Source organism: Taurulus bubalis (genome assembly GCF_910589615.1).
Source record: "Taurulus bubalis genome assembly, chromosome: 15".
Classification (NCBI taxonomy): Eukaryota; Metazoa; Chordata; class Actinopteri; order Perciformes; family Cottidae; genus Taurulus; species Taurulus bubalis.
In genome coordinates, this window is record NC_136603.1 from 15290753 (window position 1) to 15351700 (window position 60948).

The window sequence follows — 60948 nt, forward strand, 5'->3', positions numbered from 1 at the left end:
GTAAGAGCCACAAGATCTGCAGTTTGAGCTGAGAATTGTTATCAACTTACCGCTGCACAGTGTCATATGACGAGACCACAGCAAACCTAATCAATCATTCTCCTGTGTCAAGCGGACAGGATGCCAAAACGCCCACAAACAGTTTGTGGGGTGTCTGTGAGGTCGGTTCCCAGTGTGCAGACCTGTTCAAGACAGTACAACAATACAGTTATGCGGCTTTTCATCTGCTGGTGTAGGACAGACAGTGACTAAGGAGGATTAAGGGTTTACAGTAATGTTAGGCATATCCAATAAGGTTGTGTGATAGCGCAGCCACCGCTGTGTAGAGAGGTGAGATGTTATCTGAGTGTGTAGAATTTGTGAAACTGCATGAGGAACCACGAGTGTGAGCTCACCATAACCCACAACGTGATACTACCTGATACTATTACTGACTTCTCTGCAGCAGCAACTGCACACAGACACAGGGGAAGGCCAGCTGCAACAGAGTCTCGTTTACAGGTCTTTGTTTCCTCCATGTTCCTGAGTCAAAACTGAAGTCATGTAACCGTCCTTTTGATCAACGTTCTGTGTGAACAGTGTTTCAAATTGAGGGAGTCCAAGTGACAGTAATGCACTCTTTATTTCATTAAAACAGCAGTCAAGGAGCTGGTCCAGGTCCATTTGTCATGCTCATAAAGATGTTTATTTTGAATCCTGGAAGAGAGGGGTGCCTTTCTTTCTGAGTAGTTTGGGATCCACTGTCTACAATATTACGTAATTCCTAAGAAACTCATCATTTGCTTCTCAGTTTGTGGTTTAGGCACAGTTTGAATGGCCTGTACTCTCTTGGGAGAGAGGGGTTTGCCCTCTGCTGTGATCACATGTCCAAGATATAAAACTTTAGGAAGAGCGAATTGCAATTTGGAAAGGCTAGCCTTGTGACCATTTGCAGCCAAAAGTGTAAGTAGGACAACTGTATCTAATTTGCGTACTTCTTCTTTTGGACTGCAAATCATGATATCATTAACATATTGTAACAAGGCAGAACCATTTGGTCAGTGTAAATCAGCCAGATTGTCTCTCAAGGCACTGTGAAATACACCAGGGCTTTCTGAATATGCTTTGGGTCACCGGGTCCAAGTGCAGCCTCTTCCTTTAAATGAGAAGGCAAACCAAAATGGACTGTCAAATGGACATGTGAACAGGCATGGAGAAAAATGCATTGGCCAAGTCGACGACGGAAAAATGTGTTGTGTCTGGAGGGATGGTGTGTGGGTTAAAAACGTGAGGGTCCCGCGGGCGCACTGAAGCAAACTGCTTGTAAATTTTGGGCAAAATGCCTCTCAACTGGATCCCTCTGGTCTCGAATTTTTTTTACTTTTAACGCACCGGTGAATCATCCTACTTGATAAATAGCCTTCAACAACGACTCAAAATGGGTGTAGAACCAACAATAGCCTCTCGTTTGAGTCGATATTTTTTTATGAAGTATGAAAATCTAATTTTTGGTGACCAGAGGTGTCGCACCCCTCACCAGTCATACGTCATTAATGCGCAGACCAGAGAGGAGGGCACCGTGAACAGCTCAGCCATGTCGACAGATGGAACATTTGAAACCATGGTGTGTATGTGTTGATCAGATATAAGTTGAGTGACTCTTTTTACTGTTGGTATTGATTTACATTTTATTTTGGAAACCTCACCTTTCTTACTGTACAGCTTACCTGGATCATCTGTGGGACAAAAGTTAGTTAGTTGAGCCTGAGCAGCCCGCCAGACATGTCCTTTCACTTCATTCCTGGGGCTCGATGACACATTTGGGAACTCCCCCTGAAACAACTCAGATTGTGTGGGAGACAGAGAAACAGAGGCAGCAGCAGTCTTTTTTGTGCAATAAATGTCCATTACACATAACTTCTTTCCCCCTCTCCCTTCTCTAAACCATATTTCCTCAAATCTTTCATCTGGTCTACCTGACACGTGTGCTGTGCAGTGTAGTGAATCTGCCCGCATGTGACATTCTGCATGCGGTGAGGCAAAATCAGTTAGGTGTGATGCTGTTTAGTGGCGGGTCTTGCGTTTTCTACCTGGGCCTTCTGTGCCGTCCGATATTGTTTACATAAATACGTGCATGACGGGATGCTGCGTCATTAACGGACAATGCATGTAGTCCCCATCAACAAGAACAAATTCAAAAGAACCAGTCACATTAACACAACGCTACTGCAGGTAAAAACACAAAAAGCAGTTCTCTCACCCAATGCTGTTCACTTAAAGACAAAGTTCATCAGCCTATCTTTGTTAACAAAAGGTTTTCCGGTGCGCATCAGTTCTAGTAACAGGTCCTTCTCGATGGCCATGGACGCCAGTGAGGATCGTCACCGCCAAGTCCGTTTCTCCTCCTCCTTCAGCCATTGAGTGTTAAAAATCTACACCAAGCAAAACACAAAAAATGTAGAAACTTCTCTTCAGCCTGAACTCTTCTTACTCCTACTTCTAGTTCTGCTAGCAGCTAGCTAGCTTTCTGTTGACTAAAGTCTTGCTGGCTTACTGACCTATCACAGGCCCTGGCACCTCAAAGAATACGCCCAGCTTTTCAAACTAAAGATCTGATTGGTTGAAGACTATGACAATCAACGTCCCCATGCGTCACCGCCAAGTCCGTTTCTCCTCCTCCTTCAGCCATTGAGTGTTAAAAATCTACACCAAGCAAAACACAAAAAATGTAGAAACTTCTCTTCAGCCTGAACTCTTCTTACTCCTACTTCTAGTTCTGCTAGCAGCTAGCTAGCTTTCTGTTGACTAAAGTCTTGCTGGCTTACTGACCTATCACAGGCCCTGGCACCTCAAAGAATACGCCCAGCTTTTCAAACTAAAGATCTGATTGGTTGAAGACTATGACAATCAACGTCCCCATGCAAAGGCCAGCTAGAAGGCCTCGGGCCGCTCTGCTTTCATAGAGACATAGGAGGTGACATCTGATTGGATAAAAACTCTCCTTAAAAAAAGCTGTAGTAAAAGCAGCGCTGCAGGAAGGAGGAAGACAGGAGCTGTGCAATGAGAAAATAATCTAATAGGGAAAAATAATTATAATGCATGTAGTGTATTTGTGAAAAATAATTATAAAATAGCTATAACTTTGAGATTCGGTTTAGGCCAGCAGAGAAGGCTTAGCAGGCCCTGACGGCCCAACACTGTACCGCTTCCAGATGGTACTAAAGACCACTGGTAGATGTACAACAGATCTGTTGGGTCATATTTCGCCATTTGTTTGTATTATTCTTGTCTGCTTACTATCAGGACATCAAGGCCTGATGTGAGGATTATTCCAAATACACACATCAAATCTCTACCTAATAAATGTACAGTATAGTATACGGCAGTGATCAGACAACAGGAATAAGTGTTTGACTGTGATGTTACCTAATATACAGGACAAAAGCTTTGTGTACGGTTCACTAATCGGTGCCTCCTTAGCCAACGGTCCTGCAATATCTGCCACTTTTCTTGGAAGGGACCGATAAAGCGTATGACGTATGCAGAACTGAAAGCGTGGCTCCTGATCAACCAGAAGTGGAACATTTTTACCTTGAATAGTTAATGTGACTTGTGGAAACTTTCTAAAACCTTCATGTTCTTTCAACTACATCTGGTGTGTGGGTGTGAGTGGTGTTTGTTTGTCTAATTTCTAATGTGTGTATTGATGTTCAAGTTTGTCATAGTCAGAATCTAAAATTAACCCACCCTCTGTTGGTTGGTCCATCTTAGGACCAACCAGCTGATTTTGAGTTGATCCAATTGTTGGAGGCTGAAACTGGCTTTCTCAGGAAACCCCATTTTTATCCATGCTTCTAATTGTTTGACAGTCGGGCTGTTTTTGTCCCACAGACATTTTATTATTGGAGGTAAGCCTGACTGCTCAGGCTTGGACTTTACCGAGTCATACGGTGTCTTCAGAACAATCTGGTCAAAAATGTTGTTCAATTTCGAAAGGATACACCAAATGTCTTAAATATTACAAGTTAACCAGGACACGTCTGTCTGACACTCTAATGTGCGAGAATACCGGTCATCATGGGAAAAGAGATTTAAATAGAGATTTAAATAGATGAGTTTAAATCACACCGCATACAGAGATGTGACGGATTAAGTGTGTGGTCGACAGCACTGCAGTTTATAAAACCCTTATAAGAAGCAGTGCTGCATTGGATTGAGTTAACATAACTAATAAATAGTACATATCAATCTAGAGTGTATTAATAGGTCGCAGAACTGGCATGTGCTACAGGCTCAGTGAGTGAATATGTATGCTCCCCATGTGTGTTTTTTTTGCTCTGCGAGGTCCATCATAATCCATCTGGCTTGGGATGAAAAAGGCTCCCAAATATGAGCATCTGGCAGCAAGGTTCGGCACATCAAAAAGGAATTTCATGTTCAAAGTTGAAAAAGTACAATGCCGAGCTGAACAAGCTGTATGACTGGCAATGAAAGATTTAATATGATAAAGCTTTAAAAAAGTATAATTTTTTAATATATTTTATTTTTAAATTGGTTGCATTTATTACATACACTTTACGTAGTCGGACAAAAAGCATAATTTCACATTTTCTTATTTTACATGGCTGTAGTTGCTCTGCTACAAGGCCAGATACATTTCAATTTATTTTCAACAAATGTTCTGAACCCACGTTTCATAATTGTTCTAATGTAAGCTCGGATCTTATAATCAGTGGTGCATAAAGTGAAACTATACTAACAGAGTAATGCTGTAGAGTCTTGTTAATGGTGAGGATTGTGATGAGCCCAACTGAAGCAATACGTTTGAAATCTAAGAACCAGAATGGCATTTTGTTCATAACTGACAGATTCATATGCTTTGATAAACAATAATATTTCAGCATGAAGTAAACATGATATAACCTAAAAGCTTCATTTTATTTTAAGCATTTAGGTGCCACTTTAATCCAGAGCAATGAGCATTTTGGCATTTAATCATTATCCAACCCCTAAGCCAATTGTCCACGCCCCGATCTGTATCACTCACTCACATCTTCACACACATGAACTTTCCTCACTCTACGATGTAGGCAGGCAGCAAGACATGCATTCCTTTCAGGGGCACCAAAAAGGGTTCAGTCTCGCTTCCTCAGGGAATTGATTCAAGCTACTTGACCGTGGAATTTAACCCTGAACCAATAAGCAACACACACACACATACACACACACACACACACACACACACACACACACACACACACACACATACACACAGAGAGAGAGAGAGAGAGAGAGAGAGAGAGAGAGAGAGAGAGAGAGAGAGAGAGAGAGAGAGAGAGATGGAGAGAGACTTTGAAATATGTAAAAAAGTTTGAATAGATATTACACAAACAAGACAAGTATGCAGCCCTCTTAGTTGAACAAGTGAAGACCTCACACAGCTTTAACAATACAAGTGATGGAGGCCTTCGGCTGAGGTACAAGAATTGAAACCTTAATGGTGAGATCATAGTTTCAATTAGCTTTGTTATTTAAAGGATAAGGCTCACCATATTCTTTACTTTTCCTATTGAAAATAAATCCCATAAAATACATGCAGAAAACAGTGTCCTCCGTAATACTAGTTTAGCTGAGGAAGTACTGTAACTAAATGATAATGTACACTGGGACACTGTAGTAACAGTTATTACTGAAAATAGGATAAAGAGGACATTTGTTGGGGACTATTTTTAGCCGTATAATAAATTAGAGTGCCCATGTTCTAGTCACCGGTACATCATGTAGCTCATAATTAGTTTGTGTTTACAGTTTTTGGACAACAATGCAGGGCCAAGCTAAATCAAACTGGTGCTATACAGACAATGGTTGTTACTAGAATCAATTCATTGTTGGTTTTAGTCTTTAGGATTTGTTGAATGAGAAAAACATAATATCACCAGACTTCTCCTTTCAGGACAAGTTTAAAGACGGAGACAAACAGAGGGAAGTATTTAAAGGACAATATTTGACTTTAATGTGCCATGTGTGTTGTAGAGAGTGTGGCCATCGACTCAATCAGTTACAGAGCCAGACAGAGAATGTTTCCTTCTTGACTTCATGTGAGGACAGCCTGGAGATTATATAAGAGTCAGGGGCAGAGGCAGGAGAGATAAATATCGTTGCACAGTTGTCATTCATAAATAGGATTGCATTTGTCATCCTATAGATGCGTGTCAGAACATCTTCCCAATGTACCAAGATGATGATGATGATAATGATGATGATGATGCTACAGGGAAACAATTCTGGAAGGTCGGCTGTGAGAAACACTGCCACTTCTTTTCAGCCTCTGGCTTCATCTGAGAGATTAATCAGCTGAAAATAAATACATGGAGAGTAATGACACAAATGGAAGAATGCATGATACATTTTTTTAAGTTCAATGTTTTCTCATGTTCTTGAGAATATGTTTCTCATAAATTGTTAGGGACTATTCATGAGGACTATCAAATTCATATCCAAACCTATAACCATTTGATTGCTTTGTAAAGAAACACCAAGAGATATCACAGCTGCACATTCAGTAGCTGAAAAATACTGTCTCAGCTGTAGGATTATATAAAGCAACACTTATACTGTGGTCGTAGCATTGTCTGGATCAAACGGCTGTAGTTTAGCAAATTCCGTTTTTACATAAATCCTTTATTGGAGCAAGAGGAGGCAGTGTGAGAAGGATCCAAATGGCAGACCCCACATATGGTGAAGTTGACATGAATCAAGAAAGCCACACATAGACGTTATAAAGACGTTTGTAATTAACATTTGCATGTGTGGGAAAAAAAGAGTTAAAGAAAGTTAAAGAGTAAAATACAATTTAATGCCGACACTAAACGTCAGTAAGCTAATGTGCTCATCACTCCAGATCCTGTGTTAGTTGTCCTGTTTATTAAGGCACCGGACTGAGCTCTGTTAAGCTGATGTGCAGCATAATTAACTTAAAATGACACTCATGTTCTCAGAAGTAGATGATATAAATATCACAATATCATGTGAATGAGGGGCAGTGTTATTAGCTCCAGTTGGCTTTAACGACCACAGAAAAGTGTATCTTTAACGCTGCACTATTTTCACAAGCTCACAATTTGTTCGGTCTGTTATTTGGTTTATGATAGTTTGGGGTTTTCTTTAAAACAGTCGCTTGTTTCAGCTAAAAGGGACTAAAAGGCTCTGTAGAGCTGAGCAGAGCTGGCCCACTGTTAATATAGAAAACATTGATTAGTGCAGCTATAAAGTTTAATTCATGCTAATATTTCTGCAAGTATCCAAATATCCCCTTTAACACATCAGCAAATATTAGTGTTGTGAGAGTCACATTGAAATTTGTCACTACTCTAAAAAGAGAAAATACAGCCTTGGAACAGGTTACGTGGCCTCTCTAAACATGATTTGTCATGTAGCTTGCTTAATATGTTTAGTTTTTTTTTTAATTAAACAATCCAACATTGTTTATTCAATATCTATGTTTTTTTCCATCAAGCCCTCAGTGTCACACCTCAACAAAAGAGGTCTATGATAGAGGAGGTAAATGTTGTTAACTTTGTTGAATCACAAAGGTTTCTAAACATCTGATTTTATTGATCTTCAAATGACTTCTTAAGAGAATGATGTTAGCAAATCTGTAGAAATGTCCCCAAATAAGCCAGGAGAGCAAGGCCAGCTTCAGGAAAGGTGCAACACAAAAAGTGCCACAAAATCATTAAAGAATTCTTGTTTTTCATTTCCAGCTTAATCAACACCTCTGGTCACCGTCAGTTAACATAACCTTAACGAGAAACAAATACATTTTTAAGTTACAATCCTATGCCCTTGTTAATTATTCACTCATCAAATTCCCAATACATGTACACAAAAGTTGAGTATTTCTATATCATCTCATCCATCCATCATATACAACTTAGACTGGCAGCAAGTTGCAAGTTGTTGGTAACAAATTGATGTAATCTATTAATCTCCATTGTCCTCTCACATCTCTATCTAAATGGCCCAAATGGTGTGTAGACACCAGATGTAACACATAACACATCATTCGTCTAAGACAAATATGATCTCACCTTCTTTGTGCAAGAAACACTTCCAAAGGCAGAAGCAGAGGGACATGACCAACAGGGCGGCCACCGTAGTGACAGAGATCAGGATGGTAAGAGCCGTCCCAACTAGGAGGGAGAAAAACAGTGAAATGATGAGCAGTTTTATTATCTTCCATATTTCTATTGACTGCAATGTGTAACTCCTTGCTAGTCTGGACACTGCTTTCCTTTTTATGGACCATCAGTGATTATTTGAGATTTAATTCACAGTGTTAATTTCTGATCTCTCTGATGTGTGCACTTCTGACCCATGAAATCAAAGTCAACTAACAGTTATCAGCAAACTAAAGCCACTGATACGGCACGACCTACTGCCTAAAACTAGACAGTAGACACTAAAACTAAAACAGATTTTTTGTTTTAATTAAACAAATGGGACATTGCACATTTGAGACATATGCTTTGTAGAACAGGCCTTTCCAAATAGTGTGAAAGCAAAAGACAGACCTAACAGCTCCCAATCAATTTAATTTAACAAAGCAACATTTTGATCAAACAGAGAGCTTCGTCAGCTGTCAAATACACATCACATCACATATACTTGACAAAGCATGCCTCTATGGAAAGATCCAAAATAGAAAAACAAAAATGTTGCAATTAGCAAAGATTCAGTACAATGTATTACATTAAACTTGAACATTTGTCGTGTTTATTTGACAATTCTCACGTGCTCTGTTAAATTGAATTTACTCAGAGCTATCAGTGAATGTACAGATCTTTTCTCCGGCTTTGGATCTCAGATATTTTTTTTTTATCCAGCACCTGTCCAATTTTGGTTGGGATACACGCTCTTTGTGTCCTTTACGGTCTCCAATAATCTCTGCTTTCTTTCGTATTCTTAGCAGACTTTTTTTTAATAATGGCACCTAGAACGTAGAGCGCGCCAGGACAAATATAGAAGCAATGCTTTATTGAGGTCATCTCATTGAAGTAAAGGTTCACTGAGACCAACTCACTTTTAGTGTTCATGGATACAGCAATTGGTGACTCAAGCCCTTTGTGATGCACCAAGCATTTGATGGACACATCTTTCAGCAGCCCTGATTGGACAGTCAGCGTACTGATGACCAGCGTGGTGCCATCGCCCTGTGGGAGCAGTGTTGTCACAGGGGGGCCCATGGTGCGGTTATCCCTCTCCACATTCCACACTATCTCCGCTGGGGGCCGTGACAGTGAGGTGCAGTTGGCTTCGATCACACCGGGAGAGGTGGTCTTGTAGCTCACCTGAGGTTTGGGAAGCACTAGGAGAAATATACAGAACAAAACTATCACAACACACGCTTACACAAAACAAGCTCATATATGTGGTTGTCGTGCAATCTTCTTTATAATATTGTGCTGTGTGTGAAATACACAAGCCAGAAAACACAAAGGAAGACTGGCATATGAAAATTGTTATTTTAATTAAAAATTCAGATTGAAGTTCAGTTTGTATTGTTAATGTTCAAAGCGTCTTTGGGTAAATTGCTGAGTTAATACCTGAGAAAAACCTTGGAGCCTTTGAATCAGGCAGGAATGTGAATTCCTCTACTCTTATGTTCCATAAGTAAATCTCTTGCTGTTTTCAATTTTCTGTTCTCTCTCTGAGACTGAGCAAGGAATGTAATGCACTGGAACCGAGAACATTTTTGTTGGCAAGAACACGTTCAGCCGCAGATATTTAGCCCTCATAGTTTCAGCGTCTTCTTAGAGTTCAAGTTGGTGAGCTTCCTCCACCATCGGTCTGGATTGTATTTCCACATCAGGAACACATATGTATAACAATACAAACCATAAGGACCTATGGGTCAGCACAAAGCAGGTGTGAAAGTTGGCTGTTATCATAAATTAAATTCCAGAGACTGTCCTCGCTCTATTTCACGCTATAAAGCTCTGTAAAGCTGCGGGTAGCTGCATATTCAGGTGATCCTTTTCTGTAAGTTCATCACTGTTTCTGTTTAATTTTGAAGACACACATTATTTTTTTGTGACTTACTCCAGATGTAAATGTTGTGAGATCATGTGCCTTCGCATGTTTTATCTATCGCTGTTTGTGGACAGCATGAGTGAGAGTGGGAGGGAAGGAGGGGGCTTCACATCATCCAGGGTGGGATGAGGGTGGAGGACTACTGGCAGTCGTACACAGCAACAAAAAACAATACGTTAATGCTAATCGTGCTTCACTACTGGAAACACCTACTGTACTGTACAGTTCAATTTCAAACAAAAGCACATCTGTTTGTTGAGATGACTGAGAGAGAAAGGGAGCATGAGAAAAGGAGCAAAGCGAGAGACAAAGCACAGAGGGAATCTCTGTCTGCTGCAAACACTGACAACAGTCATGCATCCGTACCTCACTCCCTGCCTCCATCATTCTTTCGAATGCTCCATTCTTCACATGGATACATTGTTCTGTGTTTGTGTGTTAACAAATCAGCCGAGAGATTATCCTTGCAGCTACAATCAGGAAGAAAGAAAAATAACATTCCTGTCTAAATCGCAGGGGTACCTGCCTTTCCTGCAGACACAAAGTCCAAATTGGATCTCTGCATTCACATGCATGTCTGACTCCATCATTTTCCCCTTCCCAGCTCTCGCATCTACTGTAGGACAGTCACTCACTACTACGACCCCTGCAAAAATGTGCATCTGAACAACTCCCAAATATCTTAAAAAAGAACAATTCTGCCAGTGAGGTTATTATAAAAGTGACATTTCTGTGAAAAAAAGCAAGTAGAAGAGAGCTGACTGTCGTAACAATAAAAGCATTGACAACAAATGTATCTGCCCAGAATGCCAGATATTAGCAGCATGGCTTTAGATATAGAAATGTGGTCAGTTTGTTGGTCCAACACTTAAGTCCAGAAAAAAATAAGTCAATTTGATGGCTTGCCACGAAATTTGGTGTGAAATGTGGTACAGGCATTCAGTAAGACTTGTAATCTAATGTTACGGATCACTGGAAAATTCATTTAGCACCACCAACAGGTCAACATTTTCAATCAAATGACACCTCAACACCGAACAAATTAACCACCATCAGCCTGATATGTATGTTGTGAGTAAAGGATGGATTCTATTTTTTCTTTTTTAATAGCTGATGTGAGGCTTTTGTAGTCTGAGTTAGTGAGTGGGCATTTTCACAGACGGTGTTTCTTTGTTGAACCACTGCAGAGGGATTTAGTTAAAGCAGACCGCAAAAGAAACGTACTAACTGAATTTAAAGGATTCTTTCAATACTTTGGTATTATTTATTGGATTCTATTATCTCTCTGCAGAGCCAGGCTGGCTGTCTCCCCCTATTTTCCAGTCTGAATGCCAAGCTAAGCTAACCGGTTGCTGGCAATAGACTCATATTTACCGCACAAACATGAGAGAGGTATCAACCGAGCAAAAAAAAATCCCAAAATGTCAAACTATTCTTTGAAAATAACATTTCATAAACGTATCCTCTATTCCAGCCTCATGACCTTATTCCTGCACAATAAAGAAAAATGACACTTTTTATCACACAAGCATTGACTGACACTATATTGTAAAGCAACCTGCTCTTCCCTCAAATTTCCCCTCACCTATTCTCTTTCTGTGTGGGCCATACTGTAATATAAAATAATCCTTAATAATGGGGGCTGGGTAAAAATAAGTTTACCATAGGTGACGAGGCAAACTCTGGACGTCTTGGGCCCGTCGGGATATGTGTTGTACAGGCAGGTGTAGCAGCCCTCATCCTGGATTGTGACAGGCTGGATGGTGAGCTGACTCTCTGACAGGGAGGCACTCAGCCAGACTCTTCCCTGGAACAATGGCTCTATCATGGGGTCGCTTCGCTTTGCGAAGGACGCCACCTCTGTGGAGTCTCCTTGTGCAGATGTGTGTTTCCATACGATCTGCTGGACCTTCTCAGGCAAACCGTAGGAGCACGAAAGGGAGGCCTTCTTGCCACTCACTGCTGTCTTGTTGCTTTCAACGGTGATTTGAGCTGGGAGTAAAAAAAAAGAGCCCAGTGAAAGATTGATGATGAGGAGAAAAGACAAAAAAGGGGGACAGAGAATGAAAAACAGGACAAAGTATTTAAAGATATGAGGAGCCCAAACAGAAACCAGTCACTGGAATCTGCAACAGCTGTTTCTGCTTAGAAAAATGAGCCCTCCTTCTCCCACTGCTGCTATGCTCTTTATTAATATGACTGACTGAGCCTCTCAGGGGTTACGGGGTTACACATGTCTCAGTAAATCCCCAAGCAGATTGATATTGAGATTCTAGGGTGGAGTAACTGTCTCTGGAGTACTCTGGAGTATTGCTTTTGTTTCATTTTAAAGGCCGGGGGCAAAGGGCAGGCTTCCAATATCAGCAATGCCACGTTCACGTAATATTGTTTAAAATGTTATTATGAGCAGCATAACAGGAAAAAACTTTTGAGTCAGCCTCCAAATTGTAATTCACACCCACGCTGATGATAACTTTCATAGAGCTGTCAACAAAGTTGACAAAGTCACTTACTCACTAATACAACAGATGCAGCTGATTTAAAGGACATGTAATACAACAAGCTCATAAACAAATGGATGAGAGTGATACTGATGCTTGTATCAAACAGAGGACAGATCTCATGTAGTGTCTGATTCTGGATAATTGAGCTGCTCAGTTTGTCTGCACGGCTGAGATCAGTCTCCCTTCAGTGTGCCACCATGATCATTACTCAGCCTGGCCTCATGTGGATGCTTCTCCCACCTGGTTCAAGACCTTCAAGACAATAGCAGAGACACTTCCTGGAATTTATCCTGGGCTAAAGAATACCTCATGTTTTGTCTAGACCTCTCCTGTCAGGGTTGAATATATGTCAGAAACCCACATGTTGTTATTGCTTCAACCCTGCATTTTAGCTCTCTAACAGGCCAGCGTGTCGTAATAGTACATGGTTTTAATTAAACCTTGGCACTGAAGAACAAAGAACATATCTGATACTCATTTTAAATTGCTCTCAAAATAGAAACCATCTAGATGAAAAAAAAGCATCCTGTCCAATCTGTAACTAATTGCTGTTCTTCTATTTGTAACAACTGTGTCCTTGTTCACAAAATCAAAGTTGTGGTCATTACAGGACTTACTCACAGGTAACAGTGAGGCACGTCAGTCCCTGCTTCGAACCGGAAGGATGCATGTCAAAGATGCAGGTGTAGCAGCCTTCGTCACGGAAACCCACCCTGCGGATGGTGATAGCTGAGGTGTCTTTCGGGGAGGAGGCGAGCTCCACATACTGCTGTCCGTTCACACTGTCTTTGTTGCCGGGTTGGTAGCTCAGCAGGGTCTGGTTTTGGACATCCATCCAACGCACCTGCCTCAGTGACTCACCTCGTTCCCTCGTGACACTGCAAGTGAGAGTAAACGGCTTCTCCACTGGAGCTTCCAAACGCTCTGGTGCTGTTACCTTGCCTGAAACACCCACCAATATTTAACATTATAATGTTGTGACATGAGTTTTCGATGTTAGTTGTTTGATGTATTTTTAGCATGGCAGACTCACCCTGTAGTCTTCCCACCATCAGGAGGAGTAAACACACCTGCAGACCTTTCCTACAAGAGGCCTGGATCTTCATCTTCTTCATCACTCATTTAACAGGGAGCAGAAAGAGCGGTACTGAGAATTTCACAAGTAACAGTCAGCCCAACATGAACTCAAACTCTCATTTATATAACTGGTGGTGCCACAGCAATACAGGAATAACTTTAAGGAGTCTGCTTGTTTACTAGATGTTGACCAACACATTTAATTGCATAAAAACACCCAGAACACTATTCAGTGGGATGCAATGCAATGCAAAAGAAATCCTCAAATGCTATAACAATATATTTCAACATTCAATTTATGAAGCTATTCATATGAGAAAAAGATCAGAGATAAATTCAAAGGCATAGTTATCAGAGTTCTTTCAAATATAAAGATTTTTTTTTTTTTGCCACATCACAAAGTTAAACTTGCAATGGGCATAAACGCATTGTAGTCAAATAACACGACATACATACAGTAAGTGTTCCACTATTTTTGATTTGGGCTATATTTCGTATTCCCTGTATCATATAAATTATGACATACATTATGACACTCACCTCTACTTGTCCTAATGCAAAAGGTAAATCCAACAGTTGAAGATGTTCTACCTCTGCAACATCTTGTACATCCTTACAACCCAACAGTCTTTCGAAACATCACTTCAGACGAAGCGAGAAACTATTTTTACTCCTCCGTGTGTTTTCTATTCTGCACCCCTTCAGCACAATGAACACCAGCCGACGGCAGCTCCAACCTTCATTTCTCCCGATGCAGCGGGGTTGAGAGTGCGGGCCAAGCCACAGCGCAGCTCGGAGTTACAGCGACCTCCAGTGTCACTCTGTGTGCTTTGCTCTGTGATACAGGTTGAGATGTCAACTCGTTTGAGCCACTATGAATGTGTTTACATGTTAAAAAGTTCCAGTTGAGTAATTCATTAGGATTTCCCTGTGGCCCATGTTGCAGTATGAGATTAAAGAAATAGCAAACAAGAGAAACAAGTTAATTAAAGTTAACTCATAGACATGAACATAAATCATAAAAACTGTAACCTACAAGTATATACATGTATATAATGTACCAGTATATTTTTAGTAGTCTAGTTTATGATTTATTAAGCTAAAATGATATACATGTATATAATGTACAAGTATATTTGTAGTAGTCCAGTTTATTATTTAGTATCAAATAGTACTCGCTGTGACGAGTAACTATCTAGAAGAGCAATAATTACGTGAAGTAAACAAACAATGATTTACTATCAATCAAAAAATGGTTTAAAAAACGTTTAAAAGTGTATGAATCATCGCACAATCTGTGAATCAGGCGTTTGGCTTTTTTTTTAAACGTCACAATTCTGCGACGGAAGTGTCTCTGCCGGACTCATTTTGATGACGTAACAACATGGGCAACCGTAGTATTTGACAGCTGAACAACAAATGCTCTTAAAATGAGCCCATTAGTGACATAAACATTTTAAGCCCGACTTTTTCTTTCATGAATTGAAACTGTCCTCTACCCTGTGACACCTACATCTGTGTGTGTTTTGCGGACTGAAGGCTCGTGGACAGACATCACCATGTCGTTCCTGGTGGACTCAGTCATCATGTTCACCTCACAGGTAACCTGCACAAGGAGTTGGGCAAATCGACGCATTTGTAACGTGCGTTATGGTCACTGAGCAACACCCTGACGTGGAATTAAACGTGCTATCTACGTAACGTTAGCTCTGACTGAGACCATCTTGAACTAAAGTTCACACCCACCCTGAATTTAAAGATGTCTTTTATCTAGAGGCAGGCGGTTAAAGATGTAAACACGCTTAACATGTTTCCGTTTTCACAGCAGATTACAGCAATTACTTAACTGAGATCAGCATCGTCACACGTCCTCATAACGTTTATGTTTATGCGGATTCAATAACTTTGCATTGTCTTTCCTCATGGACCACGTCTTTACAAATTGCATTCATTGTTTTCTTACTCAAAACATACAGTCTATGACTAAAACATCATCAACACTCTGTGCACAACCCTTTCAATTAATACAATTTTAGAAATTATTATTTATAATTATTACTGTAGGTTTATAAGCAACGACCAGATTCTAAATGTACTTACAATAATACTAATAATACATTATGTGGATGAGAGCTTGGGGCCAAATGGAATAGTCAGGGTTTTCTAGCATTGCCATGTATTTGTATAACTTGGTATCTTATACATGTATGTGTCGAATAGGTTTCATCTTTATCCATTTTGGAAACACTGAAAATAAAAATTAGCGAAAACACACCGTTATACATATTGCAGCACATTGCAGCATTTCTGATACATTTCTATCAGGTTGCAATTTCTAGTAAAGAATAAGAAGTAAGAAAGAAGTGCTATTTTCTTTTTTAACTGCAATTTTGAATTGTACAAAAAAAAACGTTTAAAAAACAATAGTGAGACATATTGTCAAATACATTGGTCAAAATACATTTTCATGATGAATGAACAAATATTGAAGTTCATGTTTGTTACGGTAAAATGAGTTAATGCATTTACTGCTTGATTGCGGATGTGGGATTTACTGTTTTTGATGAGTTGAAAGTGTCATTGCAGGAAAAAGTAGTTTGTAATGAGCATTTCCTCATTGAAAAATGAGACATGATACAGAGATGTAATCTTTCCCCTTTCTCCAAATAATTCCCATTTATTCCAACAGGTGCTGTTCTTTGGATTTGGCTGGTTATTCTTTATGCGGCAGCTGTTTAAAGATTATGAGGTAAAGTGTTATTGCAAAGCATTTAATTTACAATGAGAAACAACACATTTTAGCCTGGCCATCACCAATAGATATGTAGGCCTCATCAATCACTGGAAGTCCTCTCTGCTAACCGTCTTTGTGTTTGTTGACAGGTCCGACAGTATATTGTCCAGGTGGTTTTCTCTATCACTTTTGCTTTTTCATGTACCATGTTTGAGCTCATCATCTTTGAGATCCTGGGTGCCTTAAGTAGCAAGTGAGTACATTTTCTGAAGACTATAACTCTGTTTTATTGCTGCTTCTTGCAGATTGAGAATTTAAAAAAATGTCATGTCTTTGCCACAGCTCTAGGTATTTTCACTGGAAGCTGAATCTGTATGTGATTCTGCTGGTCTTAATCTTTGTGGTGCCTTTCTACATCGGATACTTTGTTGTCAGCAACATACGCCTGCGTAAGTATAGCTGTTTTGCTAGGTATTGAACATAAAATACTGGAACTAAAATTGGATTATGCTTTTTGACGGTTGTTTTCTTCCTGTCTGTGTGAAGTGCAGAGACAGAAGCTTCTGTTTGCTTGTATGGTGTGGTTTACCTTCATGTATTTCTTCTGGAAGTTGGGAGACCCATTCCCCATCCTGAGTCCAAAACATGGTTAGTGTGCGTCCTTCTATACTGATATATCTGCAAAGGTTGTTGTTGGCCAAATGAAACACTGGCGTCACTGTTGTCAGTCTATGGTTGTCTTTTCCGCAGGCATTCTGTCCATTGAGCAGCTCATCAGTCGTGTTGGTGTGATCGGAGTCACCCTCATGGCTTTGTTGTCTGGGTTTGGTGCGGTCAACTGTCCCTACACCTACATGTCCTATTTCCTCAGGTGATCTTAGCTGTGGGTTTTCTCTCAGGTTACCTTCAGCAGCCGTATCACACAGCTTGTTAATCTCAGTCTGTTTATGCATCAGACATTATTATCGGGAATCACATTCCTGTTTTCGTGACTCAAGCTGCCATTGCTTTGATGCTTCCTGCCTGGTTATTTTCAAAGGAATGTAACAGACAGTGACATCCTTGCTCTGGAGAGGCGGCTGCTCCAGACTATGGACATGATTGTCAGCAAGAAGAAACGGTGAGTGAAAAACAATATATGTATTATTTATTTTGTTGATACAATGAATAAAATAAATGATTTTGCTTCTACAATTTGTTTTGTGTGTGTGTGTGTGTGTAGAATTGCCATGACACGGAGGCAGATGTACCAGCGTGGGGAAGACCAGAACAAACAGACAGGATTCTGGGGCATGATCAAGAGTGTTACCTCTCCACAAACTGGCAGTGAAAGTATCCTTTATACAAATATTGGCTATGATTGCAAAAAGCTTTACTTTTTAGCTGTTATCAAATAACTATGTACTAATTGTTTACAGTATTTGTAGTAGATGTGAGCCTTGACTTAATCCTTCTAGACCTATCTCTGATCCAGCAGGAGGTTGATGCTCTAGAGGAGCTGAGTCGGCAGCTCTTTCTTGAGACTGTGGATCTGCAAGCCACTAAGGTAACACACGTGCATGCACACACACGCACACGCACACATACACACACATGCACACACAGGGCCGTGCAGGCACACTGTGCTTCACTTAACTATGAAGAAGAAAAAAAGAAGAACAGAAGAACATGCAGGCTATAATCTTGAATAAAGTTATGCAGGTGGAAATAAAAAACCTGACTTACAAGTGAAGGTTGGAACGTTCATGCTACATACTAGCATGTAGCATGAATGCCTAGCATTTTAAAGTAATGATTGATTGGCTGGTTTGCAACACCCCAACGCCTTATGGACGCCTTATATCCTTATATGTAGGGAGTTTCAGCATATTGTCTAGCTGTCCGGCAACTGTACTGTTTAAGGTTAAAAAACAATGCACGATACCTGCTCAGCAACAAACAGCAGACAGACACGGTTAGCGACTTGCTGGTGAACATTATAAAGCATATTCATTCAATATTTGTATATAAAAGAGTATATAGCAGCTAAAGAGCCAGACATTTCCCTGAGGAGTTGGTAAAGACCAAAAACAGAACTAAAAGGAGAGTTAATATTGGACGTACAGTCATCAGACACAAACAGGACTCCAAATGAGTAATAATGTTGCTCCATAACTGCTGGATCTGTAAATAAGTAACTCTCTAGTTATGTCAACATTATGTTGTCCCAACTCTCCAGTGATCAAAAACACAGATAAGACATACTTGAATTGCTGTTCAATTGTCTTGACTTGTGCAGTTGGTAGCTCGGACTCCTTTAAGACTCTGTAAACTAAAAGCTCAGGTTAAGTATAATCTGTGATGCAGTTTCTTTGACGGATTGGAGCTTTATCAGTTTTTAAGCTGTGTACAGGTGTTGATGCTTGTTTGTGTTTGCCTTCTATTGTCAAGCACCTCCCACCTCCCACCACCAGTTAATTATTAAGGCAGTGGGTCAGTGCTTGCTGAGGGAGCCATGGGCCAGTCAAAGATTACAGAGCTAGTTAAAAACATACAAGAAAAGTAAAGAAGACATTACTGACACTTAAGTCCTTTCTTCCTGACAGAGTTTAGCAATGTCTAGTTAGTTCTACATATCCTTAACCCGACCTTACAGCTGCCATTGTATACACCTACTTATAACGTTGTTATGGCTAAATTGTTAGCTTACAATTGAGTACTACCACACCCATAACACACACATCTATAGAAATGTCTCATTGGAGTACAAGTTCTGACTGCACCTGATGAATGCCAGTCCAGTATTTACTTGAGTGGCTGAGACTCAATCGTACAGTAAAAGTGATATAAAATAATTCACTAAAATAAATCAAAAAGCTCAGTAGAGCTGCAATATTTCTTCTCTTTCATTCTAGTACTGTGAAGGACTCCTGTACACAGTCATTTGATTCAATGGTTATATCGGCAATATAGATTTTCGCCGATTCAACCACACTAAACGTACCTAAACTTTAGGATCTCTTCAACATCAAAAAAACTTTAGTTACACATCTGTCACATTATACAAATCCGTTTCTGTACAAGATGTCAAGAGTCAGGTTTATTACTACTATATATCATCACATGCAGTATAACATCATAAATTATAAAAAAAAAAAAAAAAGATACACTTTTGATAGTATACTGCCAGGTATGCGCTTGACTTATCACATTTTATATACACGTTTATACGGATCAGATTAAAAAGTATTCTGCAGCTGCCCACGTTTGAACTGAAATTTAAACCTGCTGACACTGGATAACACACTTTTATCTATACACACTACGCCCATTTTAATGATCTCCTTTGCCTACATGCGATAAATGATTGCCTAATTCTTTACCAACACCTTTCCTTATCTTTAGGAGCGAATTGAGTACTCAACGACATTCCAGGGGAAATACTTCAATTTCCTTGGCTACTTCTTTTCCATCTATTGTGTTTGGAAAATCTTCATGGTGAGAACATTCACAATTATATTCTGGCATTGTGTCTTTCCCTCAACTCACACATAGATTATGTGAGTGCTATGGCCCAATCACAATTTTTTATTTTTTATTGTTTGACATGCAGTTATAAAGAAACAGTACCTTTTTTTTTTTTGTTTGTTTATTTAAATGCCTCTTCTGTCCACCATAGGCCACAATAAACATTGTGTTTGATCGAGTTGGAAAGACGGATCCAGTGACAAGGGGTATTGAAATAACAGTGAACTACTTGGGCATCCAGTTTGATGTAAGACACACACACACACACACACACACACACACACACACACACACACACACACACACACACACACACACACCTGCAGAAACCTGTCACGCTGCATGACCTCCTGTAAAGATAATTGACAGCTCATTATCATCTGCTCATGATCGCATTCAATTTTTTCCACATAGCCAATTATTTGATTGCGTTATATCTCACACTCTCAGGATTTGGCAGTATGTTTACATTTCAATAAATAAATAATGAATGCAGATTGACAGTTGTCATCTTCTGTCCCTACTTCTTATTTTTTTGCTTTGTTTTTCATGTTTTTTTTATTCTCTTCTCAGGTGAAGTTTTGGTCCCAACACATCTCCTTCATCTTGGTGGGGATAATAATCGTGACATCCATTCGTGGCTTACTCATTACCCTCACAAAGGTAAGACTATCACATGATACAAGTTGAAATGGCTAAAGATCTTGGGGCATATATATATATATATATATATATATATATATATATATATATATATATATATATGTATATGTATATGTATGTGTGTGTGATATATTTTTTTTAATGATGTTGTTTAACCAAAGATAATGCTCCTTGGTTTTTAGTTCTTCTATGCAATCTCAAGCAGCAAGTCCTCTAATGTCATTGTGCTTGTCCTCGCTCAGATCATGGTGAGTGTGCTGCTTTATAAATATCTTGTAACACAGAGCACAGCCTCCAAACAACAGATAAACCATAATCTTCTCCATCTGTCTCAATCCACCAGGGGATGTATTTTGTATCATCCGTATTACTGATGCGTATGAGCATGCCGCTGGAGTATCGCTCCATCGTAACGGAGGTTCTGGGAGAGCTGCAGTTCAACTTCTACCACCGTTGGTTTGACGTCATCTTCCTCGTCAGCGCCTTGTCCAGCATCCTCTTCCTTTATCTCGCCCACAAGCAGGCACCAGAGAAACAAATGGCCCTCTAATCCTCCACATGTCTTTCCCCCTGGATTTGACTACTGACCTGTGGGTGACTTTGAATCTGGAATTTAGAGATATCCAGAAATCAGTTTTTTATTGTTTTTTATTTTTCTTTTTTTTTTATCTTGACTACTTGTTCCTGAATCAGGAATGGCTGATTGTTGGATGCAAGCGATGGGGAACTGTTGGAGCGCATCAGGAAAAAAACTTGGAAAGTGAACTTTCTAGAATTAAGATATTTGCAGAACAGACTTTGCTATTAGTAATTACATTTTACCTGCAAATGCAACACTTAGATTCTCGTTATTTCGGCAAAACAATCTTTTAATTTCTTTTTTTCTGAACACACTGGAGCTGTACTGTTCACAGCAAATCTGTGCTTCACTCCTACTGAAGTGTAAAAGGACTATGAGGAAAACGTAGATGTCATTCATGATCTCCACTATAAAGCTAAATATATCAGTTAATTGTGAATAAAAACAAAAAGTAAGTTTAATTCAGATAGTATGTTTTCATTTATTGGTGTATGTGAAAATTGTAATTAATTTAATTTTGTTTCAGAAGTTGGAACATTAAATAAAGGCAGTAGAGAGAGAAAAATAAATACATGCACGGTGGTGTAATGGACCACGGTTGATTCGTGATTAGTACAGAGCTGAACTGTGGTTTAATTACACAGTTTAATGTTAACCATCAAAGTGTGAAATACAGTGTTAATGACAATCGTTATCCACCAATAATAAGTCGAATATGTGATTAGGACATCGGCATTTATTCTTTTCTAGTCGCGGATCTCTGCTAATGTTGCATTGTAAACAACAATCCGTGTTTAAATTGACACGAGGAGAGCTAAAGTGGCTCATGGACAACGAAGGAAGGTTTGTTTGCTTACATTATGATGCGTTCGGTCTCTGTTAAGTGAAAATGAGTATTGGGAAAAGTAAATTATAACGTTATCTGTTCACATGTAATCTCTTAAAATGTAGTTTTGCTGAGAAACTTGAATAATTCCAGTTGTATGAAGAAGATGTTTTCACAGCAATACAAATTAGACATATTGGAGAGGAATTGGAAGATGTTTACACAAGCTCTAAACAGCTTATAATAGATAATTAAAACTACTAAATGTATGCTATTTTTATTAATAAAAATACAATCTTTTATTTCCTTATCATTTGAAATGTGTCTTTTTTGAGGGAAAAACACTAAGTTAAGTAAAAACATAACATTTATTATGGTTCACAGACTTCAGAGTGGTTGGAATCATTTTTGTGATGGTGGCAAATTTTTTTAGTCTGGAGTCTTGTAGACCAGCTGCTATAATCAAACAACAATATGGATCATCAATTAGTATCGGCAGCAAAAGAAAACACGATCATGGATCTATAAAAGTTATATTTGCTTCTTTTGTACTGATCCGATCTGTGACTGATGCGTGAGACAATCCAAACTGTGAGTTTTATGATCCAGGCCACAGTATTTACTGGAAACAATAATAGTGTTGGCATAAGCTTATAAGCTTTGGTAGATATTTTATATTAGTCAGATCATTGTTAATCTATAAGTAGATATATGTTCATCAAAGGAAGACAAAAGTATTGACGAAAAAGTATACTTATCCCTTTAATTGTGCAAATATTTTTATATATATATATGGACAAAATAAAGATATCGTCATTGAATTTCTTGACTGTCCTTTTTTTCTGTGTCTCTTGTCTCCTGTGATATCGATTGCATGTGTGGAGCCCTGAGAGCTGATCGTTTAGAAAAGGATGGATCAACATTATTGACAAAGGCCAAATCGGAGAGCGGGTCCTTTCTGTGATTTTTCAGAGTCTCTCATCAAAACTGTCTTCAGATGAAGATGATGCGGTCTAGAAGAGAGGGGAAAAAAATCACAATTATTTTAGACATTGGGGGAAAAAAATATCCGTAAAGGCTTGTGGTTGAAAATGTATAAAAGGAACGACATGGGCACAAAGGAATGCACTGCTAAGACTCATGGGAGTCATGTTTTAAACCGTCATAAACCGAAGTACTGAAACGATTCAAAGTATGACCTAAAGATGGCGCTGATGAAATGTCTAAGAATCACCAAAGTTGTTCCAGTGTATATTATGGAGAACATGAATGTTATTTCACTCAAAACCACAATGATCACCTCATGGTGGTGCTGGTGAAAAGGTTATGAGGATCCATTGTTTGGGGAACATGAATGTCTGTACGAATTATCATGGTAATCCATCCAATAGTTGAGCTATGTTAGTCTGGACCACAGAGGTAGACCGACCAACAAACCAACATCGCCATCCTTTAAAACCCAGACACACAGCTGGTGAAACATGTTCCCTGTGAGGCTTTCAACAGCACCACTCACCCTCTCTCTTGCGGGTTCAGCTGGAGTTTCAGGTCTGGCCTCACGTTTCTCCTCTTCCTCTGGGGTGTCTGCGGTGTGGACCTGAGCATGAGATGTTTCCCCGAGGAGCAGGCGTGTGATGCTCACTCCCTGAGCTTTCAGTTGGTCATAGACGCTTTTGTCAGCCACCAGCATCTCCAAAGAGCTGCCACTGCTGCGGATCATTTCCACCACCTCCTCGTGGCTGCTCTGCTCCACATTTACCCCGTTGACCTCCACCACAATGTTGTCATCCTCCAGACCCGCCCTGTCAGCCACGCCACTTCTCACCACCTGAAACAAAGTGTTTGTCACCAGTTTGATGTGAAAATTATGAAATGCTGGAGATTGCTGTAGTTCCTATACCTCCTTGATGTGATTTCCAGACACCCCCTGGATGCCATTTAGGTGAAAGCCATAGCCAGTTGAGGCCTTTTCCATTTTACACAGCTTGGGCTTGAGCTCCTCCTTTCTATGCTGAACAGGTGTGGATGGTTGGACGGAAGCAGGTAAATTGAGGGCCTCTCTATAACTGGGTGGTGAGTTGGAGTCCTCCATATCTTCCAAGAAGACTATAGGAGACACTTTGGCCTGTGAGGGACACAGCAATGACATTTAGATTGTGTGCAGTTTATTTAGAAGTTTGGCAGTGGCACCCTGACTCACCTGCTTATACATTTGGTCCGTGTCTTTGTCCACCACTAGGAGGGAGCAGTTGTTTCCACTCTGTCTGATCTTGTCCACCACCTGGTGATGGCTGCAGCTGTCCACCTCCTGACCGTCCACAGCTACTAGTCTGTCCATTTCCTTCAGACCTGCTTTTTCTGCTGGGCCGCCTCTGTCGATGTCCTTGCACATGTGGCCTGCATGGCGTGAACGAACACACTTGTAAAACAGCCTTCTTTCCGTATTCAAATACCAGTTTGTAATATTTACATATGATCTTGCCTTTTTGGTTCTTCTCCTCCCTGAGAAAGAAGCCATAGCCATCAGGTCCTTTGCTCATGTTGATGACGTGTGGCTTGTGTGGGAGATGCTTGGCAGTGGCTAACCATGCTCCTATCTTCATATGTTTGTTCTGGTAGTGCTTGTCTGTTTCCCCGTCAACCAGCAGGAACATGATGCTGCTGCCAGCCTGTTTGATCATGTCCACTACTTGGTCGTGTGTGGAGCCCTCTACGTTCTCCCCGTTGATCTCCAGCAGGCGGTCGTTGACACTGACCCCCGCCCTGTCAGCCACACTTCCTTGGATCACCTCTATCATGAACAAACCCTGCTCACCTGGAAATGATGTTGTAGAAGATGTGAAAAAACTAAAAGGTGCAAACATTTAACAGACAGTTCTCATCAGTCGTTCTCTTGAGTAGTGACCTACTATACCTCTGACTTTCTGGAGAAGAGCTGCAGAGAAGTGGATCCAAAATACTAAAATATATTATTTTTTAACCTGGATGCCTTGAGTTACAAAGAAGTGAGCCTACCAGACCTCTGAAGTCTGGTCCTCATCCAAGCTAGCAACTCGAGGACATGCTAAAGACCTAAATGCATTACATCCGTCATTCTGGAGGAGGATATAAACTAACCAATTTCAGATTTATCTATCTGAAAAAACAAAAATCTGACTTGCCTATAAATTACTGATCGGAGAGCTAACAAATTAGAAAACAATGTTGTAACCATTAATAAAGCCAATGCAGCAGTTATAATCTATACTCCTAAATGTTCTATTTCATCATTCAGTCCCTGGGTAGATAAATAAAAAAAAAGGTTTGTTTGTATGTCGTCATTTAGTGCTTTTTAAAGCACTCTTTCATTCTCATTCTTTTTATCATATGCCCTAAATTGTCATTCAATAAACCTGTCTTCTCATCTCACCTGTGACTGAACGAATGGAAAACCCATAGCCTGAGCTGTGCTTAACCAGGTAGCAGAGTTTGGGTTTTAGAGCCGGTTTGGCCCCACCGTTGGCAACTGGTGTGCTCTGAGGGTCGGAAAGGGTCACCCCCTTTTTTTTGGCTCGCACGTATGAAGCTTCATCCAGGATGTGAAATATGACTGATGCTCCACTGTTTCTGACCATGTCCACCACCTGTACCGGGGGAACACACACAGCAGCCATGTGTATTAAAAAGATGTCTATAACAGTACAATGCCGTCATCCTACATGCTACTTACCTCTGAATGGGGCAGTCCATCAACAAATGTTCCATTGACCCGCAGGATGCGGTCTCCATCTTTCATGCCAGCCAGTTCAGCTGGACCTCCCATTTCCAGGCAGCGGATCAGGTGACCGTCCACAGCATGCTCCACCCTCAAGTAGAAGCCAAACGAATGACCCGGCCTCTTGGTTAGAGAAATCACCTTCGACTTGTACCCGGCCATGTCCTAACATGGAGGAGAGGGTTAATGATATGCACACGCAATCAACAGTTATATCTTGCAATGTGCTTTATGACACTGATGACTTTCCTCACAGCAGTTATTACAAAAAGAATAAAAATTGCAAAGTGATGATAAAGAAAATACTCTTAATATGTGGTGTAAACTTTGAGGCTGCGATATACAATGATAAACAAGGGACATACAAAAAAGTAAAGTGCTATTTTCAAGTTATTAATCTAACGCTTTAGTGAAGGAGTATCTTAAGCTATTTGATTTATTAATAACCTTCAAACTTGTTCCTTTGTCTCCCGCCTTGCCACTGCTGCCCCCCTTTAAACATCCATTTAATAGCAGATAACCCTGGAACTAAAGAAGCCATAGAAGTGCTGATAACTTCAGATGAATAGTTAATCTGCATGTCAGCAAAGGCAGTTAATTGTTAACAGCAGACACAGCTGACTGTGGTGACGAGTCTCCTTTATAAAGACAGCCTGGACTTTGAATGTCAATGTACCACCTTTATAAGACTGTCATATCCATATGGGAAGGTTCTAAAGCGTGTGTGTGTGTGTGTGTGTGTGTGTGTGTGTGTGTGTGTGTGTGTGTGTGTGTGTGTGTGTGTGTGTTAGTTTGTGGACAAGTGTGTGTGTGTGCGCCTACTATGTAGTTATTGTAGGAAACTGTATGTTCTGTTAGAGTCACACAGCTTTTCCTGTGTTGAAACCACCGCGTATACGGACAGGTCAATCCGGTCAGTGTGCAGTTGTTAGTTTTATAAGTTATACTCTGAGTACAGTTCACAACCATGAAACCTAAAATCACTGATTTTCCCATTCATCTTTTTGAATTTACTTGAAACAAACAATAGTTCCCTACTATACAGGAACAGTGTAACATATTTGGAGTACTTAACTGAAACTAATTGACCGTTTTCATGAGAAATATGATATGATACAGAAATATAATATAATACAGAATTCAGCAATATTGAGTGTCTTTGAAAACTTGGGAATCTCCAATAGAATTCAAAGTAAGGCTGTGAGGTTTTCAACACCTCAAAGTAAATATATTGCCTTCATAAAAGTCTACTCAACTATTATTTTTTATATATAATAAAAATGTATATTGTACTGCATGTTTCAAATCTCTTTGGCTTGTTGACCCCTTAAAACGAAGCAATGTCTACTCTAACCAAAAACTGAACTTTCACTGAACTTTCACTTAGTTTCACATATTGTTTGTGGCCTAAAGTGGTCAAATTATTCAGTAAATTACCCACAATATTGTACGTTTAAAGGGATTTTTTTCTTTTACAATATTTTTTTTGTTTTCCTTTTCCTAATGTCATAACTCTTCAGATTTCGATTAAGATCTGGAATTGGCCTTTAAATACATTCTGCGCTATGTGTTAAATAATGATAATATTAATAATAAATTCCAGGTAAACATTGTGGTAGAGTGTTTTCAAATGAAGCTCACCAGCTCGTCTCTGCTCGGTGTCCCAGTCCTAAGGAGGAGCTCACCTGTCCCTGCTTGGCTGTTATCTAACGTGTCTTGAACCTGTCCTCCCCCTCTCGCTCTCTCTTTCTCTCTCTCTCTCTCTGCAGGGACTTTGACGTGCCAAAGGTAAGCCTAAAGGGTGAGTTATTTAACAGTGTCTCGTGTCAGGAATGTCTCAGGAGGCGATGGCCCTGTGCAAGCTGTGCTCACAAAGGAAGATGGAACCACGAAGCAGTCATCTAGTTTAGGGTCAAAGGTTCACCACGCCGATGGCAATAAGCAATGCTAGGAATCATTATGGTATATGTATACATTACAGTCAGCACTACATTAAGGGAAATGCATCATGGGTATCCATTTGGATTGATCTTCCATTATTTGTGAAACAAAAATTAAAATATTTAAATATACTGCATATCTTGGCAGTATTGCATTACTCTAAGCTATAACCTAAAACAATATATTTTATTAGCGCAAAATCTAACAGTGAAACGTACTTTTAGAAAAAATGGAAATATGGTTTATAAAGAAAGTTTTGGTTCCAGACTTTTTTTTCTTTTCTCCTGTGTTTGAGTCGCAGTAGGAACCCCAAATTAATTCCAATACTTGTGTTTATTGTATGTATTTGTTCAGCAAAGTCTTGGGAAAAAAATGTATATCTGCAAAAAAAAACAACTTTTAAAAGATATTTTGATCAAAACAATGAACATCCAGCATGATATGAGCAAGATTTCCCAAAAATACCTCCTTGAGCGGTCACCGAGTTTTTCAAACTGTATTATGGTGCCCTAACAACAGCCCACATACTAATAAGACAGCTTTTTTGAAAGATTAGGACCTAAAGAATCGTAATCTGCAACACAAATCATAGTAGAACACAGCATGTTGGTGTTCAAAGGAGTTTCAGTCAAAAAACTGTGTCTTTGGTTCAAAAATGTAGTTTACGTAAATACTTAAAACTTAACGGTTACTTTAATTATGTTTCACGCCACATGTATCTTCTCACACGGGTTGCGGTATTGTAGCAATTTAAATGAAGTTAAACAACGATGTGGTTCCGGAGATAATATGTTGTTGTTTTTTGTCTGATAATAGCGGCAGGGGGATTTTCGCACACCCTGTTTTTAAAGGGCTAAAATATCATCTATCTCTGTCTCAGGATCTGTTTTCTTTGTACACTCATGTACCTTGGATAACTCTTTCAGTTCCTTCTATATGTTGTATCTTGACACCTATACGCCAATTTATTAGGTACACCTAGCTAAATCTGAGACAAATTCAAGAGTCGTGCTAAAACTCTACCTTCATGAAAGTTATAGGGTACAGGTTTAGCTAAACTATTTATGGGAGGTAATGGTTCAGTTGTATGGTCACTTAAGAGGCGGTAGTTTGTGTTTCGGTTGTATTAAATTGTGTTATACTGTATGTTTCAATTCACTTCATTAGATATGTATTGTTTTGACTTTGTTCTGAAGGACTTTGTTTCTTCTTAAACATGTAACTTAAGACAGTGACAATCAACTGGTGTAAAAACCTTGATACACTTCATTAAGCTTCAGGGAGTTTGGTAGATTAGCCATATAATGTCTTTCTAGGAAGCAGCTCCAAGATTTGCACCATAATATCATTACAGGTTAATGTTTGACCTACTGCCTAATGTCAATACGATACACCAGTACGAATAAAAGCCTATTTGATCAGCCCAATACTGGAAGGGACTAAAGGGACATTTATTTTCAGAAAGACACCCACAACATTCACAAAGTTCAGGGTGTAGTTTCTGAAGTTTTATGATTGCTGTGGTCTGTAACTATGGGAGAGTCCTTTAGTTATACAAGGCTTATTACGATACTGCTATCCTTGGGATGGGACAAAGGTGACCAAAGCCAAGCAAAACAAATCTGCAAACTATAAAAGTGAAGTCATGACTGTGCAAGAATAGTTTTTTACCATTGATCTTTAAATACATATTTTACTCGGAATCCAATCAAGAGGGTTCTGCTATAATCCAGCCCTCTATCTTTATCTAGGCCTTGATAGAGAATGTAAATCTAAGTTAAGATAAAGCAATTGATTTATTTACACAATGATAACAACCCTTTTTGGTCCACTCAGTTGTCAACAGTTCTTCTCATTCCCTTTCTGAATCTTTAGTTGACATTGTGAAAATAAAGATGGAGCCGCTGTGGACTGAGAAGAGACTCAGAACCATTTAAGATCCCAGAAGACGGAGTGAGGCTCTGGCTTGCATTTCTGCCATGTTGTCATAAAGATTATTTATGGGCATTTTCTAGCAATGGAAAAATATATTATTTTGTTGGAGAAGTGGAATTTATTTACTTTGCATGCACAAATGCAACACATATTTGTGAGATGATGCATGCATTTTGGGGTGTTCAGTGGGTGTGTTATTGTGCGTCTTCAGGAATACACTCCCTCGCGCACTCTCTGCTCATCCTCTTCTGGACTGCTAACCATTCCCACGCCACGCCTCAGTACCATGGGTGCCCGAGCCTTCAGCTGCTCAGCATCCAGGCTCAGGAACTCCCTCCCCCCACACATAAGACAATCAGACTCCATCACATTATTCAAGTCTCAACTCAAAACTCACCTGTTCAAACTGGCATACACATTATAACTGGTCCCTGTGCACTTCACTTGTTTTTATGTTGATGCTCTGTTTTACTGTTGTTTATATCTTTTATGCTTATCTTTTACCCTGTATTATTTTATTGTAATTGTAAGGCGACCTTGGGTGCCTTGAAAGGCGCCTCCAAATAAAATGCATTATTATTATTATTATTATTTTCATTTCTCATAAATTTATATTCTGATTATCTCTGAGAGCAAACAAAAATGTCCTTTCCCATAAAGCAAAGCCTTTTAGTCTTTAGCTTTAAAACCTGCATTAGTTGCACTATGATGTTATCCTTCTCTTTTTGGCACACTGCCATCTTTCACAGCGAATTACCGCCACCAACGGTAATGCGTATCGACAGATATACATTACCTTTTGGTAGAAAGATCGCCAGACATCCATTACCATCCTCTACAGTGTGCAGACTGGATCAAGTCGCCCCATGCCCATGCTGTGCAGTGCTTTGACAATTGGTGATATAAACAAAACAGCAGTCCACCTTCAGAGTTACAATCCTGATTGCCTTGATCACTTGGGGGCAGCGGAAACAAGCTGTGAACAAAAGTTTGACATTTCATCACCTGTTAGGTTGGTATGGGGAACTTGTTAGCAAACCGTTAGCAGACAATGACCAGCATCATCATTCATTTGTAGTCCTGTTTTTAGCCAAACTTGTTTTGCCTTTCCACACTTCTTCGACTCTTTACCTGTTAAATATTCTGCTATTTTTTCTATCTTATCGCAAACTGGTTCTGTCTATGTTTTGGTCCTGAGCAGGTTGTGTTCAGTGGGTTTTTAGAGCTTCTTTGCTCAAAGCAGCTGCCTGCTGCATCTATACACTATGCACTATGAGAGCGGCGAAGGTGAACCAGAACAGTAAAGTTGTGTGTGGGCCTAACAGCCAGACAATGAAGCTCCGTAAGGCCGAACGAGGAGAGCTTCAGATACGGGTGATAATAAATTTGTATTTCATCATTCTTACGCTTAAAGCAAAGAGCAAAATGCATTATTGTCTACCTCTAGTTCAGTGTTTGTTTTCACAAAAAACAGTCAGGTGAAAAATATGATATGGCGCAAAACTGTCTGCCACAAATTGAGCAACAAATGGCAGAATCTGTGCAGGATTGAAGGCGTCTGTCTCCACACTGGTAAATAGAGACACTCACACACAAGTGAGTGTGTCCTCCAGACCCCATGATAACACACACACACACACCTCCAACCCCGTAATCACGCATGCACTACCGGCTTGGAGCTGTTTAAACAATCGATCTCTTGGGTCCAGGAGCCACAACCAGGAGAGATGAAGTGAGTGGAAGGAGACAGAAATTGTCTTCAGCTCGGCTTAGCACTGATGCATTCACTATCCATTACCCTCAGTCATCACCTTGTGTTTGCCGGGGGGGAGGGAGAGTTTCATGTATTTCCATGACACCTACTGCCGGGATTACTGAATCCTCCAGTGCTGCAGATGTTTATTTGATCTGAAACTCAATCCTAGTGGTGTTTACAGTAACGACAGTAAAGTATGCACATATATCACCAGAGGATACAGACATGAGCTGTAAAGTGCCACCCCTGAAGTGATTACCTTCAACCTGTCTTCATCAGCAGTGGAGCCTCAGTAATCAACACACTATGCCAGTTTGTGATTACAGCACTCAACTGGGAGCACTAGTCGCTCTCTTCATCCTGATTGGCATCCTCACATGGCTTGTTTATCTGGGGTAAGTAGCCCTGCACATGACCTGCCAGTCAGCTAATTAGACCAGGAGAAAGATTAGAGGTGGGCCGCTTCAAATAATGACCTTCTTTTTTTCTCTGGGAGTCATATGAGAATGACTCCCAGGACAAGCAGCGGGTCCCCGCTCTCCACAGCAATAACATGCATCAGAAAGCAGCAACAATTCAACCTCCCAAATGTACAGGTGCCACGAAGAGACAGCACACGCTCATCTCCAGCTGAATGCAGCACAATGGTGCAGCTGGACTAAAACACATTATCTTTAAACCTCGATGAAAGGTGAATAATTTACACTCATCAGATCATTTCTGAGCGGAATGGTGTTTTTTGCTCATTCCCAAAACATGAAGCACAGTGACAACCTCATGCCACAAAATTCCGTTAATGAATGAATGAAAGTCAACCAAAATATGATAATTATTATTGTTGTTCATAGTCAACTCATTGAACTTCTTTAACACTAAAATAGTATGTAATGTATACAACATATGGTAAAAAAAAAAAAAACAGAGCAAGGATCGGACGTTTCTGAGGATGGGTTAATTGGATATCTTGGTCCTCCAAGATATAAGGAGGAAGACCACCTTATCAGACTGTAACTTAAGAGGACAATGATTCCATGGTACGTTTATGCTCTTTCAAAAGACAGAGACAAGAATGTAACGTGTGTATATTCTGCAGAACATTTTTCATTAACACAGAGCATGTCGATCACTCACCAAAAAGACAGTAAGTGCACTCACACGCCACATGGGGGCGGCAGTGTGCATGTAAAACAACCACAGGCTGACAGAGAGACAGACAACTATTCACACCTACATATGGGCAACTAAGAGGCTAACCTAACCGGCATGCAACATTTCTGGTCTGGACATGTCTGTCTTTTTTTTTTTCATTACACACATCCTTTCTTATGTCTGAATTCTCCCCAATCTCATTAATTTAAATTGCCCCGCAGTTTTAGAAAATATATATATTTTTTAATTATTATTCTTTTTAAAATTGCAGAGATAAATTATGCAAAAGCGTGTAAGGTCTGTCATGCCAATATGAGAGCTGAGGATGGAATATGGCAGTAGTGGTGAGGTTTTCCTTCATTGCTGTTAGGCTTATGTACATAGAAATTAATGAATGCTGGATGATTTAATAACATTGTAATCAATAATTACCATATCCACACAGGTCAACTAGTATACGAGCTAATATAAAATACATTTTCTTTTCATTTTATTGATTTAATTAAGCTTTTTTCATCTTAAGAACATGTTTTAAATCTCTGCCATATGTGGTATAATAATTTGATAATAATTTGAAATGACTAATTGAATGTGGTCACATTGATGACGAGGGTCCACAAACTGACCAATGTACCGTTTTTTGTACACACACACACGCACACACACGCACACGCACACACACACACACACACACACACACTCACACTCACACACACTCACACTCACACACACTATATGACAGTCTCCCACTCCACTCGCTCCCTCCACGCGGCTCACTTGGCAAAGGCGCAGCAGAGCGCGCAACCTTCTCTCCTCTCGCGCTCCGGCCCTTGATTAACGCGCGTAAGATGCAGGAAAGGAATGGCGGATAAATAAAGAAGTAAATTGCAGTTTTTTAGAGTTTGTAAAGCGACAACTTGCCTCAGTGTGAAGGACTATAGATTAGTTGACTTGAAAGGCTCACACGAAATTGTACAAACGATCTGAATCCAACTTTGTGTAAACTTGGAGACACAATTTAGTCAAAACATGGATTCTTATGTGCGAAATGAGACATTTACGTCTCCCGAGTGCCTCGGAGCGCAGACTGTTGCGCTGCAGAGCGGAGCTGCGAACGGGAGCTTGGAAACATTGAACATCACCTGCGGCAACGTGTCCACTCTCCTCCTGCCTCAGCTTGTGAGGCACAAAGGTGAGCGGAATCAAAGAGTATCGACATGATCACCCGGAGGTTCATTCAGTGCATCTGAGACCACATTTTGTATTGAACTGTCTTCAAGGTGCTTAATTGACCTGACTTCACCATTTTTCCTACACACAAATAATTACAGAAAAAATAAGAATTTGTGTGGCTCATGGTTATCTAAACTTTATATAGAAATGGTTCATTTATGATTTTAGTTAGTCGTCATTCAATCTCAATTTACTGGGGCATGATATTCTGATGTGCCAGACACATATTTTCCAAAGTAAAGCTGAATTGCTGGGTGCTATTTGTCTTTACTTTGAGGGAACATTGATGGAAATAATAAGATATAAGACAAGGTGAGCCTTCATTTGTCCCCAGGGTGAACGCTCAGGTGTTTACAGTGAGATAGAAATCAGAGAGCAGTGTGAGAGAGAGAGAGTCACATGGAATCAAATCCTGCTACAGGGATTTATTCATAAAAATGTCGCATGGCTTCCCTATCTGGACTGTGCCTCGTGGTCGTGCTGCTGTTTTTCATCTCTAATGTTTCTATTTTGCATATAACATTAACATTTCCAAGCATGTTATTCAAACTGACGGTATGAAGATGTTTCTGCGTGTCATGTGTTGTACATATTTTAAAACTCTCTGAGGCAAATGTTTCGAACTATATTGGTAAAACTTACTCGATTTGAGCTTGTGAATAAGAAAGCAAGTGAGTCATGACTCTCAATTTCCTCTCAGTCTGTCTCCATCAAAAAACACTTGCTTTTTTTCACTTGCTTAACAGTTGTTTCTCAACGTTTATGTCCGTTGATGATGTGTGTGCGTGGGCTACCGTGTGTAGTAGACTGATCTTAGTATGTAGTAGTAGTAGTAGACTGCATCTTCGTTATGCGGGTGTCACTGAGTGTTGACAGCTCAACGTGAGATACGTTTCCTCGCTGAATTATTTCCCTCCATTCCCATGCTCACGTCACATCTTCCCCACCTGCCAGGGATGAGTCATTTCTCGCCCTCCCCCCTGAGTGTGACCCATTATAGTGAGCTAAATCAGTACAATGGGAATGATAAACTGAGAACACCTGTGACAAGTACAGCTCAAGACCGCCATGTCTGGGGCAGCAGCGCGGTTAAGTTGGGAGCTTAATCAACTTTCACTACTATATTATTTCACCCACACAGAAAACTTCTCTTCAGTTTGGCTTTTTGCTGCCTTGAGTCTCTCTATTACACGTTCCAACAAGACCACACACCTGCCGCCTAGAGGAAGAATGGGGATGTCTGGCCCTGTACTGCTGCTGTCCCCATCATTAATCACCCTGTCACCCTAGAGTTTGATTACTGCTCCACCATGTTCGGTCATCTCCTCCCATCTCCCCTCTCTGTCAATTACTCTGACCCTCTGTGTTTATGGGGCAGATTGAGTGTCATCAGACCTGCAAACCAGGTATGTCACCGCGTGTGCCATGGTTCACTAATTATAGAAAGATTGTATCAGGAAAACATATTTGTGAACTATCTTTTGGTAAGAATGAAAAACTGCAGTATATATAGGAACACTTTAAGTGGTCCATGGCACATATTCCTGGTCTGCAGGGCGACGAGTTATGTGAAGCAAACTACCTCCAAATCAAACAGAACAGGCCTATGGTGCTCGTATCCGAATGGTCTATGTTCAGGGCAGGTTAAATGCAGAGAATAATTTCCCCAAAGATCATTTATTCTTCTCCTTTCTACGGAGTTTGTAACTGGTCTTTACAATGATGCTTGGGAGCATTTTCTGATCTGACGCCATCATCTAGCTGTGCCCTCCAAAAAACGTTTCGAATCACTGTTGAGAAATAAGTCATTGTGCAAAATGCACCTCATGGGTTTGAATACGTCACTGCTTTGTGAGATTTTCACCATGGTTACTGGCATCCACCCCTGATACAGCCACCCCATGGCCGCAAACACATCTCAAAGTGAGGAAAATCCTTGCTGGGAGGAAACCTGTCGCTCAATCTCACCTTTCAAAAATGTTTTCTGACGTGATGCATGTCAGGAGTCATTTTTGATCTGGAACAAGAAGCTGGAGATTCCCTAAGTGCTTCATGGCACATGGTTTGACACCCTTGCTGCAGATTTGATACAATGAATAGTTTTTTTTAAAACAAGCCTGTCACAATGCACAGGTGAATTAATATTTTAGTCAATATTTTAGTCAATAATAATTCATAAAGGGGGCTGGCTGATTGCAGTGTAATTCATTTTACAACATCAGGAGGTCATTACTTTGGAGCTGATGATGACTGAAGCAGGGGGGTCATCAGTCACTGGGATAAACAACCATTTTCAATTCCTGAACACAAAGCAGTGTATCCATCAAAAAAGCAATTTGGACCAAATAAGTATTAATTTCCCTCTTCACTCTTACCACTTCTCGCCTGTGCTTATTTCTCGCTCTCCATCGCTCACCCCGTCTCATCTCATTGCCCGTTGAGAACCGAGGTGTTTAATACACGTCTGCGCTCCGTGCCGAGCAACCAGCATGTTGTTTTGTAGCGCGACCGCAGTGACCAGGGGCTCTGCGGCTCGTGTGTTGTAGTCTGTCAGTCAACAGTAAGTGGTTTTTGTTCGGTGCCGCCATCAGCTGTTCCGGGCTGTAGTTGGTTAGTGAAGATGGTTAGATGACATTTACTCTGCTGGATTAGCTACTAGCTGTGACATTTACCAATACCTTGGTTTTACAAGAGCAGAGCCGCCATGTCCCTGATGTATTGACACAAAGGCCAACTGGAATAGAAAGTGTTGCACGCTGCATGTGTATTATACAGAATATAATGTCTGACAAACTGAATAAGAGAAACCTATGAAACCATAAATATTCATGGACGGAATACAAACCCACATGAATAATTAATTTACTATTTCACTGCATATGTAACAATAGACTCTGCAGTCAACTTTCAACTTGATATATTTGATTGTTAATGCTGGCAGGAAATCTGTTCACCAGCCTTTCACATCCAATACTTAAATAAATGATAAATTAACAGCGTTGATGCGTTCAAATTGAGGTTACACAAGAGGTGGAAAAGCTTTAATGGAGTTTGCATTTGCGCAGGGGAATTAAAGAGTGTAACATGCATACGGGTGTCCAATATAGCGGCATGCTGTGCATGTGATCCAACAAATATACATTACCGAGATGTGCATGTAAAGAGGTAAAGCACTCGATAATAAGATATATCACAGAAAAGCAGTATTCTCCGACATATCATGATTGTTTCTTCCAATTGCAAGGAGGAAACCTCTAGACGTTGCAACAAAAAAAGAGTGCTCACAGTGCCGCTAGTCTGTGAGCAGACAGCAGACTGTGTGCCAGAGCCGGTGGTCAGACACGGTTGATGGGCACTGCACTCACACACTCATGAAACCAGCTCCCGACACCTCGAGCGCTGCAGGCTTCCCTTCTGTCATTTGGCTCTTTAGACTGAAAATAGTTCTTCAAATAATTGGTGGAGCATAGTGCAAACTAAACATTGCAAAATAGACAGTGTTGGTTTCTGTAATGTCTTGATTGTTCCCGTAAAGTTGTCGTAGTATAGCTTCAGTGTTAAGCCTTCAGTGACTGTCTGTGCATCTCTAATAGCTCTCTATAACAAGGATTGGTCTGTCAGGTGTCTGTCACAGGTGGTGAAACACTAAAAACTGCTGGAATATGCAATATACACCCACATCAGCACAGGTGTGCAGACCAGCGCATATAGGAGATCCGGAGCCAGGAGTAAAAACACTTAACCTGAAGGAAATGTCCACTATGCAAATCACTAAATGTGTCTGGCTGCTGTGAGGAGATAGTGCGACTTGAGAGATTTTTAGCTGTATACTGCTGGTTGGTGCATATAGAAAAGATGAGAATGTGATTAGTGAGACAAAAGCATGAAGCTAAAGCATCATAATGCATTTTTTATTATATTTTTTTAATTATTAGTACTTAAAGGCTGTATTATTTCTGCTTAAAGGCTATATATATGTGTGTGTGTGTGTGTGTGTGTGTGTGTGTGTGTGTGTGTGTTTGCGTGTTAGATAACATTAAGTTGTGTAAATTAAGTAACCATTCTGCACATCTGACATAGATCATATAATACATCATTATAACAAAACAATGGACAGTTGATGCAGATGTGTCGCACGTCATATTTAATTGACATCGGTTGATAAAGACAGCTCTGAGGCAACAATGTCTTGGTGTGTGCTTGGTGTGAAACGGCTTTTAAGCAGTTTGTAGTTTAATGCAGCAGTAGGAATCTGTCAAGTGTGGCTGTAGAACCAAAAACTACATCATAAGAGTGCTTGACTTTATATAGCTAAATATTAATTTGAACGCAGGTTGGTGAGGCGAGGTGATTAACATAAATCCTTCCGCTCTGTGAGCACTTTTGGAAATGCTGGCCTGAAGGAAATGGTCAATGTGCTGAGGGAGTTATCAGTGTTTCCGCACAGCCAGTGAGCACACAGGATAGCTAATTGGCTTCAATTAGACAGAGGCCAGTGTAACATATTTCATTAGGAAAGAGAGAGAGAGAGAGAGAGAGAGAGAGAGAGTAATAAAGGAGTGTTGGTTTGTCTTTCTATCCAATCATCTGTTTGCACATTTTCATTATGCTCATGCAGATGTATGTTCACAAAAAGCATACAATGAAACACTTTGCTGCCTTTTACAAGCCTGCTGTGGTTCAGAAACCATGATGTTCTGTCAGCATTCACCCACTATCCACCATATTAGAGGTTCCTGCTTTTCTTTTTTCCCCCATATAGTAGTGCATGAGACAGATGGTGATGCCTCAGGTCATTAGATGGGAAATGTGTGTTTCTGAGAGAGACATGAGAGGGAGAGACTGACTTTTGCTGACCAAGCTGATCCTGACTCCATTGCCGAGCCTGTAAATTAAACACACACATTTCAGAGCGGCTGGATGGAGGAAAAACCATTACATTGATTACATGCCATCCTCCTACTTTCATATACAGTATGAGGCCAACTTCTGTTTTTGAAGGCCCACTTTAGTATCATGCCAGCTCTTGTGCTACAGAGCTTAGATGTTCACATGTCTATCTGAATGTAATGGTGCTTTTTGATAAGCACACACATTACAGTATAGACAAGCTGTGCACAATTAATACATTTGCATTCCAGGTGGATTATTGAAAATCAATGAGTCAGGTTCAGGATAACTGTAATTAGGTGACAGGCCAGGGGAAATATGGGTATTATGTTTTGTGCTTTTAACACCATTTATGATGGTGAGTCAGTGAGGTGTAATGGCTGTAGTTCTATAAGAATAACCTTATCAGGTAGAAAGCATTAATCAATAACGAATACACAAGCTGAGAAGCTTGTGTATTCTTCAATTAAGCATTTAAACAAAACATTTGATCAGATACGAGTTACGGAGCTGGCTGGCTTTGCTTTGTTGCTGTATTTCTTTGAAAGGCTGAAGGAGAGGGAATGGACCAAGAGATAAAGGAAAGTAAGCAAACTGCAGAAAATCCCTGAGATGAAAAAAGGGTAAGGATCAAGGAGAGATGCCTGAAAGATGACACTGTGCTTTGAAAATATACTCAGAGAAATGGGAGTGCAGTACGTGAAGAGAAAAGATGGAGGTATCAATACATTTGGCTGGTGTTTTGCAGGGAACAGACTCATTTAAGATGTGTTGCAGGTTTTACCAGTGCCTTCTAGGAACTGTTGGAGGTGTTTTTTTTTCCAGTGGATTAAGGCTTGAGTGTGTTTGGTTTCACATGAATCTACAACTGTGTAAAACAAGTTATGGCTTTTTTGTGATGTGATTTCTGTCCTATACGGATGCGGTGCACATGGCTGCTTCTAATCCCCAGGATCCAGTAGGTAACCCGTTAAAACGTGTTGTGTCTAAGCATGGGGTGAGGTGAAGATAACTGTGAAAGCCGACAACATGGACTTCACTTCCTGTCACAGCAAACAGGCTTTGCACTGCAGGTTACAGTATTTAGTACTTAACAATATGTTTTAAGGTAGAAAATATTTATATTTGTAACCAAATTTGATACACAGCATAGTACTTGGCTGTGACTTCTCAGTATGAAAAACTACACATGCATGCAAAATGATAATGGATCTGAATGAATGACCCTTCATGACGATTGGACAGGTACTGGCTTTTGTTTGATTTTTTATCGACCAAACCTGGCAACACTGGTTGCAGCTAATTGGTGAATTGCCATGCCAGTAGAAATATTCATGCATCAACCGCTATCAAAAACAAAACAAGCTAACCAGGCCCATTTTGTCCCGGGCTGGTGCCAGAAATCTAGTGAGCAGCAGGTACAAGCCTGCCAATTATGTAAATCTGTTTATAATTGTGTCTTATTTCCTTATGTCATAATGATGCAACATGTGCCATTCTCTACCCCATTTCAACAGATGGTGCAAGTTCAATATATCTTAAGCCCAGCTGGACCAATTTATCAGCACACAACTGTTTGAATATGATGAAAGATGTTTCTCCTAATTTTTTGAGAAAGTCCAGCAATAAAATGTCTGTTTCCGCTTTTTACATGCATATGATCTTTTCTAAATACATTGCTGTCTTCACAGGAAACAACTTGGTGAGGCTTAGGCAACAAAACTTCTTGGAAAAGATTGTGGTTTGGGTTAAAATAACTATGGAGGCATTAGTACGAATTACTTATGTGACAAATACATAATTGATGACTTCTTATGTCACACAGGGCACAAACAACAGTCGAGGCTGTCTGGATCAATAAAGACAGCTTATTGATCATCATGTTAAAACAGAACTGATAGTTCAGGACGGCGACCATGTTTATCCTCTAACATATCCTCCACTCCTGTCTTTGTTTGCTCCAGATGATAACCACACACTGCGGATCCTGCTCTACTCACTCATCTTCTTTCTGAGTGTGTTCGGCAACCTGCTGATCATCGTGGTGCTGACGGTCAATAAGCGCATGCGCACCGTGACCAACACTTTCCTGCTGTCGCTCGCCGTCAGTGACCTGATGATGGCCACCTTCTGCATGCCCTTCACCCTCATCCCCAGCATCCTCAAGGACTTCATCTTTGGAGCCGCCATGTGCAAGATAGTGTCCTACCTCATGGGTGAGAGAAGGGGGAGTAGTGAAGCAAATATACAGAATTTATATCTGTATGTTTGCCATTATTCTTTACATTCACTATAATGATAACATACCTGTGTCCTAAATCACGGTATTGTTCACTTATTCACTTTTACCTGTATGCTTTGACAGGTACTTCATAGTGAGCAGTAAATTGCAATTTTGGATACGAATCCTTATAGGATGATGAGAATCCACTATTACTTCTTGAATTAAACATTTGCATTCATATTCACATCCATATAACACAGCCACAACAGATGGCAGCTAACTGGTAAATATATTGGTATATAATATGGCAAACTACAAGGAAACATTCATTTTAAAATCATTGGGTTTTGCTCTATTTGTTGGATAAATTGACTATTTACTCATCCCAGTTATAGCTATTTGTTCTGGCATTTTGTAGACTTAAAGATTAGCTTAGTCAATCAGCTGATAAACAACCAACAGATCAATGTATAGTAAAAACATTGTTAGCTGCAGCCCTACTTATCTTATTGAGATATAGCAATTCTATCAAGTAAGCATGGCGTTTTAGCAGAGCCTTGAGTGAATCAGCAACCACCAATTTTCTATAATAAACTTCCATTAAATTGTTCTAAGAAACTCCTAATTTTAGTTTATTTGTCATTGTTGGGAACAAACCAAATGTTATCTTCTTGTGTTTTTCAAAATCTAATCAAAATGGTACTTCACATTAATTTATTCAATATCAATTTTCAAAACAAAAATCCCAGTTAGCCTAAAGAAAACCTGACCCGACCTGAATCTCCTCATCTTTTTTGTTGTGTGATCTAAATGGAGATAAACAAAACATTTTAGCCTGATTATCTGGATAATCCGATATTACCTTGACTGACATCCAATTGAAAATGAGAAGGGTCTCTATGGTGGGCGGTGGGATTTTGCCAATTGTTTTACTGCTGAAAAAGTAGGAGGTTCATTGGTGATTTTAAGTGAGTAAGGGGCAATTCTCCAATTCATTAAGGGAAATGCACACACATGTAGGTAATGAGTCCTCTTCTCTCAGCTTCAGTATTATCTGTCAACGTACGTGCACACAGCACTCATGCACACACACACACACACACACACACACACACACACACACACACACACACACACACACACACAGTTTGATATAAATGCATACTGTATAAAGCGCTGTCAACGTGAGGCCTGGAAGATGTGCGATACAAAAACAAATACTGTATTCTATGAACGTCCTAGTTGCTGCACATTATAATTACACACACACACACACACACACACACACACACACACACACACACACACACACACACACACACACACACACACGCACACACAGGTATCAGGGGTAGTGCTACTCCACACCAGTCAGACAGGAACTCTGCTGAGACCAATGATGCCTCCCACAATGAGTTTGGATTTGGAATTTTCATTGACTGACTGACGGAAAGAGCTGCTGGTTTCAGCTAAAAATGAAGTTATAGAGGTATTGAGATATTTTTCATAGGCTCAGACTATAAATTCTACACTCAAGAAACACTGAGAAAGAATAAAAGCAAATATGAAATTGAACACATAAACACAGACATGGGGAGGTAAGTGATAAATAAGAGAATCGATGAAGTCAGGGAGAGAGAGAACTAAATTATTATGATAGCATAGCACACATAACATTGGCCCTGAAATAAAAGCCATCTGATAATTGAATTTAGAAGTTGGACAAAATAAATAAAGCACACGGCCTGAGAATGAAGGACAGACATCCTCTTGATGCACTGAGGAAAACGTGGACAAACCCATGGGAGAGACTGTTGGCTGATTGTTCTTTGCTTCAGTGGGATCTGCTCTAAGGCTGCCACACAACATACTGCACCCCTGGGTCTTGACTCTCTTCCTCACACACACACACACACACACACCACACACACACACACACACACACACACACACACACACACACACACACACACACACACACACACACACACACACACACATACAGAGAGTCTGCATTTTGGACATGGAAAAGAGAGATAAAGAGTAATTTCCCGTCTTGCCCCGTCCAGAAGGGAGATGGAAGATAACATCAGTGGCCGAGGCCAACATGATTTCTTCTACCACGACTCAGATAACCGCCGCTACCTCCCATCTCCGTACTCAGAGCGCTACGTTTTTGTTCTCGGTTGTGATTACAGAAATTATGTGCAGCAACAAACATGTTTTTGTTACTTTTTTATTACTTGCCTATTCTGAGCATGGAGCGGTAATAACTTTACATTCATCAAAAAGAAAAGATAGCCATTTTGAAATAATCTATTTTGTTTTTCTCCAGGAATATCAGTGAGCATATCCACGTTTAGCCTGGTTGCCATCGCGATCGAGCGCTATAGCGCCATCTGTAACCCCCTGAAGTCGCGGGTGTGGCAGACCCGCTCCCATGCCTATCGTGTGATTGCTGCTACGTGGGTGCTAGCCTTCATCATCATGATCCCCTACCCGATCATCAGTCACCTGGAGTCCTTTCATCGTCCCGACAACACCACCGCTCACCAGTGTCGCCACATGTGGCCCCTTGCGACAGCAGAGCAAGCCTGGTGAGTGTTGAGGTGACCGCAGGCGGTGCGTCCTTTAAGCATCCCAAGTCTTTAACATAGTTTTATGACTGTCTAGAACGACGGTGTTAACATGCAACTGTGTGAAGAAAAAAAAAAGCGTGAGGTAGAAACGTTAACCTGCATTAGCCCCCATAAAGTACAGGTCAAACCTCTACTTTATGAGGGCTAATGCAAGTGCTGTATTAACAAATGAGGATAAGAGAGCACCCAACACCTTGTATTGAATGGTTAAATCATTCATATAGATATATTGTTTCAAATGTTTCATATTCTCGATTTTAATGTTATTTAATTTAAAGTTATTTCAAAAGTATCCTTGAGTAAATTACCATTATATAAAAGATGAGGACAAAAAGATCCTTTGAGGAAACACACAAAACACATGAAAGTGTATTTGTATAGGTTTCAAAGTGAGACATTGTGAGATTTTGCTGAATAGACAATATCAAGTATACAAACGCTGCTATGACTATCAAAGTTGATGTGGCTACACAAAAACAAAACATTGCTCTTACCTCTTAGAGGCAGCATAATTTGTTATTGATCCACTGGAAGGACATTTGGCTGGATAGTAAGGCGTATGGATAGTCTTAGCCCCGCATTAAGGTTTACATCAAAGGTTATTTTCCCTCTGACACGTGATCTGTCCTCAAGGATTTCTTTTGTTGGCTCAACAACAACATTTGAGTGTCTATTTTAATGCATGTGTGTTTGAATGTATGTCTTTGTCTGACTGTAGGCTTGCTTGTGGGTGTATGAATCTGTGCATGTGCACCAGGTTTTTGTCTAATGTATTACCGTTGGATTTTAATTCACAGAGAAACATATTTTATTCTTCAGATTTATTTATTTTTAAACACAAAAGGTCATTTTTCAACATTTACAGCTATTAATTAGGTATTTCCAGATTCCCTAAAGACTAACCATAGGATAGACTGCTTTGAAAAAAAACCTAAACAACAAAAAACTAAATATGAAATAATTGTTGGTGCATTGTATGCCTTTATTATAATGCAGTGGAGGAAGACCTTTGTTGTTTGCTTATTTCTATCCAGGACACTGGAAATTACATTGTAAAAAAAAAACATTTTTTACAATGGAATTTGTAAGAACAATATAAAAATGTTTATGTGTTTTGTTTGACAATCAAAAATACAAATATATATTTGTTACTTTGTTCACACAAGCTGTTATGGACATATGTCATTTTGAATTTGGAAGGAGTTGCCACTTAGGGAATGATTTAAAAAATGTTCTTTATCATAAAAGGGAGGTCATTAAGACAGTTTGAAAGGCTTTTAGGATTCTGGAAATATCCTCTTATTTTGCGTTATGACATTCTGAAAAACAATGCTTAGCTCTGTGACTCAAATGTAAAGGTAATATGATATATGTAGAAACTAGGGCTACATGAATGCCTGAATTAATGTACATTGGTATCTTTACCCTCACATATGTCTCTTTTAGGTACATTTTGCTCCTGCTTGTGCTGTTTGCAATCCCGGGGTTGGTGATGATTGTGGCCTATGGACTGATCTCCAGGGAACTTTTTAGAGGCATCCAGTTTGAGATGGGCCACAAAAAAGACTCTACCGGTGAGGTCATGTACACTTCATGGAAAGCTTGTGACAGAGTGCAATTTGGGTCAAAGACAGCAGCCAATTAATACAATACGTAGACGGACTGGAGGGAGACACTTTATTTAAAGTTACATTAGTTCATTTACATGTATTGATTCACAATTTTTTTCAACAGATGTAGATGGACCAGAGCAGGAAGAATTTAATAAATAAGTAATTACAAATATGTAAGGGTGGATCATGCAGATACTGTACGCACAAATACCAAATAGATTCCTTTTGATTATTCAATAAATGTATTAATCTCCAGAGGGGTGTTCAATGCACCGTGACAAATAACAAATTAGACACAAATCAGACAGTCACAGTTTAGATGAAAGACACACATAACAACGGCAGTGCCACTAACACACAAACTAACACACGCTCTAAGATGACAATAATGTGTATCAGAAGCCTGCTGAGCTGATAATTAAAATAAACAACGTAGTTAATATGACCTAGATCAGAAAAAAAAGGCACCTGAAAAGCGGGGCAATAAAAACAGGCACTATAAAACGAAGCCTCAAAAGAAATATTGTAAAAACAATGTCAAACAGTGTCAAAAGCACAATCCAGAGGGAAATATTCCATCTCTGACAGCCTGGTTCGACCAAATTGCTCCTTGTGTTGCATTTTAAATCAAAATTCAATCTCTAAATTTGATATGTTAAGTATTCTTAACTTTCCCGAACACTTTAACAATGTGTTTAAAATTGCGTCTGTGTATCCGTATGTGACGGTTATTGTTGACTACTTACATATGTAACTTAATTTACATTACCCTCAACATCCTCATTTTAGCCCCAAATGCGATCTTTTCCTAAACCTGACACCCCGTAGGTTTGTCGCCTAAACAATGTTTAAAACTGAGACCCGTTTGTGACGAGTTGGGAATGAGAGGGGGGCGTTAAATGACATGTAAAAAGCTTCACATGCCTGTTGCTCCTTGGCAGGAGATCACATTGTGTCAAACTGTGTCTCTTCAATGTCATCACAATATCCAGCCTCTGATGACTCTGGTGTTAGCATGTACATGTATCTGATTTATGTGAATGATGAGGGATGTAGATTTAATCACAACGATATCATTAGCGCTACAATCATTGTAATGTGTGCAGGTTAAGTGGAGCGTAACCTTCCGTGGGCATGTGAGAGTGCGTCTCGGATGATAGAAGCATGGAGTGTATTTGCCGGTGGTCCATTAGAGGATGGAATTGGCCGGCAGCTGTGGGCCTGGACATCACCATCTGTTTGGTCTCAGAGAAAAAGAGGTTATCCCAAAAATAAATAAAAAATACTAACTGAAGAGTCAAAGAGCATGGGTAAAAAAAAACTGGCATAATAGATACAGAACTTTGATTTAAAGATCCAGGAGTGGTTTACTACTTTACCAGTTTGTATTTGCTTGACCAGAAGCTCTTTTGTACTTTAAATTAAATTACATTTGATCAATAAATTACAATATCCCCTGGTGGATGATTGCTTTGTCTCAGACAGAATTGCTAGTCACTCTTTTTTCCATCAAGGTGAGCTGCTGCTCTTTAAAGAGCTATGATTCACTCAAAAATAAACTAATAAATGGGTGCCTGTGTTATCACAGAGCTATGCTGCTTCCTTTTATTTGGTCATTTGAGATTTTGAGAGCTCATGATTTCCCTGTTCAATTTATTTTTAATCCAGTGGTATTGTAGAGTTTTTGAATACAATACTTTGTTTTACAGTGATACTTGTTTTACTCTCCACTCCCACACAGATGTGAAGAATGGACTCACCTCCACTGTGTCGATTGGCAGTGAGGATGGCGATGGTTGCTACGTTAATGTTGCCCAGCGGCCACACTCGATGGAGATGTCCACCATGGCTGCATCCAGCCGGGCGATCAAGGCAGAAAGACCACGAAGCAACACATCTGAGGCCAAGCTGGAGGCCAAGAAGAGGGTTATCCGCATGCTGGTGGTCATTGTTGTCCTGTTCTTTCTGTGCTGGATGCCGCTGTACTGTGCCAACACCTGGCGGGCTTTCGATGACATCTCTGCCAAAAACGCCCTCTCGGGGACACCCATCGCTTTCATCCATTTGTTGTGCTACACCTCTGCCTGCGTCAACCCAATTATTTACTGCTTCATGAACACCCGCTTCCGCAAAGCTCTGCTCGCCACGTTCGCGTGCTGCGCTGCACCTTGCCGTCGCCGCCGTCGTAGTGGGCTACGGGACAACGAGGAGGATGCGATGGCAACGGGAGCGTCCATGTCCAAGTTCAGTTACACTACAGTCAGCACCATGGGAACCTGCTGAGGCAGATGGATGCAGGCGCAACCCAGAAGAGACAGTTACGACAGCAACCCCACATCCGTTGTCTTTAGGCCAATCCTGTACTCATACCGTAATGTGGATTGGAAAAACAAGCCAACTGTCCTAGTATAATAGTTCCACCCAAGACTGTGAGTAAAGTTATGTCGGCATAATTTAATGAAACCCAGTCTCACAGTGTAAATTCCTCCATAGCTATAATTGAAAAAAGAAAAGAAAAAACGATTGTACATGTATCTGTTGTTACAGTGGACCAAGGCAAACTGTCTGTCGAGATGTTTACGTTGCGGCATATGTGTGTGTGTGTGTGTGTGTGTGTGTGTCTGTAGAGGTGGGCTGTAAGATATGTGAGGGAGGCAGTTTAATACTTAATAGTCATTATGTAGCTATACAATTAGGAAGAATGTTTGCAATGTAACTTTAAAATTGTTTTTGTATATTTGTGTGGTCAGTTGTTTATCTGTGTTAATGATAGTAATGTAATTGCCTTGTGGACTAAGTGCCTGGATTTAAATACTATGTCATACTTGTCTGCTGTTGATTTGTCACACTCATTAGGTATCATGACCACCGGCAAACTGGAACCCAAAGGTTCCTTGAAGTGGAGTTTGAAGACTAAAAACATCTTCTAAACAGACTGAAAATCCTTCTCAGAAGATAAGAATTTCATCCTGATGAGACCCGATAAGTGAGCAGGTTGTCAGTTCTCCACGGCTCCGTGGTTTGCAGAAAACACTTCAGTGGTATAAACACCTTCGATGGGCAGTGGTGGTGCCTTGTGTTGTGGTTTTATACTGCTAGCCACCTTCAGGTTTTTGAGTTTCTAGAAGCAGGTTTTTTTTGTGTATGCTGCAATGTTTGTATTGTGTCCTTGCAGATGAACACAGTTGCAAATATGAGAAGGATGGTTTGGCACTTGAATTGTGTTTCTTTCTCATGGATAGGGATGTGGGTTATTGATGAGATTATTTAACAGTTCCTGTATTATTATATTCCTGACCATATTAGAAAAGAGTACAGCAGAAGGTTCGGTATATTGCTATCGCTAAAGGACAACAAAGTCACTAGTAATAATAATATAGCTGACACAAATATGTTACATTTGTTACCATATAAGTACCTTATGGCAACAGGAAAGGGTGAGTTTAGTAAGTTTACTGCAGCCTTATGCTTTAAAGGAGACACGTTCACTTAGTTCAGTGATTGTTCAGTGACTTGCAGTTAAATTCACCTTTAGGGCGACAACAATGACAGCCAGGTTTCAGAGGTCTCTGTTGGTCAGGGTCTGTCTACGTGCATGGCTCTGGCTCCTCTGCTCTCTTCGCACTAATTGTGTTACAACCTCAACCCTGCCAGGCTGAACAGATGAGCATATTTCTCTGAGTGCACCAAAGCACAATGCTGTCAGCCTCTCAACTAATAGTATGGCCTAACTTTGTCAGCATTTTTTGGAAGATTGACCTGAAGCTTTTGGGTTTATTGTGTGCTCTGTTCACTTTGTATTTACAATGTGAATCATACTGAAGCCTTACTAGGACATTAAAGAATTCTCAAGAAACCTCAATCTACGTTACGGAAATAAAAGCAAATGGCAATTGTGTCGACACACTTATAGGTCATAAAAGGCGTACACTTATATGCTAATTCATTAATATATACTGCTCCTTTTTCTCTATATGGAGGCAACCTTCTCTTTGCGCTTGATGGCACAGGCACCTGTGCCATCAAGCGCATACGTTATTTTGCAATAAACAGCAGACAGGAGGTATTGTGTTGTTGTTTAAGAGTGACACTTAGAATGTGTTTTTTTGTTCACAGTGAGCTGTGAGAGGCTGATTTCCCAGCGGTGTCATAGAGGCCGCTCCACACCACCTCATCCGGTCATCACAAACACACATTCAGAGTTCTCAGCTTCAACTTGTGATATTTTTATTTACACAGTTGCAACCAATTACAGACATATGCTAATAGACAGATGCTAATGGTTTCTTGAGTTCATTTCCTCCTTTACAAAATGAAGACTGGCATGAAAAATAAATCTCAGTATAAAAATAACTGTGATAACAAGTATGCAGTGGGTAGTGGTTGGATCCCTAATTGACATATATGCCACATATTTGTGAACAGAAGTACTAAAGGTTACTGTAAATATCTCCTTCTGTCCTATGTTTAAAAATCATGTTGGTGATCATATTGACAAGCTTCATATTATATATATGTAACATTTGTTCTTCAAACATAAAGTAAAAACTCGGTCCTGCCCAATATCTACAGATGGTGTTGCCCAGTTGAGAGCTACACATATTCATATTTGTTTGGGGTCAACGATGGATCAGACTATTCAATAATGTCAAATGGGTCGCCCATCTCTGCAGTTACAATCAGTTAAAGAGTGTTTTTATTTATTTTGTATTATATTTTTGGTTGTCGAGCCCATAACTCTGCTATCCACCATCCACTGTACACCATATGTGCTCAACAGCATTTTGTGAACATAGAGGAATATCTAGCTGCTTAGGGCCAATATATTTCCCTCAGGAGTTGGTGGAGGCCAAAACAGAGTAAAAGGACAGTGAACATTAGACTTAAATTCATTGGGTGACCACAAAAATAACTCTGAATTCATATATTTTGCTGGATGTAAAAATATGCATCTGTTTGCTAACAGGTTTGCAAAAACAACAAAGGATAATATGTCAAGCTTGTTCCACTGAACCCAAAAGGTATAAAAACATCTACTGAAGCTTTGAAGTTCGCATCTGAATCTAATCTGGAGGAAGAAAGAGGTGTTATTTAGAAAATGTTTTGTTTTTTATTATTAGTTGGTTGATCAATGAGACCCTCTAAGTTCAGGAAAGACTATTATACTACTACTACTACTACTACTACTACTACTACTACTACTACTACTACCACTACTATAACACACTATTTTAAATGTCTGCTATTATAATTAATACTTTGGTGTGTAAATATACAACACATTGTCAGAGGGATGACAGGTATCCTTAATCAATCATGTTCAGTGAAGACAACAAGGTGGCCTTTACAGACTGACATGCCCTCCCTCATGCTGGTGATTATTATGCCTCTGCTGCTCTCTCCTCTCCACAAAGACGACACTAAGCTGTTACTAGCTGTCTTGATTGATTTTTCCCTCCGGCACCGTGGCTTCTCACAACTTTAGCATTATGTGTGCCCATATCTCATTGGTATGACTATTGGGCTCTTGGGAGCGTTGTTGCATTCTCAACTGAATCTCTCACCGCTGCAGGGATTGCAGAGCCGCCTCATGACTAGAGCATGTTCCTCCGAATAAAAGTGTAAACATTTGTTAGAATAAATGCTCCTAGATTCTTCGCCACAAGTGTCACTGACGAACGGTGCGGCTGTGCTCGGGGGGAGTGCTGCTAGTGAATAATAAAGACTTTGTCCACATGTGCAGCAGAGGGACTCTCTGGGGCTCAGGTGTTGGCTGTGGCGCAATTGTTTAATGTCAGCAAAGCTGCTGTTTGAGGAGCAAAATTGCCTGACTGGGCAACAAAGCTCGGTGGATTCATGACAAATCCGCACAGCAGTGGTAAAACTATACGAAAAGAGGCTTGGTTTTCTGATTTGCAAACAAAACTCCTTCCCAGAATGCCCTGCAATGTAACTGATCTGTAACAGTTGGTTTTGCAATGGCTGGTATTATTTTCAGCTTGCCATGTAGGAGAAGGTAGTTGATAGTTCATTATTATTGAAGTAAGTGATGTATTATTATCTTGAGATATTAATTATAATCCTATATTGTTCCTTTCACTGTAAATGGTTGGATTAACCTGTTTGGGAGAATTTCCAACAAATCCTCCAAAATAAACGTCAAAATTAGTTGTCCGTTAATCAAGAATGACAAACTGATCTGACACCCTCCTCGACAGGACATTGTGTATACATATGTTTAATGATGCAGCCATGCAATGGTTCAAGGTTGTTTAGGCTTTGTTTAAGTGAAGGAAGCTTCTTAGTGTGGGTTAAATTACTATTTCATTTTGGTTAGAGACAACATGGTTACTACAATGGCCGCGAGTGAACTTTGTCACAGGAACATAAATACATGTTGTTTTGGGGCACTGCTAAAATGACTGGTGTTGTTCTTCGTCTTCTCGAGGCCTCTGTGCAAAAACATTTGCTGGTGCTTGCTTGCAATATTAGCTAATACAAGTCCTGCCTTCATTGCTATTGTAATGTTGTGGTGCAGATTCACTCACACATTTAAAGTGAATCAAATTACCAAAGCCACAGAGTGTATTTAGGGCTTTTGGGGCCTGAGGTCTGAAGCCCCAGGATAGTTCCCAGCTTTGCCTGACTGGTAATCCAGCCTTGCTCTTTCTTGAACACATTTACTTATAAAATGAGAAGCTAATTTTTGGCAGAATAAAGTTTGAAATGTCCCTTGAGAGCACCAGAAAAACTTGCAACACAAATCTGCACATACACAGCAACTTGCTATGTTCTGTTTTAATATAGTCTTCAGGGTTGTATCATGATGAAGATGTATCAGTCATTTCAGGCATTATATCAATAGAGAGAGTATTGTTTCATTAGTGTTGATGTTTACTGTCTCTGGGGGCAGATTTTTAATTAGTGCAGCCATCTTCCTGTGAATGTCAGCGACGATACAGCATGTGGAGACACAAGCCTTCCTTAGCAACATGCGAATATAAACTGCATCCGCTCCATATCTGCGCCCATACTTGGTCATTTGTATCATTATTAATATGCACATTGTATTCAGAATTGTACTGAAATCAGGTGTTAACAATATGAAATATGAATATGAAGTATTCTCTTGTATATTGATGTTCTGTAAAGGAAAGAGCTGATCTTGTGTTTCAGTCATCTGTTGTAGTGCTCCACGTTTCTAAGCAGCTTGTTCAGACTGCCGGCTCACATGAGGGATGAACAGGGTTGAAGGGTTAGAGAAGCAGACTGGGGCTCATTTAGATCTACTCCAACGGTCACAGTTGCCAGGCCACCATTGCCTTAAGTGTGTTTTGAGTGTACAGTATATGTATGTATGTGTGTATGTGTGTGTCTGTGTGAGTGTGTCTGTGTGTGTCGCTTATGCATTTACTGTGTGTACACATGATCCACTTTACTTTTGTTTGAGGCAAACTAGAGCTGGAGATGAAAGCATTTGGCAGCCTTGTTTCCCCATCCATGGGAACGACATGGACAGAGCTTTCTGTGACTGTTGTCCTTTCTGAAGCTGTGACAACTTTGAGAAAACAATCTGTGAAAAATAGTGGATGTGGTTTTCTTGGCTGCTGTCTACGCTGTTATCTGGACGTATGTTTGTGCTTCTATGACGCTATAAGGCCTTAGGTGTTAACTTGTGGTTTGGAATGTGTAGTTTTCCGTTCTGTTTTATGCTCGTGGAGGAGCTTCAACAGGTCTACCTCCCTTATGACAGGGCAGATTCATTGCTATTATGATTGTCATTACAGCCACAATTCGTTGTTCCAGACTTGGCAAACCAGAGAGATGTGTTATCTGTCAGCATGTGGATCATCTGGATAACATTTGTGTATTTTAAGTATGGAAATTGTGCGTGTATGTGTAAGTGTCTCGGAGAAGAAGCTATATTTATAAAGTGAAGGCAGAGCGTGTACCATTTGTTTGGTGGGATTTTCAAGATTTTAGGCTGGCTGCTATGGCTTACTAAATTGGTTATCACGTCGAACTGTCTGTCTCTTGCTCTCTCTCTCTCTCTCTCTCTCACACACACACACACACAGACACACACACACACAGAGTTATAAATGTGTATGTTGGGTGACAAAACAACTGGCTGTAATTTGCTTTTTTCTCTCATGTTATGTAATAATAAAGTCAAAATATACCTCTCCTTGTGTATTTTTTCACAGACCATTTAAGTGGAAAAAGAATATCAATATAATCATCTCTCCCATTCAGCTCCAGTGAACACTTAAAGCCTTTAAGGTCAAGCTGAAACACTAGAAGGTAAAGTGCACAGGCGATACCACTAACTCATGTCTTGCTTACTTGGTAGTTTGGCTTGGAGTGGTCTTAATGGAATACAAAAAAATGTCATGTTGGCTTTTCTTAGCTCCTGTATTGTCTCTTGAAACACCCATAGCAGATACAGTACATTCTAAATAAATCTGTATCCTTCACTACTAAAATAACCACTCGACCTGAATGGTATAAAACATACCACAAACTGTGAAAAGAGCATCCCACCACATGCAGTAAAGAAAGACTTCATGCATGAGAGCTAAGCAGAGGTGCTGATTTAGCACCGTTAGCTTGACCTTCACAACACAATTCCCATCCAGTTGGCAGCTGTCTAATTGTAATGGATAAAAGTGTCTGAAAGGGTACTCACTGAAAACAAAAATAAATATGTTATGTTATTTTTAATGGAGGACTATTGATGAAGGATTTACTCACCCAGAAATCAATGTGAACTTAAAAGGATTTCATCAGCTGTCAATAATGACACAAATCCTTTCAGCACGAAGTGAATAGAATTATATTTATCTTGCCTGTTGCTGTCATTGAGACACAGTTTGGCTTGTACAAAAATCAAACACTTCCACTCACTCAAAAAGGTAAAGTGTTTTGTATCGCTGGCTTTTTAGCTGCTGCCACTATTCTCATCTCAAAATATAATTTAAAAAAACTCATCAATCTCTCCTTGGATAATTAACAACCGATGTCATCAGTGACCTCATGAGCACAGAATGCCTGAACGCTCTTCTTTTGGGAGTTGGAGTTGTATGTTTCTGTGAATGCACAGGGACATACATTATATTCATGTCATAGTAAAGCTTATTTATATCGCACTTATAAGTGTTGTTACAAAGTGCAGGTTGATGAGTAATTTAGAGATATTTATAACCTGGAGCATATGGGATAGGGAACATAATAGTAAAATTGATTCTGTAACTGGTAGCCAATGTAAAGACATTAAAAAAGGCGTAAGGAGTTTGTTTTTGTAAGCTGCTGCATTCTGTTTTGTAAAAACACAACCTCTGACCACCATACGCTTTAGCTGTATAACACTGCACCTCCAAATTGCATCCATAAGCCGAGAACATTACCTTCAGAAATATCCCTTTCACTTCATTCTGCTTCCAGATTCCTCTGGGAATCTATCAAATTTAAAAATAAGTAAAACGACCATTCATTTGTTTTTATTGATAATTGCTTCTACCTTGCATATAATGAAAGGAGTTTTGTGCATTTTTACTTTCCACAATATCCAGCAAAAGTCACCACAAGGAGTTTCATTTCTAAGTCAGTGCACACACAGTAGTGGTGCACAGAGGTAATCTTGTCCAAAGATATTTCACTGTTTTTGTCAGAAATATGAAATATGAATACCATGTAAAAGGCAGCTTGGAGCATTATGCTTACTGGAACGTGGCCCTCACACACATTCAGGGAGAGCATTGCCAACCTGATAATTTTTCAGATACAGTCCTGCCTCAAAGGTGTATAATGCAGTGTCCTTGTGTCATACGAGCTTTTCAAGTTTGCATTTGATTCTATTATCCTTTGGAAAAAAGCCCACACCAACATCCTTGCACTGACTTTGTCAAAGGAGCTATTGTCGGTCTGAACAAGGCCGTAGTTCAGTGTGTGTGATAAGCAATCGTGTACCTTGACAGAAAATAATCACTTCCCCTAACTTTCCATGTACTCTGGACCTACTGCATACTGTGAATCAAATGGGAATTCCACTTTTGCAGTAAACCTGCAGTGATATGATGAACTAAACACCTTGGCAGGAAAGATTTTGACTTTAGTGACTGAAAGAGTTGTCCCCTGTACTGATTCAGAGAGCTGGAAAAGAACAACACAGAATGAGGTTTAAAGTATTCAGTCTTAAAAAAAATGCCAGCACCCTTGTGTACAGAACCAAAGGCAATAAGTAAGCAGTAGACAAGATATAGCTGTGCAGCCCCACCTGTTGTTGCTATGAAGTGACAAGTTAGATCCGGAACGAATGCAAGGGATTGATACATTATACAAAATATAATATAACATTCTGGAGTATTAAAAGTTATTAGTGACACAAAATCTGACCTTCATATTTATTCCATGAAAAAGCAGTAACATCAGCTCCATCCACAATCACTTTTTTTGTTTGTGCATTCACTTTTGTGTTTGTCTAACCAAGAAGCCAATTTTAGTTCAAACAACTATTAGTGTTGAAATTGATAATGAGTTTGAACGACGGGTTGTTTGAAGTATATTTGAGACAGAAGCAGGCAAATAGTCAGACCGAAATAAGAAAATATAGGCATTATAGTTATCCTGATGGAAACAGTAGAATGCTATCAGGCAGACATACAGAAATTCATACAAGCAGGGCCATACGTATTTGGACTAGGAAATTATGAATTTACCAAATGGTTGATTTGGTCAATCCTAATGTTTCTGCTATCTGCCTGATGGTTTGTGTAGGTTGTCAGCCTTTTAATGGCTTCCTTCACTTGCATTGACATCTCGTTGGTCCTCATGCTGAGAGTTCCCTGGACCAGCTACCAAATGCAAATTCAACATTTTGAATCTTTTCCAGACCTTTTTATCTGCTTGATTTGTCATGAAACCGGCCACACCTGGCTATCAAACCATTTGCAAGACAATTGTCCAATTACTTTTGAATGTGTGGTACTGTGTAATTCCTAAACGGTCAATGCAACAGTTTTGTTACATCCATTGAATGAAAGCTGAAGGTCGACACTTCAACCACGTATTGACTGCGTCATTTCAATTCTGTGTAATTTTGTGTTTAGAGGAAAATAAGAAACAGTCCGAATACTTATGGCCCTGACTGTACATGCAGAGCAACACAATGACGCACATCAATGGAACACAGCAGCCATCAGTTTACAGACAAAGGTTAACAAGAGAATAAATAATAGAGAGAGAAACACAAAGCGTTTAGGGGAGTCTTTCTTTCAGTAGAATTGTTTTTGAATGGAACATTTTATCAGTCAATTTCAGTAACTAAGCAACTAATTCCGTGATAAAAAGAGAGAAAAGAGATCTTTTGTTTGTGTCACTAGGATGCAAGAATCATTTGGCAGCTTGGACAAATAATAGCACATGCTTATTTATATCTACTATTCCTTTCAAAGTGAAAGCATATACCATATAGGATAAATTATAATTGATTTAATTTAATTGGATGTTGTGCGTAATAATCTATTTGAGCTCCTTTCACTGCTGTAATGTTTGCTCTGCAGATATGGGACAGAAAATAACTTTTCCGAGGAGGTCAAGAAATGGTAAGACTAAAGGTATGACAATTTAGATTGCAAAAGAAATGACTAGTTGGAAGTGACGTTGATGGGTGTATTATTGTCTCTCATGAGTATTTTTCTGATTCTATTAGTTTCATCTTTACTCAGGCGTGTGACAAAGGAACTAACATGGCCATTATATTTATTTAATTCAGGTGGAGAAAAAACGAAAAGAAGTCAGAGAGGAGAAGCTGACTATTTAAAACCAACAAAAGGGACTGCAGAGCTGTAAAGGGCCAGAAAGGGGGTATTGTTTAATGACTCCTCCATCTCCGCTTACCTAAGTGTCACATTAAAAGACAGGATGGAAAAATGGAGAGAGTGTCCCAGAGAGCTGTGTAAATACAGACAAGAGTGAGTTTTAATGCAGCGTAGAGCAATGCCATTGACCTGATGGAGCTCAGTGTAGATATTACCTCCACATGGCTAAAAGCTTCCTAGAAGAAGACAAAGCTCTCTTATTTTCCAAACCTACTACTTTAAAATCCATTATGAAGCCATTGCATTTCCTGCCTAGAACGTAGATATACTCCAATGACTATAGCATTTGCAAAATTAAGCTATCTGAAGAATTTGACAACTTCTCTTCTAAAATGAATTCTGAAACACATGCAAAGTGACTCTGGACCGCAATGTTATTGGAATCAAAACTCAAGCTGACTATTGGAAAAAGCTTTTAATTATTAAGCTCGTGAAAATAAATGAATCACCTATGTGGTCTGGTTTTGAAGAAACAGACGTACCACATGAGGAATATCGGAACGTATTGGCCCACAGATGTGCAATGGTGATCAACAATACTCATCTAGAGATATATGGATAAGATATATGTGCATATACTGTATAATATATGTGCTAGCATCACCTTATTTTAGGAGTGGCTGCTGATGCTTATTTGGGGAGTTGGTTGTAAGGAGTTTTAGGGATGGGAGGGCTTGACGTAGACCTGCCAGTGAGACCTTGAGGTGACTGTGGATCAGTGGTAGAGCTGGCCATCCTTCAATCACATGATCAGAGGTTCAATCCCCAGCTCCGCTAGTCATATCGATGTATCCTTGGGCAAGACACTTAATCCCAAGCTGTGCCTGTGGTGTATAATTGCTATGAATAGTTAGTTTGGGCACCTTGGCACCTTGCATGGTAGCCCCTATCATCAGTGTATGAATGGGGGATTGATGACAGTAGACCGAAGAAAAGCACTATACAAGTTAATTTACCATTTACTTTCAAGTTGTTTCTACACGCTAACGTGGATTAAATAATAAATTACCAATTAAAGAAAACATTTTGTAGTTTGTTTAATTTGCAATGAATTGCTTTAAATGAAACTGAATGTATTTTAATTAACAATGTATATGCTCATGATGTGGTTATGTTTGGTATGAGAGAGAAATTAATTCCCCCATTTGCCGCGGAAAAATTAAGTGAGAAATGCTTGTGTCAGTGTAGCCTTTGCCCTGTTCAACCTGTTTTGGGCTGGTTTACTTTAGCCTCATGTTGAAGTACAATACATGATATATTCTAACTTGGGACACAATGATATTTAGCAGTTTCAGGGGTATGGTTTTTGCCATTTATAGAAGGTGTCATCGTGGATTTTCTTTCAGCTGTACCAAATACCCACAATTGTTGTGCACTTTTGAACTGTTCATTATTCTGTTTAATTTCTTTAATTATTATTTAACAAATAAAACTACTAGAACCTTTGTGAATTTAGTCAGTAATTAGATGGGTTGTGCGTTCACATTGCCAGCAGTGGCTTTGTCATTTGTTTCTCCATTTCAAATGAAATGGATCAAACAACATTGTGAGCTGAACAATCAACCTAATGCATCAAATTGTCTTCTGGAGAGCAACACTCATGAGAGATGAATGTGGCTGCATACTGAACACCATAACATGTCTGGCTTATTAACTTCCCTTCATATGCAGCCACTTGATCGTGCATAACTCTGCCAGGGAATATAATGTATATTGGGAAAAGGTGCTGCACTTACAATTAGACACCTACATTTGCACATGAAAACAATTTAGATCAGTTTTGTTGTAGGGACACTGTGGAAGGCAAACACCCCCTACTATGTGGAATAAGGCATATCAACTTTGCTTAGAATCGTCATAGCTCTAACAACATTGGGCTGAGCAGATTCATTTGTTATTTCATTTCCTGTTACTGTATTACATAACTTAAGATGGGGTCAAGCTCCTAATTGAATAAGACAAACTTTAAAGTGAAAAGATGACAAATTAAACTTTGACTTTAGATAATTTTGATATAGATTACACACACACACACACACACACACACACACACACACACACACACACACACACACACACACACACACACACATACATCCTAATTTAGAAGGAAAATCAACTCATCTAAATGGTTCAAGGTAATTACTGATGTCACCTGTACTTCATTCCCTAATGATGACTGATGTAGTGTGAAGGAGGGAATGAATGGCAATATGGCTGCTGTACGTGTTCAGGATCTTCTCTGTCAGCCTGGGATGCTGGTAAATGGCAACCACGGAGCTGAATTCTAACATGTTAATCAAAGAGTGAGACTGTTTCTACCAAAGGGAAATCAGTACTTAATTTAGCACTCAGCAAAAAATGCACAGCCACTATGAACTCAGGTAATACACAAGCAGGGACACTGAAACGCATTCATACAAACAGAAAACATCTGCAAACACAATTAGATTTTTTAATCAGAAAAATTATCCAAACTCTGTTTCACCAGAAAAACGTTGCAGTTCCAAATATGATTCAGTTAATGAGTCCAAAATGTTTCAATGCATAAATAAGTGACTCATAATACTTTATGAACTAGCATGATAAAGAAATTCAGTCTATAGTAACAGCAAATACCAGCCTTGAATGTCACAGGCATGAGGGCTGAGTCATGGTTTTATTAAACATTAATATGTGCTTTCTGCCTCATGCATAACTGAGCTCATCAACCTTCAATTAACCTTGCTGCTCGTCACCTCCTCTTGGTCTGAGAGGTGTGGATAACTAGAGGCTGGTTTTACAGTCAGGATGACAACTCAGAATCTAATCTATCTGCACTAATTGCTGACTTCCCCTCAGTGCCTCTCACTGAAGGTCGAATCAGAGCCAGACTAAAACAGAGCACTAACGAAAAAGCAGCAAGGATGATGGCCCCATTTAAGATGAAGAAAGTGTCTTTGTTATTCATTTTACATTCTGACCCATTTGACCTCACTTCCTGCTTCTCTTTTGTTTTGAACAAAGTGTTTTCACTTGATTTTATTATCAGGCTATTTTTTTTTAAAGGTTATTTGCGACAAACAGGACTTAAAAGTTACAACCATGAATAAAGGCAGTGTTTAAAAAAAATATATATTTCTCTAATACATATCTATCAGAAGCTTCACTCTACTATATATAGAGACATTATGTAAACCTAAATGAAGGATTCTTTAAAGTGAAAACAGATTTTCTCAGTCAGCCTCTTATTAATGATAGCGGTCAATGTGTACGGACAAGAGCTTTTTTTCGGGGCTTTGCATGAAAGCAGAAAAAAGAAAGAAAAGAAAAAACACATACAGTAAATGAGGAACATTTTCCCTATTTTCTTTTGTTCTAAAAAAGATAAAAAAGATTTCACATCTTTTTTGGGCTGTTTAGTGTATGTATTGTGGTTTGTGATGAAGATATTTATCGATCCTGTAAACTGAACAAACGTTCCTTGTTTCCTATGTTGGATGGATATATAATGTATTCATCCCCAAGGAGAAATGTGTTTGTCATCAGTAGCAGCTTACATTCAGCTTACTTCTGATAGTCTTGAGACTGTGGATGCCTACATGTCTCTGTGTGAAGAACGTGGTTTTCCTTGTCATCATATGACCATGCCGATGCAAGCGAATCTGAAGACGTCATGAGAGCTTCTGTGATTGTTTCATTAATGTATTTAAGAGGTAACTCTCTGCTCATTCATTGAGCAGTCCAGGATACGCAATTGACATATCATGTTGGGATTCTGACTCTGTTCCTTCTTCGAAGAATAAATGTCCTGATCTATGATTTTACCTCAAGGTGTCGAGTAAATTTTTCTAACAATATATATATATATATATATATATATATATATATATATATATATATATATAGCAAAACTCAATATGTACACCGAAACAGAGAGTATTAGTTTAGGAATTAAATTAAAAACAATAGAGAATATGCAAAAACGCAAAGT

The 60948-nt window shown here is 39.7% G+C and overlaps 4 protein-coding genes across 4 annotated transcripts; 2 read left to right on the forward strand and 2 right to left on the reverse strand.

The window, feature by feature from the left end:
- Positions 1 to 6053: 6053 nt before the first annotated feature.
- On the reverse strand, positions 6054 to 14239 carry LOC306747963 (OX-2 membrane glycoprotein). Its single transcript, XM_079231070.1, has 7 exons — positions 14193 to 14239; positions 13609 to 13722; positions 13197 to 13517; positions 11734 to 12063; positions 9062 to 9346; positions 8070 to 8171; positions 6054 to 6333 (listed from the first exon to the last, which is right to left on the reverse strand). The coding sequence occupies exons 2-7, from the start codon at positions 13688 to 13690 to the stop codon at positions 6326 to 6328; spliced, it is 1128 nt and encodes a 375-aa protein (XP_079087196.1). The 5' UTR covers positions 13691 to 13722; positions 14193 to 14239; the 3' UTR covers positions 6054 to 6325.
- Positions 14240 to 15134: 895 nt separating this feature from the next.
- LOC306747707 (Golgi pH regulator) lies at positions 15135 to 22312 on the forward strand. The gene is made up of 14 exons (XM_079230792.1): positions 15135 to 15253; positions 16342 to 16401; positions 16536 to 16639; positions 16729 to 16835; positions 16933 to 17034; positions 17137 to 17257; positions 17426 to 17506; positions 17609 to 17718; positions 17844 to 17932; positions 19771 to 19863; positions 20045 to 20140; positions 20467 to 20556; positions 20739 to 20804; positions 20900 to 22312. The coding sequence occupies exons 1-14, from the start codon at positions 15212 to 15214 to the stop codon at positions 21104 to 21106; spliced, it is 1368 nt and encodes a 455-aa protein (XP_079086918.1). The 5' UTR covers positions 15135 to 15211; the 3' UTR covers positions 21107 to 22312.
- Positions 22313 to 22930: 618 nt separating this feature from the next.
- On the reverse strand, positions 22931 to 25878 carry pdzk1 (PDZ domain containing 1; the record flags this gene model as incomplete). The annotated part of the gene is made up of 7 exons (XM_079231458.1): positions 22931 to 22975; positions 23479 to 23790; positions 23863 to 24087; positions 24163 to 24359; positions 24433 to 24777; positions 25372 to 25585; positions 25672 to 25878. The coding sequence occupies 7 exons, from the start codon at positions 25876 to 25878 to the stop codon at positions 22931 to 22933; spliced, it is 1545 nt and encodes a 514-aa protein (XP_079087584.1).
- Positions 25879 to 33526: 7648 nt separating this feature from the next.
- On the forward strand, positions 33527 to 47379 carry cckbrb (cholecystokinin B receptor b; the record flags this gene model as incomplete). The annotated part of the gene is made up of 5 exons (XM_079231160.1): positions 33527 to 33689; positions 40585 to 40836; positions 43180 to 43441; positions 44930 to 45057; positions 46838 to 47379. 5 exons carry the CDS (start codon positions 33527 to 33529, stop codon positions 47377 to 47379), a joined length of 1347 nt encoding a protein of 448 aa, XP_079087286.1.
- Positions 47380 to 60948: the final 13569 nt, after the last annotated feature.

Excerpts from the sequence above, each read along its gene's own strand:
- LOC306747963 (XM_079231070.1), bottom strand. The coding sequence starts at position 13,690 with ATGAAGAAGATGAAGATCCAGGCCTCTTGTAGGAAAGGTCTGCAGGTG. Across the intron at positions 9,347-11,733 it reads AGTTTGCCTCGTCACCTATG|TGCTTCCCAAACCTCAGGTG; the intron begins GTAAACTTATTT and ends TATTTCTCCTAG. Across the intron at positions 8,172-9,061 it reads TGTATCCATGAACACTAAAA|TTGGGACGGCTCTTACCATC; the intron begins GTGAGTTGGTCT and ends TCTCCCTCCTAG.
- LOC306747707 (XM_079230792.1), top strand. The coding sequence starts at position 15,212 with ATGTCGTTCCTGGTGGACTCAGTCATCATGTTCACCTCACAG. Across the intron at positions 17,933-19,770 it reads TGGATCTGCAAGCCACTAAG|GAGCGAATTGAGTACTCAAC; the intron begins GTAACACACGTG and ends CCTTATCTTTAG. Across the intron at positions 20,557-20,738 it reads TACTCATTACCCTCACAAAG|TTCTTCTATGCAATCTCAAG; the intron begins GTAAGACTATCA and ends CTTGGTTTTTAG.